We start from the raw sequence: 72,089 nt of genomic DNA, 5'->3' as shown, positions 1-72,089 counted from the left end.
ACACCTTTAATTGGATGTCCCTCAAAGGGCCACGGACTGGGTCGGGCCACAGTGACATCCCCAGAACCCAGAGAGACCCGGTACCAAGTACCCCATTGCCCTTAACATGGGGGCGCTACAAATCTTGGTGTCACGAACAGGATCTACTTAAGCCTGAAGAATCGGGTCATGTGTGCCTAAGAACTGTGATTTATTGCAAAGACTGTGTATTGCCATTTGCCGCCAAGATTCCCACCAAAACTGCCGCCATTGCCACGCCACGAGGAGCGCAGGAGAAGAAGAAGGGCGTGCCATGGGAGGAGACTACCACAGTGGCGCCAGAAGTGACGACCAGCCCCTCCGACTACTGCTGAGAGAAGACGACGTGCCCTGAAGCGAAGAAGGAGCTCCACCCCCAGAAAATGGAGGAGCAGCGTGTGTGTGCTATCGAAGGTCCAGAAGCGGGGATGGTGACCAGCGGGTACCAGAACGATGACGGAGTGACCCAGGGCCATCCCAGCCGACCGGAGTCGAACCAGAACCCGCCACTGCTGGAGGAGTCAGACCCCTTGAATTCGTGGGAGGAGGAGCTGAACCCCCGACAGCTGACCACGGAGCCGACCGCAACGGAGGAATGGAAGTCGGAGCTGTGCAAGAAAATCGCGTTGGAAGAACCATGGTCCAAGCCGCCGCCGACTCGTGTCTTTGTCAGCGGAGCAGATCGACACCGGTGGAACCACATCAGACGCAGGTATGGGAAGCGCCCCTGCCCCACCGATTGATCCTGCTCCAGTGACCGCTCCCCGTACAGACAGTGACCGACCCTCCGCCGCTGAGCTCGTTGTGGTAGCCCCCGAAACCATAGAGAAGATACTGCCCCCGTTACCGACCTCGATGGGCAAACCGTTAGATGTGAGCTCCGAGGGGGTGATCTTCAAATGGGACACCTCAAAGACTAGACCGGACGGGTCCAAACAAGAAGGTACTTACATCGCTACAATCACCTGGGAACAATACAAACAATGCTTAATTTCACACTGGAAAAACCGAAAGGAGACAGAACAAAATGACCCACCGACAGTACGAAAGCCAAAGCCCGAACGCGGTAATTAGAACTCTGTGAGGCAAGGAACCGTACTGGCCTTTCACCCGAAAAGGGGTTGGGGCTTTATACAAGAACCGGGACTGCCGACTAAGGTCTTTGTTGCCAGCTATGACATGGAGGTCCAATTCCGAGACGGTTATCGGAATCGAGTCTTACGCAGAGGGGACCAGGTAACCTACACCCTCCATAGGAGTAGACAAGGTTGGTGCGCTCGGAATGTTAAGCGATGTGGACACGCGGTAGCGCCACCTGCTGCCCAGACTGAGACTACCTCTGGACTGAGGAATCCCAACATTACTACTACGGTGTGTATCATTTCCACTACTAAACCTACTACCAAGATTGACAACCGAACCCAGACTCCTAGTGACTTGTGTTATGACCTGGTGGTTAGGAGCACCCGGAATGACCTGATGGTTAAAACGGAAACCTGAGACAAGCTCTGAGGAGGTGGTAACTCTACTGACCCCAATCCCTAATCCTTACACCAACACTAGAAATAGCCGTGGAGCGTTCCTAACTCTCCCTAGACGCCTCTTCACAGCCTAAGAACTAACTACCCCTGAAGATAGAAATAGAAGCCTACCTTGCCTCAGAGAAATTCCCCAAAGAAAAGGTAGCCCCCCACAAATATTGACTGTGAGTTAAGAGGGAAGTAACAAACACAGGAATGAAAACAGATTTTAGCAAAGGAGGCCGGATCTTCTCTAGATAGACAGAAGATAGGAAAGGGAACTGTGCGGTCAGTATTAAAAACTACAAAAACCACGCAGAGTGTGCAAAAAGACCTCCACACCGACTCACGGTGTGGAGGGGCAACTCTGCACCCCCAGAGCTTCCAGCTAGCAAGGAAATATCATAATAGCAAGCTGGACAAGAAACTTAGCATGTGCTAAGAAATATACTCAAAAACAAATGGACAACAAATGAACTAGCAGGAACTTAGCTTCTGCTGGAGTAGACAGGCCATCTGAGAAATCCAAGAGAGATCTGAACCAGTACTAAGACATTGACAGCTGGCATGAACTAACGACCAGAGCAGAGTTAAATAGGAAAGCCAGCAGAAACAATAAGTGAGGGCAGCTGAGAAAGCCAACCTCAAAGATCAGCAGTTCCACTCAAAGCCACCAGAGGGTGTCCAAGAACAGAACTCCCCAAAGTACCATTCACGACCACAGGAGGGAGCCCAAGGACGGAATTCACAACAGACTTGCCCGCACCTGAGAGGCGAGCCAACGACATCGACACCGCATCAGACGAGAGCACGGGACCAAAGCTGCCCAGGTCAGGAAGTGTTCATTATCGACTGATGTCTTGCAACCTACTATGAGAATAAACCTCGGAGAACCGAAAACTGTAAACAATTAACTGTTTGTTTTTCCTGTTTTCTGCTGCTAAATCCCGTAGGGGTTAGTGAGTCCTCTAGAGAGCCATAGATAGATGGTTAGTAGACTTTGCACTTAGATAAAGAAAAATGTTAAATTATTGTTATAGCACTTAGTAGATAGGATTCCTGTATGGGTAATTAGTTACATAGATAGATAATAACTGTTTTCAAATTTGCCTTTTGCACAATGTAAATATGTTCTTGTTTTGCAACGTTCAAGTGTTCTCACCTCCCATAAAGGGAAGCACTGTTAAATTAATTTGTTCTGAAGCATTTCAAAAAATTTGCATGTCTTTTGCTAACATGTATTGTTGTTCTTCTTTTCCCAGTCCCGGAGTACTGGATTTAACGGGGGGAGAGTGCAGCGCCCCAGAGTCCTGGTCATTGCAGTAATGTCGCTCTTCCACCAGGGGGAGTGATATTACGTCTGATGGTACTAAAGGAGTACACCTTACCAGGTATCACAGTCACACACTACCCTTCACACGCCAGTCCACCAGGGGGAGCCTTGCTTCTATCTATTAGGGCACTCCTCACACACGGGTAAAACTGGTGGGTTGGATAGGAAGTTAGTCAGAAGCTGCCTGGGTTTGACCCAGAGAGGACCTGTCAGGCAGACAGGGGGAGAAGGAGGAACAACTGAGCTGCAGACAGAGGGTCCCTGTCAGGGGTGGGATCCTGAAAGAAGCCAAGCAAGAGATAGAACGTTACGGAGCTGCGCCTGCACCCATTGCGGCAGCATCCTAAGAAAGGACACGAAGTGAAGTATATTGTGGAGAGTGAGAAACGATGTCACAGCACAAGGAGATAGTACCGGGAGGAGACCTGCCCCAAGATCGGCAGCCTCCTTCTGAGGCACGTAGCCAGTGGCCGGAACGCCGAGGGAGTAATTGAATCTATGAATTACTTCAGAAATCGGCAGGACAGTCAATTCCAAGTTGGCTGCCCAACCTTAATACCTAAGAAGACACGGAGGCAAAATTGTGGGAGAGGGGCGACACTAGGGTCCCTATAAAATAGCTCCAGGCCTACCCCGTCATACGGGTTGTCCTATCCATACCATCTGGGGGACAGAGAGAGATAACATCAGAGACATCTGCGAAAGTTGTGATGACTATCCTGTGGTGCTCAGCAGGGAGGTACTACAACACACAGGCACTAGTAGGAAGGTTACTGATTTCTACTTGGATAAGGGAACTCTGGATGTGCCTTCGGACCGGCAACCCTTGTGTCCTCGTTATTTACCGCGCCTTACACCATCATCATCTACACTTCTGGGAAGCCCTGGGGACATACTTCACCTGTGGGAAGGTATACCATCTAGCTGCCATTCCATCACCCCCAGCGGACCCCTAAGCAGCGTCGGTCACCCTGACCGAATACCACAGGTGGTGTCACGAATACCGTACAAACTACACCTTTAATTGGACATCCCTCAAAAGGCCACGGACCGGGTCGGGCCACCGTGACATCCCCAGTACCCAGAGGGACCCGGTACCGAGTACCCCATTGCCCTTAACGTGGGGGTGCTCCATGTCCATAAGTGAAGAGTTTGCGCTGGGTATCAGGTTCATTATCTTTGCCTCTGCGACTTGGATCCTGTCAGGTTTATAGTAGATTAGCCCTATTGCATCAAAAAAAGAGTCAACAGATGTCCGCTCTAGGGCTTGGGGGAACAAAGAAAATGCTCAAGTCTGATGACCCCCTTTCAGTATGGACATGGTGATTCCAACCCGCTGGAACCCATTCCCTGATGACCAGGACCCCAGGGTACAAAATACCCTACAGCTCTCCATGAACATCATAAACAGGTATTTTTCCCCTGAAAACTTGTCAGGAAGGGCAATTACTGGTTCGGGAGAAGACAACGGCACATCAGAGAATATTGACATCACAGCCACTGTCGGTAGTGGAGCGCTATGGGAAGTTTTCATCAAACTAATTACAGTATCTGACTCTGCAAATGATAGTGCAACGACTCAAGACTCCTGGACGAATTTGAAGGATGCCTTCTCCCAACAGCAATTTTAAGAGAGACCTAAAGCAGTTTACAAAGGAAGGTCCAAAATTCTAGTTGAGGTGTAAAATGATTGTTGATGGTTATTAGAAGCAATTGATTGCAGTTATTTATTCCAAAGGGTGTGCAACCAAATATTAAGCTAAGGATGTCAACAATTTTGCCTGGCCTATCTTTAGGATTTTGTGTGGAATGATATTGAATTTGCCTATTTTCTCTGTTCTTTTTTGTGTTGTTCCAATACACACCAGAAAATAAACATGTATAAAAGAAAACATGAAATTGCCAAAATTTTCAGGGTGAGAAATACTTCATTTCCTGGAACAGTTTCAAGGGTGCCTACACTTTCGGCCATGAGTATGAGTATTACCTTTTGAAGAAGATGAGAGCTTTTTAGAGGATTATTGTGAGTAATATCTGATAATCTTTAAAAAAAAGAAGGGTTTTTCATGACAATATATGTTGCTGAAATAACCGAGATGGTTAACTGAAGCGCTCTGTGACCCGACTGTAAAGAATTTCCAAGGAAAAAAAACCCGCTGTGAATAGCCTTTTGTGTTACAAAATGTTTCAATGTTTGTTGGTGGTCCAGGATGGGTATGTAGTGCTCTTACAAAACTATCCTTATCTAATCTTTGCCATTGTTTGAATTTCTGTGTGTTTAATTTGTGGTCTAGTACAGGTGCTTCTTACAAAATTAGAATATCATCAAAAAGTTAATTTATTTCAGTTCTTCAATACAAAAAGTGAAACTCATATCTTTTATAGAGTCATTACAAACAGTGTAATCTATTTCAAGTGTTTTTTCAAAACAAATAAAAATGAATGGCACCAGTGGAACATAATCAACACACATGAGGATGATTGATCCTATTTAACTGAAGCCAGGTGGAAAAAAATCAACTCGTATATGGTACTCAGCTTGAAAAAACTGTAGTTTATCTGAACAAAACGAAGAAAAAATGCCTGGACCCGTTGAAGCAATCACACATGACCTTAGGGTACCGTCACATTAAGCGACGCTGCAGCGATAGCGACAGCAATGCCGATCGCTGCAGCGTCGCTGTGTGGTCGCTGGAGAGCTGTCACACAGACCGCTCTCCAGCGACCAGCGATGCCGAGGTCCCCGGGTAACCAGGGTAAACATCGGGTTGCTAAGCGCACGGCCGCGCTTAGTAACCCGATGTTTACCCTGGTTACCAGCGTAAAAGTTAAAAAAACAAACAGTACATGCTCACCTGCGCGTCCCCCAGCCTCTGCATCCTGACGCTGACTGAGCTCCGGCCCTAACAGCAGAGCGGTGACGTCACCGCTGTTGCTTTCACTTTCAGTTTAGGGCCGGCGCTTTAGTGTCAGGAAGCAGAGGCTGGGGGACGCGCTGGTGAGTATGTACTGTTTGTTTTTTTAACTTTTACGCTGGTAACCAGGGTAAACATCGGGTTACTAAGCGCGGCCCTGCGCTTAGTAACCCGATGTTTACCCTGGTTACCAGTGTAAAATATCGCCGGTATCGTCGCTTTTGCTGTCAAACACGGCGATACACGGCGACCTAGCGACCAAATAATGTGCAGACCTTCTAGCAGCGACCAGCAATTTCACAGCGGGATCCAGATCGCTGCTGCGTGTCAAATACAGCGATATCGCCATCCAGGTCGCTGCAACGTCACGGATTGCTGGCGATATCGCCTAGTGTGACGGTACCTTTAGTCCTTTCTCCCTGCATGCCTCCTTAATCTGTGTGTCCGACACATTGCCAAGTCGCAAATGGTGAAATAAATGACACTGGAATTTTTCTCAACTTGGTGAGTGCTGCATTTTTTCTTCATTTTGTTCATATTTCAAGTGTTTATTTCTGTTAATGTTGATGATTATGGCTTACAGGCAATGAAACTCAAAAGTCATTATCTCAGTAAATTAGAATACTTTATAACACCAGCTTGAAAAAATTATTTTAAAATCCGAAATATTGGCCTACTGAAATGTATGTTCAGTAAATGCAATCAATACTTGGTCAAGGCTCCTTTTGTATCAATTACTACATCAATGCGGCGTGGCATGGAGGCAATCAGCCTGTGGCACTGCTGAGCTGTTATGGAAGCCCAGGTTGCTTTGATAGGGGCCTTCAGATCATCTGCATTGTTTGGTCTGGTGTTTCTCATCTTCCTCTTGATAATACCCCATAGATTCTCTATGGGGTTAAGGTCAGGCGAGTTTGCTGACCAACTCTCGGCATGTGAGGAAAGACTCCTCCGGTGGTGCTGGGTTAAAATAGAGATTGATAAAATCTACTGGACAACAACAGAGAAACTTTCAGTACATGTCCAAGAGAGTCTTGAGTCTCACTGACAGTAAACTATGGATCTACTAATCGAGAAGAAGCCCTGTCTGTGGTACTCAGCACTCTCTGGTCAAAAGGTGTAGTGGATGTGGGATTAATAAAAGGAGCCGAACAGGTTTAAGTCACCCCAAAAACCTTCACCAAAGACAATATCCCCTCAAACCAGAAGCTGAAGAGGGTTACATGACATCAGTGTTAATTTAAGAGGACAGGGACACATACAAACCATTGGCCTATTACTCCTCTAAATTAAACACAGCTGCCAAGACTCTGTTTCCTGGCATGCAGGCAGTTGTTGCCACATCCATGGCTGTGCTGGCCTCAGCTAAATTGGTATTGTTTCACCCCCTTACGCTTAAGGTACCACACGCAGTAGCAGTCGTACTACTATGAAGCAAAAATGGATGGATAAAAGTTCTGAGTGATGTCACACAGACACAGGATGGCAGCTCCCGTATGTCAGTTAGAAGGCAGACGTGACCGGCCAGCACATTGTCTTCGCCATCGGTAGAGGATTCATTCAACATGAAACCCTAGCAGCTGATCCATTACCTGGGGTGGATCCAGGTTAAGCCTCACCACTTCATGTCCTTATCCGCAAAGAGCATCCAACACAAAGGAAAGCACGTTTGGATCTTGGTGAAGAGAGAGAGAGATCAGGTAGGATTTCAGCATTAGAAGTTTGATTGTAGCACATTCACTTTTATTGCAAATGATCCCAAGAGATTTGAGAATCAGGAAGATTCCCACTACAATGCTTTTGGATGATTTCCTAAATGATTGAAAAAATATATTATCAAAACATTCCTTGGAGCTTATGACCCTTATTATCCAACAGGAGGTAATCAAATTGCAAAAAATACATCTACAAATTGCAGCCCTGAAAGAATCTTTAAAGAAATATATAGATAACACAGAATATGTAAACATGAAGTGGGCTTGAGGCGGGTGCGTGGCCTGGCTATGGAGGAGTAGAGTCGCATGCTTTCCTGCTTCTGTCCCTGGACCTGTTCCACAGCCTTTCTGGCCTGTCAGAATTCAATTGAACAAGGGCCAATGCTGGCAAAAATGTCTGCAAATATCCAGAATTCCCCAGTCCCTTCTCTGGCAGGTGTCACACACTACCTCAAAAGCATAGCCTCATCGCTGTTCGCACCAGAGGAACAAAACATGGTGTCTACACAATCGGAATCGCATTCACACTCCCCGAGACACCCGGCGGGGGAACATTAGCCTGAATACAATTCTCCCACTGAGATCCACAGTGAGGGGGTAGCCTCAGTAACGGAAACAGACTACCAAGCTGTGGGGTTTAGAGTACCCTGGGCAACTCATTCACTTCTGGGGACAAATGACCTGCTTCCAAGATGGTGGACAAAAGAACCGTGCTGCTTGCACATGAAACAGTGTGATTCCAGTGGACAGGATGGACTCGAGTTCACAGTTCCCTTAGGTCGGGAATGATTTACCTATTCTTTATCATCGCATTGCCTACAATTTATTCCACCCATCTGAAATTTTAAATTCTCCCAAAGAGGGTCACTGCCTGCAGTGCAGCAGAGAACAGACCTTCCTTCCCTGTGCAATCAGACGGTAATGTACTGTCACCTTTACTCTGAATACAAATCTGAATACACCATTGTGCAGCGCCCCAGAGTCTTGGTCGTTGCAGTACTGTTGCTCCGCCACTATGGGGGGCTATGGTACGTCTGATGGCACTGAAGGAGTTCATCTGACCAGGTATCACAGACACCAATACATTTCACAGTCTGGCCTCCAGGGGGAGCTAAGGGCACTATACATTAGGCCACTCCTCACAGTCTGGTAAAACTGGGGGTTGGATAGGAAGTTAGATCAGAAAGCTGACTGGGTTGGAACCAGGCAACACCTTGTGGCAGAGGGTGTTGTAGGGGAAGATTCAGAGGGGTCCCTGTCAGGGGTGGGATCCTGACAGAGGCCTAGCAACCAGAGAGAACGTTACAGACCGCGCTTGCACCTGATCGCGGCGGTACCCTAAGAAAGGACAAGAAGCGAGGTATATTGTGCTGAGTGAGAAACGAGATCAACGCAACAAGGAGAAATACCAGTGGGAGTCGTGCTGTAAGATCGAGGCAACATCCTACTGAGGCGCGTAGCCGGTGGCCAAAACGCCGAGGAAGTATCAGGCTCCAAGCAATACTTCAAACCTATGGCAGGACAGTCAGCTATAGGCGGGCTGTCTCACACCAATCACCTATGAAGACATGGGGGGCACACTAGGAGAAGGGCGACACTAGGGTCCAGGAAGAGCTCCGAGCCTACCCGTCATACGGGTGCGTCCTAGCCATATCATCTGGGGGACGAAGAAGAACATCAGAATCCAGTTGTGAGGGAACACGAGAAACAGACACAACAGTTGTGGGGACTATCCCGTAAGCACAGCAGGGGAGGACCGCAACACACAAGCGCTAGAAGGTAGGCACAGATTTCCACCTGCAAAGGGAACTCTGGAGGTGCCATCGGACCGGCCGGACTTGCGCAGCCTGGCTAACCGTATTCCGGACTGAGGATCCAGAAGCCTTCAGTAAAGAGACTGCAACCTGGTGTCCTCGTTATTTACTGCGACCGGCACAGCACCATAATGACATCCCATACCTCCACCTTCATTGTACGCCCCTCAGCAGGGTCCCGGACCGGGTCTAGCCACCGTGACAACTCCAGAACAGAGACTCAGAGACCCGGTTCCGGGTACCCCTCGGCCCTGCGACAGTGGGGGCGCTGCAAACTTGGCGTCACGAACAGGATCTACTTAAGCCTGAAGAATCGGGTCATGTGTGCCTTGGAACTGTGATTTATTATACTTGGACTGTGACTTATTGCAAAGACTGTGGATTGCCATTTGCCGCCAAAACCAGCCGCCATTACAGCGCTAGGGAGAGCGCAGGAGAAGAAGAGGGGCGTGGAGTAGGCGTGGACCAGCTGAAGAGCGCGAAAGACAATGGCCGCCCAGTCTAAATATTTCTGCATCCTGAGGACGTGTCTGTCAACAGCCGAGGTCCGCCTTCTCATCCTCTTTGGAGGGTGGAGACCATGGAGACGGGGCCGCCCACGAAAGAGACCGCGGGAAGAGGACACTGGAGAGGAAATAAAGATGGCGACGCCGGGAGTACCGCGTGGGAACGACCCGACCCAGCATGAGGCTGCACCACCCGACACAGCCCCAGATGCCCCATCGTTGCAGGGACTGGCCCTTACGGAGTCACCGACGGGCAGACCCAACTGGCCGCCGTCTGAGGAGTGGGTGGCCGCAGCCGAGGCCCGGCAGATAGCACGCCGCCTTGAGGCCGACGCTCATGTGATCGCTCGGCTGGGTCAGCCTACGGAGGTCCGCCTGACTCTGGTGTCCCCTGCTTCCTCCATCCCGGCAGCGGCAGAGTGTGAGTTGCAGGCGCAGGGCCTGAGGATCCTGCCGGAGGCAGAACACCTGCGGTGCCTGATGACAGCATGGCGGAACAGACCCCAGCCTGCAGCCCAGGTCGATCTGACGAGCGTCGAAGAGACCACGCCGTCACACTGGGGTGTTGTGGTGTCCTTCAACTCCCGGAAAGGAAGGGGAGTTATTCAAGAGATCGGGGAGCCACTACAGGTCCGTGTTGATTGAGAAGAAGTGGAGCCCTGCGGGGGAAGGTACGATTGCGACCTGGAGCCTGGCGACGCAGTGACCTATACCCGGTGGAGGAGGGAAACTGGCGAAACTGGCTGGATAGCTCGAGGCGTCCAACGGTGCGTCGCACTCCAGGCTGCTGCCGGAACGTCGGAGGACGAGCCTCCTGCAGGGAAGGTGCCGGAGCCCGTCCCCACGGAACCTCAGGAGGTCCGGGTCCACCACGTGCCTCTGGGTCGCGCTCGCCCACAAGCAAGGAGGGCATCCCGACGAGGGATCCTGTCGTTGCTGGAGCCGGGACCGGTCCTTGTCACGTCAACGCGACCCGTTGGCCGGGTGAGACCCGGAAGGAGACCGCCCCCTGCGATGCCAGAAACTGAGTAAGCAAGAATGCTTCATCATTTGTATATAGTTAACTGTTTGTCTTTTGCTGCTACAACCCGATCAGGGTTAACTCTTAAAGGGATCCCTTTGATTACCCGGGATCCCTTCTTCTGCTTTTTGTTTTGTTTCCTGTTTATTCATCATTGAAAGAACTGCTGAATCATGAACAATGCATGATTACAAACTTTATTACTGTAATCATGAAGCACCAGTAATTCTATTAATGGTGAGCAGGTAATCCTGACTCTCCCAAAGCACCCAAGGGATGCCCACCTTGGACTACTCCAAATTGCAATCAAAACTAAAAAACGGAGCAAAAATGTCCACATCAACATATTTATAAAAATATTCAAATAAGTTTATTATAATCACCTTATTATATTTAAATCACATAAATACAAAAGTACAAAAATGTGCGTGCTGTCAGCACAGACATAAAGCAGGAGGCATTACAAGGAGAACATGACAGTGGCCAAGTCTAGAGGGGGAGCACAGAGATGTATCCCTCTGGTTGCAGCATTAATCCTTATTTATATGGCCATGACTATATATATCTCACATTAGGTCCAATACTACCAAAATCACGGCCACCATATAAACAGTCACATAGTTAAGTACAATAGCTGCTTACCCATTGGTAGTCAGGGTTCGTACCCCCACCTCACTTGGCACCCCGGACGCGCGTTTCGCGTGGCTTTTTCAACAGGGTTATCAAATGCCTCCTGCTTTATGTCTGTGCTGACAGCACGCACGTTTTTGTACTTTGTACTTTTGTATTTATGTGATTTATATATAATAAGGTGATTATAATAAACTTATTTGAATATTTTTATAAATATGTTGATGTGGACATTTTTGCTCCGTTTTTTAGTTTTGATGATTACAAACTTTTTGTACACAGTTTGCACCTTCTTAAAGGTGCTCTCTACTGGTTTTACACAAGGAAAGGACTCTTTGCGAAGACACTGGTCTAGGAACCAGCACCGGAGTCCTTACCGCGAACAGACTTGCAGCTTGAGAAGTTGCACTACCTCATAGAGACTTGGTCCCCTCTTAAAGGGGATGTTCACATATTGCACTTATGAACAGTGTTGCCTTAAGATGGTTAAATGGCAATAATGTCTTGAAAGAAGAAGTTAAATGTAGCTAACTAGTTGATTGTGAGAAATGTTTAATGATGTTGATAGAAGAATGAGGACAGAAAGTGAACCCGTACGGGGTTAGTCAGTGAGTCCTCCTAGGAGCCATACAGAGATGGCTCAGTAATCTTGAACTGAAAGATGGATGATAAGTTCTATACCGTGTATAGTAGTAGAAAGGCAGTAGGCCCGGGCAGAAAAGGGCGGTCCTGTAACAGAAAGGAGAGGCAGTAGGCCTGGAGCAGATAGGACAGGCGGTCCTGCAGATGTAAAGAAGGAGAATGCAGAAAAGTTGATTAGCCTTATAATGTTTTATAAGAAGGTCTTTAGTGGATTCAGCGAGTACGTCCTTAAAGGCAAAGTTAAATTATTGTTCAAAAATTTGCACTTAGTACAATACCCGGTTGGGTAAAAGAAGTTATTTATAGTATGTTACTTAAATATTTAACCATGTTTGTAATGTTCAAGTGTCCTCACCTCCCATAAAGGGAAGCTCTGTTAAAGTTTACTCGTTATTGCATTTCAAAAATTGTATGTCTTTTTGCTGACATGTATTGTTTTCTTCCCAGTCCAGGAGTACTGGATTTAACCGGGGGGGAGTGCAGCGCCCCAGAGTCCTGGTCGTTGCAGTACTGTTGCTCCGCCACTAAGGGGGGCTATGGTACGTCTGATGGCACTGAAGGAGTTCATCTGACCAGGTATCACAGACACCAATACATTTCACAGTCTGGCCTCCAGGGGGAGCTAAGGGCACTATACATTAGGCCACTCCTCACAGTCTGGTAAAACTGGGGGTTGGATAGGAAGTTAGATCAGAAAGCTGACTGGGTTGGAACCAGGCAACACCTTGTGGCAGAGGGTGTTGTAGGGGAAGATTCAGAGGGGTCCCTGTCAGGGGTGGGATCCTGACAGAGGCCTAGCAACCAGAGAGAACGTTACGGACCGCGCTTGCACCTGATCGCGGCGGTACCCTAAGAATGGACAAGAAGCCAGGTATATTGTGCTGAGTGACAAACGAGATCAACGCAACAAGGAGAAATACCAGTGGGAGTTGTGCTGTAAGATCGAGGCAACATCCTACTGAGGCGCGTAGCCGGTGGCCGGAACGCCGAGGAAGTATCAGGCTCCAAGCAATACTTCAAACCTATGGCAAGACAGTCAGCTATAGGCGGGCTGTCTCACACCAATCACCTATGAAGACATGGGGGGCACACTAGGAGAAGGGCGACACTAGGGTCCAGGAAGAGCTCCGAGCCTACCCGTCATACGGGTGCGTCCTAGCCATATCATCTGGGGGACAAAGAAGAACATCAGAATCCAGTTGTGAGGGAACACGAGAAACAGACACAACAGTTGTGGGGACTATCCCGTAAGCACAGCAGGGGAGGACCGCAACACACAAGCGCTAGAAGGTAGGCACAGATTTCCACCTGCAAAGGGAACTCTGGAAGTGCCATCGGACCGGCCGGACTTGTGCAGCCTGGCTAACCGTATTCCGGACTGAGGATCCAGAAGCCTTCAGTAAAGAGGTAAAGAGACTGCAACCTGGTGTCCTCGTTATTTACTGCGACCGGCACAGCACCATAACGACATCCCATACCTCCACCTTCATTGTACGCCCCTCAGCATGGTCCCGGACCGGGTCCAGCCACCGTGACAACTCCAGAACAGAGACTCAGAGACCCGGTACCGGGTACCCCTCGGCCCTGCGACAGTGGGGGCGCTGCAAACGCATCTGAATACACATAAGCAGGTTATTTTGTTCCACTCATATTAGCTGGAATATCTAACAGATCTAATGGATGACATTGAAAACAGAAGCAGATGTAACATCAGAGTTACTGCCCAAAACTGTAGAGGAACATGTCCTGAATGAGATCTTATGTCACCTCTTCTACAGAATTGTAATGTTCGCGCCCAGACTGGTTGGTGCGAGCGAGGATTATGGCCCCACTGTGCCACAAACCAGATTTACCCCGGGGTCAGGCTTGTGCGGAAGGTAGCTGCCAGGTACCAAGGCAGCATCTGGCAGTAGCTGCTGACCCCCAAGGGGACAGGACACTGTAATAGCAGGTGGAGGCAAGTACTGTAGATTTACTGTGTGGCTCAGCTGACACATAGACAGGCAAGTACTGGCAGACACGGGTGAGGTATAGGCGGACTGGTGCAGGCAACCATGCCTAACACTCAGGCAGGTGGGCATGGCTGACACTCTGGCATTTCAGACTGGAGGGACAGGAACAGTTTTGTGAAGGACTGGGACACGGGCAAGTATGAGTGGGATATAAGGACGGGTAGGACTCAGTTCAGACTTCACAGACAAGAGCAGCAGGTGCGGCACAGATGCAGAGCCACAGATGCGGTACAGGACAGACAGGACCAGATTTACACAGGTACTTACATTGAAGTAGCAAGTGTACACAAAGGTCACTAACGTGCAGAGACAACAGAATAGAAATAGGTGCTGGTTCAGACATTGCAGGTTTTTTCTGGACAAGTGTCGATACAGTCACTGCAGGTCTTTAGAGATAGAAGCTGGTTCAGACACTGCAAGTTTAAGAAATAGGGACAAGGACAGACACACCAGGAAAGGGAAAGATCCAGACATGGATACAAACTGGTTCAGGAATAGGTACTAATTCAGACAAGGACAGATACAGGTAAAGGTTCAGGATTCAGGCCTGGGTATACAGCCCTCAGGGTGGAAGAAACAAGGACAGGACCTGCCAACTCAGAAGTTGTTGAACACAGACTGAAAGAGAATGTTGCTAAGGCATCTTCCCATTGGTAGAGATGCCTTAAGTACCAAGTGGCCAAATGTAGTCACCCCACAGGTTAGAGATTATTATTATTTATTTATATAGCACCATTAATTCCATGGTGCTGTACATGAGAAGGGGTTACATACAGAGTTATAGATATCGTTTACAGTAAACAAATTTACAGTGACAGACTGGTACAGAGGGGAGAGGACCCTGTCCTTGCGGACTTACATTCTACAGGATAATGGGGAAGAGACAGAAGGTTGGGGGTGCAGCAGCTCTGGCGGTGGTGGTGGTGAGGCGGCAGAATGGTTATTGCAGGCTGTATGCTTTCCTAAAAAGAGATCGGTTTTCATGTTCCTTCTGAAGGATCCGAGGGTGGTGGATAATCGGACGTGTTGACGCGTGGAATTCCAGAAGATGGGGGATATTCGGGAGAAATCTTGGAGGCGGTTGTGTGAGGAGCGAATAAGTGTGGAGGAGAGTAGGAGGTCTTGGGAGGATCGAAGATTACGTGAGGGAAGGTATTGGGAGATTAGTTCAGAGATATAGGGAGGGGACAGGTTGTGGATGGCTTTGTAGATCAGTGTTAGTAGTTTCAACTGGATTGGTTGGGGAATTGGGGGCCAGTGGAGGGATTTGCAGAGGGGAGAAACGGGAGTAGCGAGGAGAGAGGTGGGCAGCAGAGTTGAGGACAGACTGGAGTGGTGCAAGGGAGTTAGCGGGGAGGCTACAGAGGAGGGTGTTGCAGTAGTCGAGGCGGGAGATGATGGCATGCACAAGAGTTTTAGTAGATTGAGGGCTGAGGAAGGGACAGATTCTGTCATTATTTTTGAGTTGGAGGCAACAGGAGGTGGCAAGATTGACACATGTTTTCTAGAGGATCTACATTCTGCAAGTCAGGTGTAGAATATTTCTGCAGAAGAAGAAAGAACAGAAGAAAGAAGGATCCAACATCCAATCCAGGTATATGCAAAATGCATTCCTTTTTTAAGAAAAGTTAAAATATGTGACAAAAAGAAAAACAAATTCACATCAACAATATAAGGTTTGGAGGGGGGACTTGGGGGTCTCATCACCATTTAGAGCACTACCTGTGTTTAAGTTTACCAAGTTTAAGAGCGCAGATAGAGCTTGAAACACGTCTGTTGATGAGACCCCCAAGTCTCCCCCACACCTTAGATTGTTGGTGTGCATTTGTGTGCATCCTAGAAGACATGTTTCTTTTATTGGTTTCACAAAACCAACCAGCAGTCACTTTCCATAGATTTGTCACTGAGTACACAGGACAATCATCTGACAGGCAGAGGAGCCGTGTGCAGACAACAAACAAGTGAGAGAACTCAGCGCTGTGCCGGAGACTGAGGAGACCGAGAAGATGGAGGAGACGGAGGAGACGGAGAAGACTGAGGAGACCGAGAAGACTGAGGAGACCGAGAAGACTGAGGAGACAGAGAAGACTGAGGAGACAGAGAAGACTGAGGAGACAGAGAAGACTGAGGAGACCGAGAAGACTGAGGAGACCGAGAAGACTGAGGAGACCGAGAAGACTGAGGAGACCGAGAAGACTGAGGAGACCGAGAAGACTGAGGAGACAGAGAAGACTGAGGAGACTGCAACTGCACCGACAACCAGTGCACGGGACTCAGCCAGGAGCGCGCTGTGTAACCCCTAACCCACCCACAGAGTAAGACCGGAGCCACATTAGCGTATCACATCAGATGCTAGAGCAGGGAGCGCGTGTCAGTGCTGTGTGCTCTGATAATCTCGCATCGGAGAATCATAGCACAGCTGCGGAGGAGATGGAGAAATGAATTTCCTCTGTTGCCTACATCGGCGGAAATCGCACTGCACCGTCTATCCTGACCAGTGACCCCACACAGAAACTTCCCCTCATCCAGCACCATGACAACCAGCACAGCAGAGTCCTGCATACACTGAGGCCCCTGATCATGTGACCCCTGACTCCTCCCCTCCTGTGACCTCATCCCAGGTCCTGTGCGCACAGAACAGCCATATATGTGGTGTGCGGCTCTGCAGGTGGAGGTAGGTGCTGGAGATTCCCCATTACTGGGCGCAGGGGACATTAACCCCCTCAGTGCTGAGCCTGTGGTAAATCCCTGTATGTGACTATAATGGGACTGTGTGTTATACCGGGGGCAGGACGGGGCCATGACTGGATGTAGTGATCATGTGACGCCGGTGACAGCTCTGGAGGTTTCTTACATGGGATCTTTATGATGTTACATCGTCATCTTCTTCTCATTCAGGTCCCTACAATATCGGATCCTCTCAGTGGAGATCTTCTATATAAGAGAATTCTCCTGAGTGACCATACAAGGATGGAGAGGGACAGGGACAAGATGGCGGAGAGGATATTACACCTCACCCTAGAGATCCTCTTCCGGCTTACTGGAGAGGTGAGAGATTCTGATGACGTCACATTACATCATTCTTATCTATGGGAATAACAGATGGACAGAACTGGAGAGGTGAGGACTCTGGGAATGTCTGTAGTGAGGTTTATTAATGTGTCTCTCCATAACCAGGATTACACAGTAGTGAAGAAGACCTCTAGTGAGCGCTGTCAGGAACCTGTGTCTGAGGGGTGGGGAAGACCCCTGAGCCCAATCACAGGGCCTCCACCTCACCCCCTGATACATGAGGACATCAATGACCAGAAGATCCTAGAACTCACCTACAGGATGATTGAGCTGCTGACTGGAGAGGTGACACTGCTGGGAATGCTGGGACATTATACAGTAACGCTATGGAGGGATCGGGGGGGATGACGGTATCATTGTATGTGTCAGGTTCCTGTAAGGTGTCAGGATGTCACCATCTATTTCTCCATGGAGGAGTGGGAGTATTTAGAAGGACACAAAGATCTGTACAAGGACGTCATGATGGAGGATCCCCAGCCCCTCACATCACCAGGTAATAGACAGGACTAAATACACACGGCCTATAATTATCTGTATGTAAAGAATGAATTCAGTCCCTGTATGTGTTTCCTCCAGTTCTATCCAGTACGAGGACAACACCAGAGAGATGTCCCCGTCCTCTTCTTCCACAGGACTGTAAACAAGAAGATCTCGATGTTCCTCAGGATCATCAGGTAGATGGAGAGAAGGTGTCATGAGATCTCCCCTATGATGTGTAGATGCCTGTGAAGGTCTTGTGTTCAGTCTTGTTTTATCCCCCAGTATTATACACTGAACTGCTAATTTATTAGAAACACTGACACTTTCTTTATGGAAACTTTCCTGAATAGAGAATACTAATAACACTGCAGTCCATCTCCAAGACCAATTACCATGGTCAATAATAAAATATATAATAAAGTGATAATTTTTCAGTCTGAAACCACATTAAAATGGGAATTATGAGCACTTCACCTAGGCATGGTTGTCAGTGAAATTTTGAAAAATTCTTTCCTAACCTCTTCAGTTTTTTCTTGTTGAAAATATTAGTACTGATAATATTGTGATTGAGGGAAAAAATACAATGAAAGGGGATCCATAGGACATACACGATTTATTGATGAATATATCAATAATATGTGAGGCAGTGACCTGTGTTACATGTGAGGGTTACTGTATGTTCCCCGCAGGATGTGCATGGAGGTGTATTGAGGCCATGGGAGTGCATTGCAGTTACAGGCGTAGCTGTGACTGCAATGAAACCTAAAAGTGAGTGTTAGTCTTGGACAAGCTATTTGTCCAAGGCAGATTTGATAAAACCTGCTGGGCTTTTGTTTTGAAACGGACTACAGTATGGTAGTGTGGCAGTCGGTATCCTTCCTGGCCTGGTTTTCCATGTGGCCGAAGGCTACAGGTTCTTTGGGTAAAAGCCCTGCAGTAAAGGGTTTGGGTGTGTCAGTGTCAGTCTGGTGTTTTCTAGAGTGCAGAGCAGCCAGGGGAGCTGAGATGCCTGGCACCCACAGCGTACACAGCGGTGCGGTCACCCACAGTAACTGGTCTTGGAGATGGACTGCCATGTTTATTGGCTGCAAACTGGAGGATATGGCTGTCGGCTGCGATCCAGAGGATATCGTGTACTGTGTAATGCTGGGAGTTGGACATTAAGGTGGAGGTCACACTTGCCTGTGCCATGCGAGAAACTCGCCCGAATCTCTCGCATCAATACCCGGTACAGCCGCCGTCACTCAGGACCATAGCGTGTGGCTGCATGTATTTCTGTGCAGCTGAACTCTCCGTTCCCGAGAGCCGGCGGCAGTGCCGGGTATTGATGCGAGAGATTCGGGCGAGTTTCTCGCATTGAACTCGCAAGTGTGACCCCTGCCTAATGCTGTGAGTTAGACATTAATGCTGTGAAGTAAACATATTAAAGAGACTTTTGTTTGGAACTTTACTGGGTCACTGAATCAATGTCACGCTCACTCCCTGACTGGGTGGTGCGAGCGAGGATTGTGGCCCCACTGTGCCACAAACCCGACTACCCTGGAGGGGTGTGACTAAGCAGCTACCTTGATGTGTTCACTGGAACCTCTAGTGGTGAGGTCAGGCTTGTGTGGCAGGTAGCTACCAGGTACCACTAGAGGGCGGTGTCTGGCTGTAGCAGCTGATCACACTAGGGAACACTAGGGACAGGTGCGGGCAAACACAGGCGGGCTAGGCTGGCACTTTGGCTGGCAGGAGGGCACGGAACAGACTGGAGGAATTGGGACTGTAACGGGTAGGGCAGGAACACAGGCAGGTACGAGTAGGAAGAGGGAACTGACAGTAACCAGTACAGACTGTAGGGACAAGAGCCACGAGCCGCAGGACGTGGAGGGCAGAGCAGAGCTGCAGGGCACAGAGCATAGTCGCAGGGTGTGGAGAGCAGAGCAGAGCCTCAGGACGCGGATAACAGAGCAGAGCCACGGGATGGGAGCAGAGCCGGGGGATGGGAGCAGAGCAGAGCCGCAGGACAGGAGCAGAGCCACAGGACAGGAGCAGAGCAGAGCCGCGGGATGGGAGCAGAGCTGCAGGACATGGGATGGGAGCAGAGCAGGGACTGGAGCAGAGCAGAGCTGCGGGACGGGAGCAGAGCCGCAGGATGGGAGCAGATCAGGGACACAGGACGGGAGCAGAGCCGCGGGATGGAAGCAGCCGCAGGACGTGGGATGGGAGCAGAGCAGAACCACAGGACGCGGGACAAGAGCAGAGCTGTAGGATGCGGAAGAGGAGCAGAGCAGAAGGAGTGGATACAAGGATACACACAACTGATTAGGGAACAGACTAGGATACAAACAGGTACAGTTATAGGACGAAGGTCAGACAAGGACAGACACGGGAACAAATTTAGGCCAAAGGATTCAGGCCTGGGGATACAGCCCCCAGGGTGGCAGAAACTAGACACAAAGAGCACAGAAACGGGCCTGGGTATGCAGCCACAGGAAGGCAGAAAACAGGACAGGACCTGGCAACTCAGTAACAGAAAACAGACTGAGAGTTTGTTGCTCAGGCATCTCCCTATGGGTGGAGATGCCTTAAGTACCCAATACCTCTTGGCAATAGGGTGGGGGCATATTAGGCGTGTGCACACTGTCTCTATAAGACTCAGGAAGTGCTGGGGCCGCCACCCTAAGCATACAGCCAGGAAGTGTGCAGCAAGCAAGGTCAAGAGGTTCACAGCATGGAGCAGGCAGAGGACAGAACACACAGCATGGCCCGCAGTAGTGAGTGAAATGGTAGATGGGAAGCCATGCAGTGATGCCGGCAGGGATGTTACACTCATCACTGCATAGCGTGGATACCGCTGCACTACAAATTGTAGGTAGTGCACAGTGTTGTAAATTTTAACTGACTACAGGACTGGTGTCCATCTAATGTGTTTGAAATCACTCATTTTTCCTTGGCACAGATGGGCTATAACATCAGATGAACAGTTCCTGTGCCACCATCTATCAGGTGTCATCATTTCAGGCTGGTGGAAGTAGTGTAATGGTGGGGGATTTTTTCTTGGCTCATCCTGGATCCTTTGTTATCTGTGGATGGATGTTTGGACATTAGGGCTTACATAAGCATTTTGGCCAACCAAGATCATCACTTCATGGCAGCTGTTTCCCCTAGGGTAGAAGGACAACGCACCATGACACAATGGTCGACTAGTTATGGATTGCTTCCAGGAATATTAGAGAGTTTTTGTTGCTTCCCCGGACTTCATAGTCCTCATGTTTTAATCCTATAGCGCATCTTCATGATGAGATGAAAGAGACTGTTCACAACATACCAGTATCTCCATATTATTTGCGGATGGGCCAATAATCCCACAGAATTACTTCTTCATCTAGTGGAATCTATTACAATTTGAATTGCTGAGGATCTGAATAGACAACGTGGGTGTCTCTAATAATGTGGCCATTCAGTGTGTGTTCTATACTTGGTGGAGATGACAGGGTAAAGCTGATCATAGACATTAAATGTTGTCTGGATCTTCCCCCAATTTTCTGGTTATGATTTTTTCATCTTTCTTTGACTCTTAATATTTCTTTCAGGGTAAATATCTGCCCCATATTAATACTACAGAGACATATATGATTGGTGATGAGCGGTGTAAGGAGGAGATTCCCACAGATAACCGCACAGGTGAGTATAACCTAAAAAACAATCAGTGCCAGGAGCGCACATCGGGTTGGCTCCATCCCAGAGGGGACACAAATCCATTATGGGTATTTATTTATGCGCCATGATTGTGCATATAATAATATATGATTATTTTGTGACATGTTCGGACATTTCATCTCTTGCACATATCTGGTCAGTTTACATTATCTGTCTTGCAGCACATGATAATTATTATTATATTACATTATATGGTGATCTGCTGCAGACTTCTGCAATGTCTAGTATAACCCTGTTTTTTGTAAACCTACTACCATCCACTCTGATCATTACATAGTATATTTTTCCCCAAATTAAACACGTGGATTATGTGTCTGTATTCCTAAATCTTAAACAGATTTTGGTTCCCTTCCTCATTTTTCTACAATCATATTCTTACATTCTGACATCTTCCCTCTTGTATCTAGTGATTTTTTTTTACATTACACTTGATCCATTTTGTTTACTTTATATTTTACATATGTGATAAAAGATATTGATGGTTTTTAATTCACTCTTTTACTTCTAGTAGTGATTTTTTGCAGTTATAGCTCTATAATCATGGCCTTTTTTGTTACTATTACATATCATGTACTTAACCTTTTTAGATCCTTTTTTTTTGCCACTTTTGAAGCAGAAGAGATACTTCTGTATTCACAGTCCTGTTTAATACAGGACACTCAGTGGTTGTCTGTTAATATACTGTATTTTCCTGCGTGTAAGACGACTTTTTAACCCCTCAAAATCTTCTTAAAAGTTGGGGGTCGTCTTATACGCCGGGTACAGACAAATGTGCATATGGTGGGTGGGGGGGAGTGGTCCCGATGACGAAGAGAGGGGGCGTCTCACAGGAAAGTGTGAGTGGAGTAGCCCCCTGTTACCTGATTGCGGCAGCGTGGGGGTCTCTGTGCTGGGGAGCGGCGGCTCCTCATTGCGGTAGCATAGTGTTTCTGTGCTGGGAGCGGCAGCTCCTCTTCGTGCCGTGGGGGCTCTGTGCTGTGGGGCGGTGCATCTTCTTGCAGCGTCGGGGCTCCTCCGGCATCTCCTCAAGGCCCGGAGGCACCGGCAGCTCCATTGCTACGATGCGGTGGCCTCCGGGAAAATGGCCACTGGGGGCGGCGCATGCTCAGATTCAGATCTCGTCCCGAGATCTCGGGAGACGAGATCTGAATCTGTGCATGCGCCGCCCCCAGCGGCCATTTTCCCGGAGGCCACCGCATCGCAGCAATGGAGCTGCCGGTGCCTCCGGGCTTTGAGGAGATGCCGGAGGAGCCCCGACGCTGCAAGAAGATGCACCGCCCCACAGCACCCACGGCACGAAGAGGAGCTGCCGCTCCCAGCACAGAAACACTATGCTACCGCAATGAGGAGCCGCCGCTCCCCAGCACAGAACCCCCACGCTGCCGCAATGAGGTAATAGGGGGCTACTCCACTCACACTTTCCTGTGAGACGCCCCCTCTCTTCGTCATCGGGACCACTCCCCACCCCAAAAGGCACATTAGTCACCGGCCCTATAAGACAACATACGGCATATAAGAAGATCCCCGACTTTTAAGAAGATTTCATATTTTAACTGGAAAAGTTGGGGGGTCGTCTTATACGCCCAGTCGTCTTATATGCCCGAAAATACGGTACTTTTGAAGCTTGTCAGTGCCGGGGATCCGAACTCAAGACCCCTGATATGGAAGGTAGAAACATTACTAGGGAGCCACAGGCTGTACTGTTCTGGAGAATTTTCTCAGCCTAAAAACCTCAGAAGCATTCTTCTCTACATGCATAATATAATGTTATATACAGATATCATGCCAGAACATTATAAGTGCTGAAAAGTAATCACCAGAGATTTCTAACTATAGAATCGAATCATTTTCAAAAATTATACAAAATCATCACAGTAAACATGGACATATGTTGTGTCCCTGTAATTGTAACAACATGTACAATATAGTGATTTATGGTGATCGGTAAATAGTGTGAATGAAAATGCCACCTTTATTTACATTCATATTATATAAATATATATTTTTAATGGCAAAAAAAGCTTATCACTCAGAACTTTGATTTCCATTCTAAAAAAGAACACATATAATAAACAATAATAAAGGAACCCAGACGGACCACAATTAACAGGCCCACTCGGCCTCTGTTTGCTTCAGTTGTGCAACAGATCTATTTTGGACATAAATTCCTTTTTCCTGAAAAGAACAGTCAAAACTCAGAAACTCAGGTGTGAACACACTCCAAAACTGTCTGGCAAAAAATGGAAAAATGGATACATGTCTGTGTTTGATCCGCTTGATTGAATTTGCCCATTCAAGGGAATGGGTCTGCATTTCCAGATCGTACTCGCATGTCATCCAGAATATCCTGGTTCATTAACTGAATCAGAATATTGTATGTTGAGATTTCTTTCCTCGTGAACCACCAGACTCCAATATTTTTACGGTGAAGAACTTCATAGTGTGAATATGTCCCATGGAGAGGGGAAGAATGATGGAGAAATCATATACCTGCCTGGCAGTGAGTGTGCTTGGTTGTGGTAAACAGCCATAGAAATTGAAGAAGGTGGAGGGGTAACGTAACTTCAGCTGTGCTAGTTCATGAGAAATCAAAACATATCATGTGAGCAGAGCTGGAGAAACATCCCGAGAGCAAAAAGTTTGAATGTGGAAGAGGTGGAAAAAAAGCTATGGGGGTTTCTGATGAGCAGGACAGCTCCATGCAAAAAACAGATATGTGGAGCTTTATTACCACAGAGGCTTAGTCACATATGTGGTTACCTATTTGCAGGGCTGGCGTTAGGGGCAGGCAGACTAGGCAGCTGCCTAGGGCCCCCACTGCCCTAGGGGCCCCCAGCCAGGGGCTGATATACCGCCGATGCCACTTCTCTGGGGCTGAGAGGTGGAGGGTGGTCCCTGCAGGCAGGCCCAGTATCATGTAGCATCGGGCCCCTCTCACTCCCTCCTGTAATCATGCCAACAATACATCAGCTGGGGAGATAACGGCGCGGAGTGCAGAGGTTCAAAAGGGGGCGTGTCATGCAGGGAAAGACGCTGGCCAATGAACACTTTCCTCACCAGACTGAGGAGAGCGCTCATTGGCTGCTGTCTCTGTTCTCCTGCATGGCACGTCCCAATGGTGACTGGTGAGTACTTACCTACAGTCTGGGGCCCCGCCGCACAGCACGCAGGAACAGCAGTGGAGGAAGAGCAGGACTTCTAGTGTGTCTTCTGCTCCCGCCTCCACTGTTCTGTTCTCGGCAGGCTGCAGCATCACCTCACAGGGAAGAGATGGGGGAGGAGCTCACTGCACGGGACAACAGGGGAGCACTAGGGGGCTGATATCAGTGCTGTCTGCTCTGTGCCCCATCCCCCACATTGGGATCTGCCACCCTCTCCAACTGAACTGACCTCCAGGGCTCATCTGATCACCTGATATACAAGATTAGTATGTGTGTGTATGTTCTTGTTTATGTATGTATGTGCATCTGTGTATGTACAGTATGTGTGTATCTATGTGTATGCTTCTGTGTGTGCATGTACAGTATATGTGTATGTGTGTATAGTATATGTGTGTATCTGTGTATGTGCGATATAATTGTATGTATGTATGTTTATGTGCATGTATGTACAGTATGTGTGTACGGTATGTGTATACTTTGTGTATATAACTGTGTGTATGTATATACGGTATGTGTGTGTATGTACTTTGTGTATGTATGACAGTATGTGTATCTGTGTGTATGTACGGTATATGTGTGTGTATGTATAGTACGTGTATGTATGACGGTATATGTATGTGTATCTGTGTATGTACGGTATATGTATGTACGGTATATGCGTGTGTGTATGTATAGTACGTGTATGTATGACGGTATATGTATGTGTGTATGTATGGTATATGTGTGTTTCCATATACGGTATATGTATGCGTATCTGTATGTATGTGCGGTATATGTACTGTACGTGTATCTGTGTGAATGTACAGTATGTGTGTGTTTGCATATACGATATATGAATTTGTATCTGTGTACGGTGTAACGGATATATATATTTATTACAAACACGCACAGTATATATAGAGAGATAGATAGCGATATATATATCCATATCAGTGAAAAAATATAAATATTTTTTCAAGGTGTTTGGGCCCAAATAGAACTTTTGCTGCGGGGGCCCTGTGATTGCTATGTACGCCCCTGCTTGCAGGACAGTAATAATGAGGGCAATCTGACTTGTTTCTCGGAGCCCAAGGCTCCAGGGTGCCATTGCCAGATTGCCATCATCATAAGCAGTGTACCGGGTAGGAAGGGGGGCCCAGACACATTTCTTGAACAGGGGCCCCAAGCTATTAGTGTCCGCCCCTGCCCCCAGCCAGTGGCGTGTCGCTAATTGCCGCACACCATGCAGCTGCTATGGGGCCCGTGAGTCAGTGGGTGACAGGAGGCAGGAGTCGGCTGCTGCGGCTAAAGCCTGTGCCCGCTGCTAAAGAGAAATTCATAGTCACTGCTCCCCACGCCCATAGTCACTCCCACCACTATGCACTGAAGCCGGTTCCGAGAGATGGGAGGGACTATAGGTGTGGAGAGCAGTGAATATTCATTTCACTTTAATAGCGGTCACAGTAGCCGCAGCTGCATGCTTCCTGCTGCTAGGCGATCACATGTGCCCGCTACTAAAGGGAATGAATATTGATATGCTGCTAAGATGATACTGTATGGGGACAGATTGATCTACTAGTGACCATTCTGTCCCCATCATTTTTCCTCAGCCGGTGTAAAGAGGGCGGGAAACAAGCGACGAATGACTTCAATATTGTTGATCACACTCGTTTAGTGGCCTGAACTCAGCACATGTAAATACAACCAAAATGCTTCTGTGTGATGTGCAATATGTTAGCATTTGGGGCCCCATGTTAAACTTTTGCCTAGGGCCCCACTTTGCCTAAAACCGGCCCTGCCTATTTGTTGCACACAAAGGTGTCCGTAGCCTTTACGCTAGGTGATCTTTGAAAGAACCAACAACTGTGAACCATGGATTACAGAGGACACTGCTGCAAATTAATTTTCAGATCCCCAGTGCTCCCATATTCATGATGGAATGCAATGCTTTCTGTTGACTTCCAATACATATAAAATAATATGAAAAATTTCTCCTATCTTGTATCTATCGCTTAGTTTCTTTTTATAAAAATAAATACAAAACCTACACTTGCATAAAAGCCATTGCTTATTTTTACATGGCCACACTTCTGTGCTCTGTGCTAGATGCATGTATATATTTGTCAGGGAGTGTATGAGAGATGAACATTATCTATTAGCACTGACTTGCAGTTAAATTTATGAGGGTCCACTGAACATGAAACTGCAAATGATTGGTGACAGGTGAAGTGAAACCAGAACCTACAAAGAATGTGGCTTCAACAGAGATGTGAAAATATTGAAAAAGCACAACCTGGTGACCTAACATCATAATCTACTAGTCCTTTGGTAGTAGTCTCCTGTCTTAATCAGTCTATATCGATAATATAAATATTAGTATAATTTCAATGCAGTGTTTTTGACAAATAATAATTTTATTCTTGGCAGATGGCGGTACCAGGAGCTCAGAGGAACATCTGATATTTTCAGATTTTGCAGCAAGGGATCAAGGTATCAAATCAGATACATATGAAGACCATGTAGTTATCACAGATATACCTCAAGCCCTCCTTAGGAAAAATCTATCATCTGATCCTTTTAAATGGGTCCTTCCTTCTACTTCATTAAAGGAAAATATTAAAAACAAAAACCACAACAGTACTGATGAACATGAAGTAGCTCACACAGGGGAGAAACCATTTTCATGTTCACAATCTGGGAAATGTTACAATATTAAATCAAGATTTATTTCACATCCAAGAAGTCACTCAGGGGGGAAGAAGCTATTTTCATGTTTAAAATGTAGGAAATATTTTAAAAGGAAATCAGATCTTGTTTCACATCAAAAACTTCACACAGGGGAGAAGCCATTTTTATGCTCAGAATGTGGGAAATGTTTTACAGATAAATCACATCTTGTTACACACCAGAGAACTCACATTGGGGAGAAAGCATATTTATGTTCCGAATGTGGGGATTGTTTTAATCAGAAATCAATTCTTGTTAGACATCAGAGAACTCACACTGGGGAAAAGCCATTTTCATGTTCAGAATATGGGAAATGTTTTATACATAAATCACATCTTGTTTCACATCAGAGAACTCACACAGGGGAGAAGCCATTTTCATGTTCAGAATGTGGGAAATGTTTTATACATAAATCACATCTTGTTAAACATCAGAGAACTCACACAGGGCAAAAGCCATTTTCATGTTCAGAATGTCAGAAATATTTTATGGATAAAACACATCTTGTTACACATCAAAGAACTCACACAGGGGAGAAGCCATTTTCATGCTCAGAATGTGGGAAATGTTTTAGTGAGAAAAAAACTCTTGTTAAACATCAAATAACTCACACAGGGGAGAAACCGTTTTTATGTTCCGAATGTGGGGGTTGTTTTAATCAGAGATCAAATCTTGTTAGACATCAGAGAACTCACACTGGCAAAAAGCCATTTTCATGTTCGGAATGTGGGAAATGTTTTAGAGAGAAATTCCATCTTGTTACACATCAGAGAAGTCACACAGGAGAAAAGCCATTTTCATGTTCAGAATGTGGGAAATGTTTTATAGCTAAATCACATCTTGTTAAGCATCAGAGAGCTCACACTGGGCAAAAGCCATTTTCATGTTCAGAATGTGGGAAATGTTTTATAGATAAATCACATCTTGTTACACATCAGAGAACTCACACGGGGGAAAAGCCATTTTCATGTTCAGAATGTGGGAAATGTTTTATAGATAAGTCAAATCTTGTTAAACATCAGAGATCTCACATATTGGAGTTGCCATTTTAATGTTTAAAATGTGAGAAATATTTTAAAAGGAAATCAAATCTTGTTTCACATTAAAAAATTCGCAAAGTTCAGGTAGATAGGTAGATGCTATTTGATTAAAATGGTCATCTTTCCAATGTTGCTATGCTTATTTCAAGCTCTTCCGCTGCTATTGTCACAACCAGATATTAAACAATTAAATGCAGCGTTTAGGAGGTTCATATGGAGTGAGAAGGGAAGAACACATTTAGGATTGCTCAAGCTACAATTGCCCAGAAGAGAGAGAGGAACTAATTTTCTGGATATTGGAAGATACAATCTGGCAGCTAACTTTAGGTACATTGTGGATTGGATTTGCGGGGTCTCCCATTTTGCCAACATACAATTGGAGCAACAGGTGAGCCCTCGGGTGTCACTAACCACTCTAATCCATCTGGGTAACGATGAGCTCCCTGATTATATTAGAGAGCACTCGGTTTTGTGGCAAACTATTTTGGCAAGGAGAAGAGGGAGAAAAATCTGTGGACGGACAGGTGATCTGTGTCCCTTTCAGCCATTCCTCACCAACCGTTACACCGATGCCTCTACCCTGTGCCAGTCATTGCACTGGTTACCCATCCGCTCCAGAATCCAGTACAAAACTATTACCATCATTCACAAAGCGCTCCATGGATCAGCACCACCCTACATCTCCTTCCTGGTCTCGGCCTACCACCCTACCCGTGCTCTCCGTTCTGCTAATGACCTGAGGTTAGCATCCTCAATAATCAGAACCTCCCATCTCCAAGACTTTTCACTTGCTTCGCCAATTCTTTGGAACGCACTACCCAGGTAAATACGATTAATCCCCAATCCCCACAGTTTTAAGCGTGCCCTAAAAACGCATTTGTTTAGACTGGCCTACCGCCTCAACGCATTAACCTAATTATCCATGTGTGGCCCATTCATATGAGTTAAACCAAAATCAAGTTTCTCGCATCATGTTCTCATACAATTTATACAGTTAATAGCCCTCTGTGTCTGTACTGTTATATACTTAGGCTGTTAACTAGTTCATGCAGCTTTACATTAACACTCGATCCTTACACTATGGCTGGTCCGAACAACGAAAGCAATTGTTACCATTCACCTCTTGTGTCTCCCCTTTTTCCTCATAGTTTGTAAGCTTGCGAGCAGGGCCCTCACTCCGCTTGGTATCTATTTTGAATTGTCATTTTTGTAATGCTGTAATGTCTATTGTCTGTACAAATCCCCACTATAATTTGTAAATCGCTGTGCAATATGTTGGCGCTATATCAATAAAATTATTATTATTTCTAAGCTACTCTAAGTTTATGAATAATTGTCCACCTGTACATTATGTAACCTTGGCAAAACAGGGATGCACCATGGTGGCTGACATGTTGGATCAGAATTTCTCCCTACTATCTTTTGAAACAATAACACAGCGCTTTCCTTTTTTTAGACACAAGCCGTTCATCTTCCTTCAGGCACGTAGCCTAACTCTAAACAGCAATAGCACAAAAAGAGGACTTGAAAATCCTCCAAAAATACAGCAAAAAGGCACAGATCCTTACCTGCCTGGGCCTCCAAACAAATGAACTAACAGGATGCAGTGGACCCATATAGTTAAGATGGCAGTAACACAGGTGCAAGAATACCGATGAGGCAACTGCTCACAGCCCACCAATTCATGGAGGGGGCTGTTGCTTGGTATATCAATGCACAATAAAGACTTGTATGTGGCGCTGTTCACACTATGGCAATGCACAGCATCCAGGTTAACAGCCTAGTGGATACACCCTTCTTTTAGATCAGATGGGCTGCCCAACGCTATCAAAATGCATCCCATGTGAACAGGCACCCCAGTTTACAAGACAAAATGGACCCAACTGCACCCTGAAAAAAATGAAAAAAAATAAAAATGTGAGGTATTAGTTAATATTTTGGCCAAAATACTCAAGCTGGTAACCTCCATCACGGGTCCTCACCGTCAAAATGCATCCCATGTGAACAGGCACCACAGTTTACAAGACAAAATGCAGTGGACCCATATAGTTAAGGCACGTAGACTAGCCCAAAAATATAATAGTGGTAGGAAAGACGCAACTCAGATGAATAACATGGAGGTCTTTCTTAAAACCTCAAGATCGCAGAATGCTTCAACGAGCAAAATATACTCCATACTACGTCAGCGTTCGTCTTGGGGTGAGACATCGGGCCTTCTAGATGGGTAATTTGAAAGCTACGATGTCACAGAAGAAATTTATTCCCTATAGTAGTTACACGGACATGGCTTTATTGATTCTACATAGGGCATACATCACTCCGTCAATGCAGGCTAAAATGACACCTACAACATTGTATACATGCTCAAAATGTGAAACACACAACATAGACATCCTCCATCACCTGTGGAGTTGTCCAGGAATACAAGATCTATGGCATTTGATACATATAGTGATGAGCGGGTATGCTTGTTACTCAAGATTTCTGAAAATGCTCGGGTGATCTCCAAGTATTTTGGGCGTGCTGGGAGATTTAGTTTGTGTAGCTGAAGCTACATGATTGTTACTCTCGCACCCTGGCTGGGTGGCGTGAGCCCCACTGTGCCACAAACCAGATTACCCTGGAAGGGGCGTGACTAAGCAGCTACCTTGGTGTTAACTGGAGCCTCTGATCATGAGGTCAGGCTTGTGCAGCAGGGAGCTGCCAGGTACCACTCCAGGGTGGTGTATGGCTGTGGCAGCTGATCCCACTGTGGGATGAAACACTAGTGACAGGTGCAAGCTAGTATGGACGGCCACGATTGGTACTCTGGCAGGCCCAGCTGGCACTCTAGGTGGGCACGGCTGGCACTGTGGCAGGCAGATGGGCACGGCTGGCACTCTAGGCAAGCAGGCGGGCATGGCTAGCGAGACTGAAACTGGTTCGGGTAAGGCAGGTACGAGTAGGGATCAGATAGGACCTAGTTCAGACTGGAGGGACAGGAATTGTTAGGAACCAGTTCAGTCTGGATGGACAGGAACTGCTTCAGGAGACACGGGAACACAGGCAGGAATGAGTAGGATAAGGAAGCAGACAGGAACCAGTACACACTAAAGCAGAACCGCAGGAGGTGGAGCAGAGCAGAATCCGCAGGAGGCGGAGCAGAGCAGAACCACGGAATGCGATGCTGAGAAGAACCACTGGATGCGCAGCAGAGAGCACAGCCGCAGGTTGCAGAGCAGAGCTGCAAGTTGCGGAGCAAAGAGCAGAGCCGCAGGTTGTGGAGCAAAGAGCAGTGCCACAGGTTGTGGAGCAAAGCTGCAGATTGTGGAGCAAAGAGCAGAACCGCAGGTTGCTGAGGAAAGAGTAGAGCTGCAGGTTGCGGAGCAAAGAGCAGAGCCGCAGGTTCTGACAGGGTCAGGTATGAGACAAGCTGCAGGTTCTGACAGGGTCAGGTATGGGACAAGGCACAGAAACAAGGATTCAGACCAACTAGGGTACGAAGCCCCCCTGGGTGGCTGAAACAAGAGACACAGGTGTATGCCAGGGTACGAAGCCAGGACCTGGCAACTCAGCAGCAAGACACTAACTGAGACTGCGTTGCTCAGGCATCCCCCTAGGGGTGGAGATGCCTTAAGTACCTGATGCCTCTTGGCAATTGGCTGGGGACACCTTAGGAAGGTGCACACAGTCTGTATAAAAACAGGAAGTGCCAGGGCCGCCGCCCTAAGTATACAGCCAGGAAGCGTGCAGCAATTAGGGCCATGAGGCCCAGTGCATGGAGTAAGAGGGGAGATTGGAAGCCATGCAGTGAAGCTGGCAAGGATGTTACAATGATTTGCTGCTGCTAGACAGCCTGAATACATGTGGGATTGCCTGTTTGTTAGGGAATGTGTTCAGGATGTCTAGCAGCCGCAAATCATGCAGCTGCGGCGACACAAACTAAATCTCCGAGCACACCTAAAATACTCAGAGATCACCCCAGCATGCTCAGAAATCTTGAATAACGAACAAACTCGCTGATCACTAGATACATGTAGAACTAGAGACTACCTTTCATATTACATTGCCACTTACACCACAATGGGCAATCTTCAATATGTTGGGGGAATCTCAGCAATCTCTGCCCAAGCATATAAAAGCAATTTTGGTAATATGGGCTTCGGCAGTTAGGAAGAACATATTACACCATTGGTTGAACCCTAATATACCATCCCAATCACTAATACAGACAAAAACAATGTTCCTATTCAAAATGGATTGGTTGGAAACATTAACCAACAGAGAGAGACTAACGGGGAAGTTTCTCACGAATTGGTCTTTTCTTATTCCTACATCACCAGCTATCAAAGATAGACTGAGAGCCCAGTTGAAGGACACCTGATGGTATCTCTGTATATGTATTGATGGACATATCCCGATTCCATAGACTTTAGATTTTTATTTATGCACAAAGAGAAGTGGGGGGGGGGGTTAAGGGGAGGGATTACAGAATAGGTAGAGTTTGGATGAGTTTATTGTTTTGATAATGTCATATTGAACAGAATGGAAAAGACAACTTGACATGGATTCTATGAAATGTTACTCTTTTGATATGTGCCATTTTCATGTTCAGAATGTGGGAAATGTTTTACCTAGAAATTCGATCTTGTTATATATGAAATAACTCACACAGGAGAGAAGCCGCATTTGTTTTAAATCATGACATTGCTACCATGTAACAGAAAAATTACAAGTTATAATCAAGTAAAGTCACTTTTCTACAAGAGAAAGGGAAAGCAACTTAGATCAGTAAATGATTAATGGAAAAAGTATATAATTATCAATTACCATTTGTTCTATAAAGTACAATCATAATTTCTATAAAATATTTACTGTGTTTTTATGTACTATTTAAACTTTAGTCGCGTGGAGTCCATTGGACGCAATCAAATTTGTTTTGGTCATATTTCTTCAAGTAAATTAAAAAAAAAAATAAGTTAAAAAAATATTCTCACCATTACCAGTTCCATATACAGTATATGTTGAGCAGTCCTGAAATCTGCAGTGAAAACTTGTCAGCTTCAGCAAGTGTATATAAAATGGAAAACGTGCCGCTGGATTCATATAAAAAAAAATGCATGATAACATCCTTCTCCGGTACCACACTTCAAAGGCTTCGATTCTTCTGTCTTGTTTGATTTTCTCCTGTTAGATAATAAGGGTCATAACTTCTAAGGGAACATTTTGATAATATATTTGTCACAATTCTGTTTATCAGTGTCCCTGTTGAAGGACTTTGTCCCATCAGTGTTGTCTGCCTCTTCTCCGCCTCCACCAGTGTTATGACCCCAATGGCAGGGGGTCTCAGAGACAATAGCGAAGTCTGCAAACATAAAACCCAGCTCATAGGGCAGTGGTAACTGGGCTGACCATATAGCTGAACCTAGCACACAAATAACAGCAGCCGGGGAACGTACCTACGTTGATTCTAGACATCTGGCGCCAGCCGGAGAACTAACTAACCCTAGCAGGGAAAAGAAAGACCTTTCTTGCCTCCAGAGGAAATACCCCAAAAAGTTGGATACAAGCCCCCAACAAATAATAACGGTGAGGTAAGAAGAAAAGACAAACGCAAGAAATGAACTAGGTTTTAGCAAAGAGAGGCCCGCTAACTAATAGCAGAATATAGGAAGATGACTTATATGGTCAGCAAAAACCCTCACAAAAACTCCACGCGGAATATTCCAGAACCCCCGAACCGTCTAACGGCACGGGGGGAGAACATCCGCACCCTAGAGCTTCCAGCAATATAAGGAATCAAATTTAGTACAAGCTGGACAAAAATAAGAGCACAGAAAATAACCAAAAACAAGAAAGCAGGACTTAGCTTAATTTTGCATAGAACCAGGACCAGCAGATAGGAGCAAACAGAAGGATCTGATTACAACGATGCCAGGCACCAGACTGAAAATCCAGGAAGTTCAAATAGCGACACCCCTGGACTAACGAGGCCAGGTGGATACCAAGCAAGGGAAGGAATATCAAAGTGTCATATCACTAGTGACCACAAGAGGGAGCCAAAAGGTCAATTCACAACAGTACCCCCCCTTAAGGAGGGGTCACCGAACCCTCACCAGGACCACCAGGGCGATCAGGATGAGCAGCGTGAAAGGCACGAACCAAATCGGCCGCATGCACATCAGAGGCGACCACCCAGGAATTATCCTCCTGACCATAGCCCTTCCACTTGACCAGATACTGAAGCCTCCGCCTGAAGAGACGAGAATCCAAGATCTTTTCCACCACGTACTCCAACTCGCCCCCAACCAACACCGGAGCAGGAGGCTCAACAGAAGGAACCACAGGCACAACGTACCGCCGCAACAAGGACCTATGGAACACGTTGTGAATGGCAAACGACACAGGAAGTTCCAAGCGAAAGGACACTGGATTAAGAATTTCCAAAATCTTATAAGGACCGATGAAGCGAGGCTTAAATTTAGGAGAGGAGACCTTCATAGGAACAAAGCGAGAAGACAGCCACACCAAATCCCCAACGCGAAGTCGGGGACCCACACCGCGGCGGCGGTTGGCAAAACGCCGAGCCTTCTCCTGTGACAACTTCAAGTTGTCCACCACATGATCCCAAATCCGCTGCAACCTATCCACCACAGAATCCACCCCAGGACAGTCAGACGGCTCCACATGTCCCAAGGAAAAACGAGGATGGAAACCAGAGTTGCAGAAAAATGGCGAAACCAAGGTAGCGGAACTAGCCCGATTATTAAGGGCAAACTCAGCCAACGGCAAGAAGGTCACCCAATCATCCTGATCTGCAGAAACAAAACATCTCAAATAAGCCTCTAGAGTCTGATTTGTTCGCTCAGTTTGGCCATTAGTCTGAGGATGAAAGGCAGATGAAAACGACAAATCAATGCCCATCCTAGCACAAAAGGATCGCCAGAACCTGGAAACAAACTGGGATCCTCTGTCAGACACGATATTCTCAGGAATGCCGTGCAAACGAACCACATTCTGAAAGAATAACGGAACCAGATCAGAAGAGGAAGGCAGCTTAGGTAAGGGCACCAAATGGACCATCTTGGAAAAGCGATCACATACCACCCAGATGACAGACATGCCCCGAGACACTGGAAGATCCGAAATGAAATCCATGGAAATGTGTGTCCAAGGCCTCTTCGGGACAGGCAAGGGCAAAAGCAACCCGCTGGCACGAGAACAGCAAGGCTTAGCCCGAGCACAAGTCCCACAGGACTGCACAAATGACCGCACATCCCGTGACAAGGAAGGCCACCAAAAGGACCTAGCCACCAAATCTCTGGTGCCAAAAATACCCGGATGCCCTGACAACACCGAGGAGTGAACCTCGGAAATGACTCTACTGGTCCATTTATCAGGAACAAACAGTCTGTCAGGTGGACAAGAGTCAGGTCTATCAGCCTGAAATCTCTGCAACACACGTCGCAAATCCAGAGAAATGGCCGACAAGATTACTCCCTCTTTAAGAATACCAACTGGCTCTGAGGCTCCAGGAGAGTCAGGCACAAAGCTCCTAGAAAGAGCATCAGCCTTAACATTCTTTGAACCAGGCAGGTACGAGACCACGAAGTCAAAACGGGAGAAAAATAATGACCAACGGGCCTGTCTAGGATTCAGGCATTTAGCAGACTCGAGATACATCAGATTTTTGTGATCAGTCAAAACCACCACACGATGCTTAGCACCCTCGAGCCAATGATGCCACTCCTCAAATGCCCACTTCATGGCCAACAACTCCTGATTGCCAACATCATAATTCCGCTCAGCAGGCGAAAATTTCCTAGAAAAAAAAGCACATGGTCTCATTACTGAGCAACCAGGGCTTCTCTGCGACAAAACGGCCCCTGCACCGATCTCAGAAGCATCCACTTCAACCTGAAAGGGAAGCGAGACATCAGGCTGACACAAAACAGGCGCCGAAGTAAACCGGCGCTTCAGCTCCTGAAAAGCCTCCACGGCTGCAGGAGCCCAGTTAGCAACATCAGAACCTTTCTTGGTCATATCCGTCAAAGGTTTAACAACGCTAGAAAAATTAGCGATAAAACGACGGTAGAAGTTAGCAAAACCCAAGAACTTCTGAAGACTCTTAACCGACATGGGCTGAGTCCAATCATGAATAGCTCGGACCTTGACTGGGTCCATCTCCACAGCAGAAGGGGAGAAGATAAAACCCAAAAAGGGAACCTTCTGCACACCAAAGAGACACTTTGAGCCCTTAATAAACAAAGCATTCTCACGCAAAACCTGAAACACCATCCTGACCTGCCTTACATGGGAGTCCCAATCATCAGAAAAAACCAGAATATCATCCAGATAAACAATCATAAATTTATCCAGATACTTCCGGAAGATGTCATGCATAAAGGACTGAAACACTGAAGGAGCATTAGAGAGCCCAAAAGGCATCACCAAGTACTCAAAATGACCTTCGGGCGTATTAAATGCAGTTTTCCATTCATCTCCCTGCTTAATGCGCACAAGGTTGTACGCACCACGAAGGTCTATCTTGGTGAACCACTTGGCACCCTTAATCCGGGCAAACAAGTCTGACAACAGAGGCAAAGGATACTGAAATTTAACAGTGATTTTATTCAGAAGTCGATAGTCTATACAAGGTCTCAAAGATCCGTCCTTCTTGGCCACAAAGAAAAATCCCGCACCAAGAGGGGAAGAGGATGGACGAATATGTCCCTTCTCCAGAGACTCCTTAATATACGAACGCATTGCGGTATGCTCAGGTACAGACAGATTAAATAATCTTCCCTTAGGAAACTTACTACCTGGAATCAAATCTATAGCGCAGTCACAGTCCCTATGAGGAGGAAGAGCACTGGACCTGGACTCGCTGAATACATCCTGATAATCAGACAAATACTCAGGAACATCCGAAGGAGTAGAGGAAGCAATAGACACCGGCGGGGAATCGCAATGAATTCCCTGACAGCCCCAACTTGACACAGACATAGCCTTCCAATCCAAAACTGGATTGTGAGTTTGTAACCATGGCAGACCCAAAACGACCAAATCATGCATTTTATGCAAAACAAGAAAACGAATCACTTCTCGATGTTCAGGAGACATGCACATGGTCACCTGTGTCCAAAACTGCGGCTTATTTTCCGCCAATGGCGTAGCATCAATACCTCTCAGAGGAATAGGATTAACCAAAGGCTCCAGAACAAAACCACAGCGCTTGGCAAACGACAGATCCATAAGACTCAGGGCAGCACCTGAATCCACAAACGCCATAACAGGATAGGAAGACAATGAGCAAATTAAAGTCACAGACAAAATAAATTTAGGTTGCAAATTACCAATGGCGACCGGACTAACCACCTTTGTTAAGCATTTAGAGCATGCTGATATAACATGTGTAGAATCACCACAGTAGAAACACAACCCATTCTGACGTCTATGATTTTTCCGTTCAATTCTAGTCTGAACTCTATCACATTGCAATAACTCAGGTGTCTGTTCAGACAACACCACCAGGGAATTAGCGACTTTGCGCTCCCGTAAACGCCGGTCAATTTGAATAGCCAACGCCATGGAGTCATTCAGACTTGTAGGAACGGAGAAACCCACCATCACATTTTTAATGGCTTCAGAAAGGCCATTTCTGAAATTTGCGGCCAGAGCACACTCATTCCACTGAGTAAGCACGGACCATTTCCGAAATTTTTGGCAATAAACTTCAGCTTCATCCTGGCCCTGAGAGATAGCTAGCAAAGCTTTTTCTGCCTGAATTTCAAGATTGGGCTCTTCGTATAGCAACCCAAGCGCCAGAAAAAACGCATCAACATCTGCCAAAGCCGGATCGCCTGACGCCAACGAGAAGGCCCAATCCTGAGGGTCGCCCCGTAAGAAAGAGATAACAATTTTTACTTGCTGAGCTGAGTCTCCAGACGAACGAGGTCTCAGAGATAGAAACAATTTACAATTATTCCTGAAATTTCTAAATTTAAATCGGTCTCCAGAGAACAATTCCGGAATAGGTATTTTAGGTTCTGACATTGGACTGCTAGTAACAAAATCTTGAATACTCTGCACACGAGCAGCAAGCTGATCCACACTAGTAATCAAGGTCTGGACATTCATGTCTGCAGCAAGGCTCCAGCCACTCTGAGATAAAGGGGAGGAAAGAAAGAAAAAAAAAATACTCAGAATTTCCTTTCTTATAATCCCACTTCTGCAATGCATTAAATATTCACTTATGGCCTGGCATACTGTTATGACCCCAATGGCAGGGGGTCTCAGAGACAATAGCGAAGTCTGCAAACATAAAACCCAGCTCATAGGGCAGTGGTAACTGGGCTGACCATATAGCTGAACCTAGCACACAAATAACAGCAGCCGGGGAACGTACCTACGTTGATTCTAGACGTCTCGCGCCAGCCGGAGAACTAACTAACCCTAGCAGGGAAAAGAAAGACCTTTCTTGCCTCCAGAGGAAATACCCCAAAAAGTTGGATACAAGCCCCCAACAAATAATAACGGTGAGGTAAGAAGAAAAGACAAACGCAAGAAATGAACTAGGTTTTAGCAAAGAGAGGCCCGCTAACTAATAGCAGAATATAGGAAGATGACTTATATGGTCAGCGAAAACCCTCACAAAAACTCCACGCGGAATATTCAAGAACCCCCGAACCGTCTAACGGCACGGGGGGAGAACATCCGCACCCTAGAGCTTCCAGCAATATAAGGAATCAAATTTAGTACAAGCTGGACAAAAATAAGAGCACAGAAAATAACCAAAAACAAGAAAGCAGGACTTAGCTTAATTTTGCATAGAACCAGGACCAGCAGATAGGAGCAAACAGAAGGATCTGATTACAACGATGCCAGGCACCAGACTGAAAATCCAGGAAGTTCAAATAGCGACACCCCTGGACTAACGAGGCCAGGTGGATACCAAGCAAGGGAAGGAATATCAAAGTGTCATATCACTAGTGACCACAAGAGGGAGCCAAAAGGTCAATTCACAACACACCAGTTTATGTCAATGGAGGTTTGGAGTATGAGGTGCAGAGGATCGTGGATTCTAGGAGGATCAGAAAATCCAATCTCTCATTGACTGCAAGGGATGTGGACCCAAGGAGAGATCTTAGGTTCAGGCTCATTCGGTCTGGTCAGAGCCATCCGTCATAGGTTTCCTGGTCTGGTGGCCCCCCTAAAAGGGGAGGTACTGTCATGATTCTTCCTCCACATAGAAAAAGAACAAATGGCACCAGGTGTCTGGCCAAATCAAGTGATACAGAGTTAGATCCGTATTGACCTTTAAAAATGGTTGTTTTCTGCTGCTGGGAAACTGGTGCTCTTCATCATTTAACAATAAGTATGTCAAAGCAAATTAGAAAAGAAGATGCAGCACTCACCCAATTGCAGTGAAAAAAAGGTCCTTTTTATTCACCATCCAACAGTTACAGACATTTTACTTGAAGGCGGCAGGTGTGCGTGAGGGTGCGGGGAGAGAGAAGTGGACGACGGCCGTTTCGTGCGTATAGTGCTTCTACGGGTCCAAGTACGGTATAATGAATAGGCAATCCTGGCACAACAATCTCACCAAAAAACTTCGACAAGCATCCAGGGTCGTGGAGCAGCGTTGAATGAAAATATGCCTGCCAGACGACTTCACTACCTTCAAACAAGCTAGACTTGCTTTCAAATTAGCCCTCACCTCTGCTAAACAGTTCTATTTCACAAACCATGTATCTTCATTATCCTACAACCCATAACAACTGTTCAGCACATTCAACCCTCTTCTCCGCCCACCACTGCCACCACCAACTCCCCTCATCTCTGCTAAAGACTTTGCCACCTACTTCAAAAATAAGATCAACCAAACAAGGCAGACCTTTACTGTTCCACCACCCCAACCACTCTATATGCCAGACTTCTGCCCTTCCCTAATAACCTCCCTCTCCAACATCACTGAAGGAGAGCTCACTCACCTCCTTTCCAAATCACACCTCACCACCTGTGCACTCGACTCCATGCCTTCCCACCTGCTCCCCAACCTCACTAACATGCTCATTCCAGCCCTAACCCATCTCTTCAACCTATTGCTCTCTTCTGGTACCTTCCCCCTGCCTTTAAACATGCCACCATCACACCCATCCTCAAAAAACTAACCTTGACCCAGCTATCACCCCATATCACTGCTCCCATTTGCTTCCAAACTCCTTGAGCATGTCCGCCCCACCACTCCAGTGAAACTGCCCTGACCAAAGTCAGTCAGTTCTACATCCTCTTTGACCTGTCCTCTGCCTTCGACACAGTCAACCACTGCCTACTGCTACAGATTCTTTCTTCCCTTGGTATTAAATGCCCTGTCCTGGATTGCCTCATACCTTTCCGAATGCACATTTAGCGTTTCCCACACTACCACCTCATCCCGCCTTCTCTCTGTCCTGGGGCCCCTACCTTTTTTTCCATCTATACCCTTGGCCTATGACAACTCATAAAGTCCCATGGCTTCCAGTACCACTTGTATGCGGACAACACTCAGATCTACCTCTCTGGCCCAGATGTCAACTCTCTGCTGTCCAGAATCCCGGAGTGTCTATCTGCCATATCCTCCTTCTTCACCTCTCGCTTCCTAAAACTCAATGTAGACAAAACCGAACTCATCATCTTTCCTCCATCTCACGTACCTCCCTTACCCGACCTATCTATTATGGTAAACTGCCTCACTCTCTCCCTCACCTGAAATCCGCTGCCTCGGAATAACTTTCTATTCTGCCCTGTCCTACAAACCGCACATCCAAACTCTTGCCTCTTGCCGCCTGTCGCCTCCAACTCGAAAATAATTCCAGAATCCGTCCCTTCCTTGGCCCTCGATCTACTAAATCTCTTGTGCATGCCCTCATCATCTCCCTCCTCGATTACTGCAACACCCTCTGTGGCCTCCCCGCTAGCTGTCTTGCACTACTCCAGTCTGTCCTCAACTCTGCTGCCCGACTAATCCACCTCTCTCCTCGCTACTCCCCTGTTTCTCCCCTCTGCAAATCCCTCCACTGGCTCCGAATTCCCCAACAAATCCAGTTCAGACTACTAACACTGACCTACAAAGCCATCCACAACCTGTCCCCTCCCTATATCTCTGAACTAATGTCCCAGTATCTTCCCTCACGTAATCTTCGATCCTCACAAGACCTCCTAGTCTCCTCCACACTTATTCTTTCCTCACACAACCGCCTCCAAGATTTCTCCCGAATATCTCCCATCCTCTGGAATTCCACGCCTCAACACGTCCGATAATCCACCACCATCGGATCATTCAGACAGAACCTGAAAACTCATCTCTTTTGGAAAGCTCACAGCCTGCAATAACTATTCTGCCGCTGCACCACCATCCAAGCTGCCGCCTCACCACCACCAGAGCTGCTGCACCCCCGACCTTCTGTCTCTTCCTCATTATCCCACAGAATGTAAATCTGCAAGGACAGGGTCCTCTCCTCTCTGTACCAGTCTGTCATCTTAAATTTGTTTACTGTAAACGATATCTATAACTTTATATGTAACCACTTCATATGTACAGCACCATGGAATTAATGGTGCTATATAAATGAATAATAATAATAAATGCAGCTGTCAAATGCTGACAGCGGCATTTAACAAGCGGTTCTGGCAATCGGGCCAGAAATGCGCGCACCGCTGATTCCGTCACGTGATAGGGGGTCAGCGGTGTGTTAGCATAACAACCAGAGGTCTCCTGAAGATGTCTATGGTTGTTGATGCCAGATTGCGGTGAGCGCCACCCTGTGAACAGCGCTCATAGCAATGCAGCAATTCTATTACATTGAAGCGATCTGAGCATTGCTCCTATGTAGCAGAGCCAATCAAGGTATACAAGCTTCTAGTCTCCCATGGAGGCTATTGAAGCATGGCAAAAGTTTTAAAAAAGTTATAAAAAATATTAAAAAATAAAAGTTTACATCACCCCCCTTTCGCCTCATCCAAAATAAAAAAAATATAAGACCTTCACATATTTGGTATCTCCGCGTTCAGAATCACCCGATCTATCAATAAAAGAAAGTTAACCTAATCGCTAAATGGCGTACCAAGAAAAAAACAGCTCGGTGCGCAAAAAATAATCCCTCTTTTGACCCGAGATCCCAAAAAATGGGACACTATGGGTCTTGGAAAATTGCCCTTTTTGTTTTTTTCTTCTAGCAAATTTTGGAATTTTTTTTCACCATTTAGATAAAAAATAACCTAGACATGTTTGGTGTCTATGAACTCGTAATGATCTGGAGAATCATAATGGCAGGTCAGTTTTAGCATTTAGTGAACCTAGCAAAAAAGCCAAACAAAAAACAAGTGAAGGATTTCACTTTTTTTGCAATTTCACCGCACTTGGATTTTTTCCTGTTTTCTAGTACACGACATGGTAAAACCAATGATGTCAAAAGTACAACTCATTTTGCAAAAAATAAGCTCTCACATGGCCATATTGACGGAAAAATAAAAAAGTTATGGCTCTGGGAAGAGGGGAACGAATAAAGAAAATGCAAAACTGAAAAAAGCTCCGGAGATAAAGGGGTTAAATTACTGCCAATTTTAGCTTTGCTCAATAGGTGTGTGTGGTCTGTGCTCCTAGTCTTGTATTCTGATCTTTGTTGCTTGACCTTCGATTTGCTTCTGACCTTGCGTTTGACTTTCCCTTTTTTTCATAATCCGCTACCTTCTTGGAATTCTGATCCAGTACTTCAGACTGTGACTTGACTATGCCTTTGTTTCACCTCTCTGTCTGTGATGTACCCCACTGGCTTTTGACCTTGAACCTCTAGACTACCTAGCCTAAGGGCTTGTCCTTAAGAAGGACAATGCACCATGTCACAATAGTCCCTAGTCATAGAGGCCCCTGATCATATGACCCCTGACTCCTCCCCTCCTGTGACCTCATCACAGGTCCTGTGCGCACAGAACTGCCATATATGTGGTGTGCGGCTCTGCAGGTGGAGGTAGGTGCTGGAGATTCCCCATTACTGGGCGGGGGCAGGGGGCAGTAACCCCCTCAGTGCTGAGCCTGTGATAAATCTCTGTATGTGACTATAATCGGACTGTGTGTTATACCGGGGGCAGGACAGGGCCATGACTGGATGTAGTGATCATGTGACGCCGGTAACAGCTCCGGAGGTTTCTTACATGGGATCTTTATGATGTTACATCGTCATCTTCCCATTCAGGTCCCTACAATATCGGATCCTCTCAGTGGAGATCTTCTATATAAGAGAATTCTCTTGAGTGACCCTACAAGGATGGATAGGGACAGGGACAAGATGGCGGAGAGGATATTACACCTCACCCTAGAGATCCTCCTCCAGCTTACTGGAGAGGTGAGAGATCCTGATGACGTCACATTACATCATTCTTATCTATGGGAATAACAGATGGACAGAACTGGAGAGGTGAGGACTCTGGGAATGTCTGTAGTGAGGTTTATTAATGTGTCTCTCCATAACCAGGATTACACAGTAGTGAAGAAGACCTCTAGTGAGCGCTGTCAGGCCCCTGTGTCTGAGGGATGGGGAAGACCCCTGCGCTCAAACACAGGACCTCCACCTCACCCCCTGATACATGAGGACATCAATGACCAGAAGATCCTAGAACTCGCCTACAGGATGATTGAGCTGCTGACTGGAGAGGTGACACTGCTGGGAATGCTGGGACATTATACAGTAACGCTATGGAGGGATCGGGGGGATGACGGTATCATTGTATGTGTCAGGTTCCTATAAGGTGTCAGGATGTCACCGTCTATTTCTCCATGGAGGAGTGGGAGTATTTAGAAGGACACAAAGATCTGTACAAGGACGTCATGATGGAGGTTCCCCAGCCCCTCACATCACCAGGTAATAGACAGCACTAAATACACACGGCCTATAATTATCTGTATGTAAAGAATGATGTCAGTCCCTGTATGTGTTTTCTCCAGTTCTATCCAGTGAGAGGACAACACCAGAGAGATGTCCCCGTCCTCTTCTTCCACAGGACTGTAAACAAGAAGATCTCGATGTTCCTCAGGATCATCAGGTAGATGGCGAGAAGGTGTCATGAGATCTCCCCTATGATGTGTATAAGGTTATGAGAGTAACATAGTAACATAGCTAGCAAGGCTGAAAATAGACATTTGTCCATCCAGTTCAGCCTATATTCCGTCAGAATAAATCCCCAAATCTACATCCTTGTAAAGAACCTAATAACTGTAAGATACAATATTGTTACTCTCCAGGAAGACATCCAGGCCTCTCTTGAACCCCTCGACTGAGTTCACCATCACCACCTCCTCAGGCAAGGAATTCCAGATTCTCACTGCCCTAACAGTAACGAATCCTCTTCTATGTTAGTGGAAAAACCTTCTCTCCTCCAGACTCAGGGAATGCCCCTTGTGACTGTCACCTTGCTTGGTATAAACAGATCCCCGGAGAGATACTTGTATTGTCCCCTTATATACCTATACATGGTTATTAGATCGCCCCTCGGTCATCTTTTTTCTACGATACGATACACTTTATTGATCCCGAGTGAAATTTTGGTATTACAGCAGCATTACAAACAGCATTTCAGGCAAAGGAGGAAGGTGCACATGGCTCATACAAATTGGAGGTGCTGGCTGAACCTGAATCACCCAAAGACCATCAGAAGTAGTTAATCAGCCGCACTCAAGTGGATGCAAAATGAAACATTTAATTCTTGCATAGAAAAATCACACCACAAAAAATAATGTCAAATTGGTGAATGATAATACGTTAAGCAGCGAGTATCGAGTAACGTTTCGGCCTAGTCATTATCTTTTTCAAACATCGCTTAAACTCCTGTTAGATGAACTGCTGCCACTCTGTTACCCAGGTAGGGGGAGGGCTGGGGTATGGGTCCTGGAGGCCAAATGGGGCTGTCCTGCACTTGAGTGCAGCTGATTAACTACTTCTACAAACAGCATTTCAAACATTACATCATTATTTCAAACATTACAACATTACAAACAGCATTACATAAAGTAATTACTAGACACATATCTTGCACATGACTAACCGCATTACGTAACAAACAAAATTTGGGTGAATGCAGGTACTTAAATCTCTGATCATTGCCATTAGTGCACCAGCCATAGGTCATTGTCGTCTTTCACCCTTAGGAAATTATTATATATCCCCATAGCTGTAGGCACAAACGATTTCCTGAATTTCTCCTTCTTGCACCTAAGTAGGATTAGATGACTGCTGAATGTGCTCTTCTGTTTCAAGAACAGCTCGTATAGTGGGTGTGTATTGATCATTATAGCCCTATACTTCTTCGAAGTCATATCTTCCACTACCTCCTCAAAAGAATCAAGATGGAGGCCAACAGCCATGCTTGCCTTCTTGATAAGTTTGTTGAGCTTGTTATCATCAGCTACTCGCGCACTACTGCCCCAGCAAATGATAGCAAAAAAGATTGCGCTTGCCACAATGGACTGGTAAAACATTTCAAGCATTTTACTGCACACATTGAACGACCTGAGCTTCCATAGAAAGTAGAGTCTGCCTATTCCCTTCTTGTAAACCTTCTCCCTATGATACCTCCAATCGAGTTTGCTGTCAAGGTGAACCCCCAAATATTTGCAGCTCTCAACCATCTCCACCTCCTGGCCAGCAATAGTGATTGGTAAGTAATCATCCTTTTTCCTTCTTTAACTCACCACCATCTCCTTGTTTTTTTTCTTACATTTAGTTCTAGACAGTTAGTCTGGTACCAATCCACAAAGACTAGACTAGACTAAATAATCCTAATTTTGCTAATCTCTCTGGCTATTGTAGTTCCCCCATGCCCTTTATTAATTTTGTTGCCCTCCTTTCTACTCGCTCTAGTTCCATTATATCCTTCCTGAGCACCGGTGCCCAAAACTGTACACAGTACTCCATGTGCAGTCTAACCAGAGATTTGTACAGAGGCAGTATAATGTTCTCATCATGTGTATCCAGACCTCTTTTAATGCACCCCATGATCCTGTTTGCCTTGTTAGACGCTGCCTGGCACTGGCTGCTCCAGGTAAGTTTATCATTAACTTGGTTCCCTAAGTCATTCTGCATGTCAGATTTACCCAGGGGTTTCCAGTTCAGTGTGTAATGGTGATATTGATTCCTTCTTCCCATGTATATAACCTTACATTTATCATTGTTAAACTGCATCTGCCACCTCTCGGCCCAAGTTTCCAGCTTATCCAGATCCGTCTGTAGCAGAATACTATCTTCTATTGTATTGACTGCTTTACATAGTTTTGTATCATCTGCAAATATCGATATTTTACTGTGTAAACCTTCTACCAGATAGTTAATAAATATGTTGAATAGAATAGGTCCCCTGTGGTACCCCACTGGTCACAGCGACCCTGTTAGGGAATATACCATTTACAGTATAAGCACCTTCTGCTTTCTATCGCTAAGCCACTTACTTTACCATTTACACACATTTTCCCCCAGACCCAGCATTCTCATTTTGTGAACCAACCTCTTGTGTGTCACGGTATCAAACGCTTTGGAAAAATCAAGATATACCACGACCAATGACTCACCTTGGTCTTGTGATCAGACTTGTTTTATCCTTCAGTATTACACACTGAACTGCCAATTTATTAGAAACACCAACACTTTCTTTATTGAAACTTTCCTGTATGGAGAATACTAATAACTAGTGTAATATAAAATAAAGTGATCATTTTTCAGTCTGAAACCACATTCGAATGGTAATTTTGAGCACTTCACCTAGGCATGGTTGTCAGGGAAATTTTGAAAAACTCCTAACCTCTTCAGTTTTTCTTATCAAAAGTATTAGTACTGGGAATATTGTGATTGAGGGAAAAAATACAATGAAAGGGGATCCACAGGACATACACGATTTGTTGAGGAAGATTTTCAATAATATGTGAGGCAGTGACTGGTGTTACATGTGAGGGTCACTGTATGTTCCCCCCAGGATGCGCATGGAGGCGTATTGAGGCAATGGGAGTGCATTGCAGTCACAGGCGTAGCTGTGATTGCAATGAAAATAAAAGTGAGTGTTAGTCTTGGACAAGCTATTTGTCCAGGGCAGATTTATGAAAACCTGCTGGACTTTTGTTTTGAAACAGACTACAGAATGGTAGTGTGGCAGTCCTTTTCCTTCCTGGCCTGGTTTTCTATGTGTTCATAGGCTACAGGTTCTTTGGCTAAAAGCCCTGCAGTAAATGGTTTGGGTGTGTCAGGGTCAACGTCAGTGTCAGTCTGGTGTTTGCTAGTGTGTAGTGCAGTCGGCTCTGCAGAGCTCCACCTGTGTGAGGCAACACAGGCAAGCGGAGCCAAACAGCCATGGGACCTCAGATGCCTGGCACCAGCAGCATACACAGTGGTGCAGTCGCCCACGGCAACTGGTCTTGGAGGTGGACTGGCATGTTTATTGGCTGCAAACTGGAGGATATGGTTCCTGGCTGCGATCCGGAGGATATCGTGTACTGTGTAATGTGAGTTGGACATTAATGCTGTCAAGTAAACGTATTAAAGAGACTTTTGTTTGGAACTTTGCTGGGTCACTGCCTCATCACTGCATAGCGTGGATACCGCTGCACTACAAATTGTAGGTAGTTCACAGTGTTGTAAATTTTGACTGACTACTGGACTGGTGTCCAACTAATGTGTTTGAAATCACTCATTTTTCCTTGGCACAGATGGGCTATAACATCAGATGAACAGTTCCTGTGCCACCATCTATCAGGTGTCATCATTTCAGGCTGGTGGAGGTAGAGTAATGGCAGGGGATTTTTTCTTGGTTCACCCTGGATCCTTTGTTATATGTGGATGGATGTTTGGACATTAGGGCTTACAGAAGCATTTTGGCCAACCAAGATCATCACTTCATGGCAGCTGTTTCCCCTATGGTAGAAGGACAATGCACCTTGTCACAATGGCCACTAGTCAAGGATTGCTTCCAGGAATATTAGAGTTTTTGTTGCTTCCCCGGGCGTCATAGTCCTCATGTTTTAATTCTATAGCGCATCTTTATGATGAGATGTAAGAGACTGTTCACAACATATCAGTATCTCCATATTATTTGTGGATGGGCCAATAATCCCACAGAATTACTTCTTCATCTAGTGGAATCTATTACAATCTGAATTGCTGAAGATCTGAAAAGATAATGTGGGTGTCTCTAATAATGTGATTTTTTTATCTTTCTTTGACTCTTAAAATTTTTGTTTCAGGGTAAATATCTGCCCCATATTAATACTACAGAGACATATATGAGAGGTGATGAGCGGTGTAAAGAGGAGATTTCCACAGATAACCACACAGGTGAGTATAACCTAAAAAACAATCAGTGCCCGGAGCGCACATCGGGTTGGCTCCATCCCAGAGGGAGCACAAATCCATTATGGGTATTTATTTATACTCCATGATTGTGCATATAATAATATATGATTATTTTGTGACATGTTCGGACATTTCATCTCTTGCACATATCTGGTCAGTTTACATTATCTGTCTTGCAGCACATGATAATTATTATTATATTACATTATATGGTGATCTGCTGCAGACTTCTGCAATGTCTGGTATAACCCTGTATTTTGTAAACCTACTATCATCCACTCTGATCATTACATAGTATATTTTCCCCACGTTGATTATGTGTCTGTATTCCTAAATCTTAAACAGATTTTGGTTCCCTTCCCCATTTTTGTACAGTCATGTTCTTACGTTCTAACATCTTCCCTCTTGTATCTAGTGATTTTTTTTACATTACACTTGATCCATTTTGTTTACTTTCTATTTTACATATGTGAGAAAAGATATTGATGGTTTTTATTTCACTCTTTTACTTCTAGTAGTGATTTTTTTTCAGTTATAACTCTATAATCGTGCCCCTTTTTTGGAACCATGACATATCATGTACTTAATCTTTTTAGGTCCTTTTGTTTTTGCCACTTTTGAAGCAGAAGAGATACTTCTGTATTTACAGTCCTGTTTAACCCCTTTCTGACATTAGACGTACTATCCTGTCGAGGTGTGGTTGGCCTCTATGACCACTGCCAGGATAGTACTTCTGACGCGATCAGCCGCGTTCACGGGGGGAGCGTGGCCTATCGCGGCAGGGTGTCAGCTGACTATCGCGGCAGGGTGTCAGCTGACTATCGCAGCTGACATCCGGCACTATGTGCCAGGAGCGGTCACGGACCACTCCTGGCACATTAACCACCGTAACACTGCGATCAAACATGATCGCAGCGTTCCAGCGGCAAAGGGAAGCATCGCGCAGGGAGGGGGCTCGCTGCGTGCTTCCCTAAGACCCTTCGAGCAAGCGATATGATCGCGTTGCTCCGAGCGTCTCCTCCCTGCAGGCTCTGGATCCAAAATGGCCGCAGGGCTTCTTCCGGGTCCTGCAGGGAGGTGGCTTACAAGCGCCTGCTCTGAGCGGGTGCCGGGAAGCCTCCCTGCAGTGCCTGTCAGATCGCTGATCAGACACAGTGCACTGCAAAGTGTCAGATCAGCGATCTGACACCATACTATAATGTCCCCCCCTGGGACAATTTTATAAAGTAAAAATAAAAATATTTACATGGTGTAAAAAAAAATAAAATAAATCCTAAATAAAGAAAAAAAAATATTGTCCAATAAATACATTTCTTTATCTAAATAAAAAAAAAACAATAAAACTACACATATTAAGTATTGCCATGTCCGTAACGACCCGACCTATAAAACTGTCCCACTAGTTAACCCCTTCAGTGAACACCGTAAAAAAAATAACGAGGCAAAAAAACAACGCTTTATTATCATACCGCCGAACAAAAAGTGGAATAACACGCGATCAAAAAGACAGATATAAATAATCATGGTACCGCTGAAAACGTCATCTTGTCCTGCAAAAAACGAGCCGCCATACAGCATCATCAGTGAAAACATAAAAAAGTTATAGTCCTCAGAATAAAGCGATGCAAAAATAATTATTTTTTTATATAAAATAGTTTTTATCGTATAAAAGCACCAAAACATAAAAAAATGATATAAATGAGGTATCGCTGTAATTGTACTGACCCGAAGAATAAAACTGCTTTATCAATTTTACCAAATGTGGAACGGTATAAACGCCCCCCCCCCCAAAAAAAAAAGAAATTAATGAATAGCTGGTTTTTGGTCATTCTGCCTCACAAAAAACGGAATAAAAAGCGATAAAAAAAATGTCACGTGGCTGAAAATGGTACCAATAAAATTGTCTACTTGTCCCGCAAAAAACAAGACCTCACATGACTCTGTGGAAATTATAGCTCTCAAAATGAATCTTTTTGAATCTTTCTCAAGATGTGGAGACGCAAAAACTATTTTTTTGCAATAAAAAGCGTCTTTTAGTGTGTGACAGCTGCCAATCATAAAAATCCACTTAAAAACCCACTATAAAAGTAATTCAAACCCCCCTTCATCCCCCCTTTAGCTAGGGAAAAATAATAAAATGTATTTATTTCTATTTTCCCTTTAGGGTTAGGGCTACAGTTAGGGTTGGTTTTAAAGTTAGGGTTGGGGCTAAAGTTAGGGTTTGGATTACATTTACGGTTGGGAATAGGGTTGGGATTAGAGTTAGGGTTGTGTTGGAGTTAGGGGTGTAGTTAGGGTTGGGATTAGGGCTAGGGGTGTGTTGGGGTTAGGGCTGTGTTGGGTTAGGGGTGTGGTTGGGATTAGGGGCATGTTCGGGTTAGGGGTGTGGTTAGGGTCATGTTTAGGGTTGGGATTAAGGTTAGGGGTGTGTTTGGGTTAGGGTTTCAGTTAAAATTGGGGGGTTTCAATGTTTAGGCACATCAGGGGCTCTCCAAACGCGACATGGCGTCCGATCTCAATTCCAGCCAATTCTGCGTTGAAAAAGAAAAACAGTGCTCCTTTCCTTCTGAGCTCTCCCGTACGCCCAAACAGGGGTTTACCCCAATATGTGAGGTATCAGCGTACTCAGGACAAATTGGACAACAACTTTTGGGGTTCAATTTCTCCTGCTACCCTTGGGAAAATACAAAATTGGGGGCTAAAAATAATTTCTGTGGAAAAAAAGAAGATTTTTTATTTTCACGGCTCTGCGTTATAAACTGTAGTGAAACACTTGGGGGATCAAAGTGCTCACCACACATCTAGATAAGTTCCTTAGGGGGTCTACTTTCCAAAATGGTGTAACATTTTGGGGGTTTCAATGTTTAGGCACCTCAGGGGCTCTCCAAACGCGACATGGCGTCCCATCTCAATTCCACTCAATTTTGCATTGAAAAGTCAAATGGCGCTCCTTCTCTTCCGAGCTTTGCCATGCGCCCAAACAGTGGTTTACCAACGCATATGGGTTATCAGCGTAATCAGGACAAATTGCACAACAACTTTTGGGGTCCAGTTTCTTCTGTTACCCTTAGGAAAGTAAAATATTGGGGGTGAAAAGATCATTTTTGTGAAAAAATATGATTTTTTATTTTTACGGCTCTACATTATAAACTTCTGTGAATCACTTGGTGGGTCAAAGTGCTCACCACACATCTAGAAAAGTTCCTTAGGAGGCCTACTTTCCAAAATGGTGTCACTTGTGGGCGGTTTCAATGTTTAGGCACATCAGGGGCTCTCCAAACGCAGCATGGCGTCCCATCTCAATTCCAGTCAATTTTGCATTGAAAAGTCAAACGGCGCTCCTTCTCTTCCAAGCTCTGCCATGCGCCAAAACAGTGGTTTACACCCACATATTGGGTATCAGCGTACACAGGACAAATTACACAACAACTGTTGGGGTCCAATTTCTCCTGTTAACCTTGGTAAAAATTAAACAAATTGGAGCTGAAGTAATTTTTTTGTGAAAAGAAGTTAACTGTTAATTTTTTTTTAAACATTCCTGAAATTCCTGTGAAACACCTGAAGGGTTAATAAACTTCTTGAATGTGTTTTTGAGCACCTTGAGATGTGCAGTTTTTAGAATGGTGTCACACTTGGGTATTTTCTATCCTATAGACCCCTCAAAGGGACTTCAAATGTGATGTGGTCCCTAAAAAAAAAATGGTGTTGTAAAAATGAGAAATTGCTGGTCAACCTTTAACCCTTATAACTCCCTGACAAAAAAAATTTTGGTTCCAAAATTGTGCTGATGTAAAGTAGACATGTGAGAAATGTTACTAATTAAGTATTTTGCGTGACATATCTCTGTGATTTAAGGGCATAAAAATTGGAAAATTGCGAAATTGTCTCAATTTTCGCCAAATTTCCGTTTTTTTCACAAATAAACGCAGGTAATATCAAATAAATTTTACCACTATCATGAAGTACCATATTTCACAAGAAAGCAGTGTCAGAATCATCAGGAAGCATTCCAGAGTTATAACCTCATAAAGAGACAGTGGTCAGAATTGTAAAAATTGGCCCGGTCATTAACATGCAAACCACCCTTGGGGTAAATGGGTTAATACGGGGCACTTAGTGGAAGTCTCTTAATATGCATTTGAAGTTTGTCAGCATCGGGGATCTGAACTCAAGACCCCTGGTATGGAAGGTAGAAACATTACTAGGGAGCCACAGGCTGTACTGTTATGGAGAATTTTCTCAGCCTAAAAACCTCAAAAGCATTCTTCTCTCCATGCATAATATAACGTTATATACAGATATCATGCCAGAGCATTATAAGTGCTGAAAAGTAATCACCAGAGATTTCTATCTATAGAATTATTTTCAAAAATTGTACAAAATCATCACAGTAAACATGGACATATTTTGTGTCCCTGTAATTGTAACAACATGTACAATATAGTGACTTATGGTGATCTGTAAATAGTGTGAATAAAAATGACATCTTTGTTTTCATTCACATTTTTATATATATACATACACTGCTCAAAAATATAAAGGGAACACTAAAATCTCACATCCTAGATATCACTGAATTAAATATTCCAGTTGTAAATCTTTATTCATTACATAGTGGAATGTGTTGAGAACAATAAAACCTAAAAATGATCAATGTAAATCACAACTAATATCCCACGGAGGTCTGGAGTTGTAATGATGCTCAAAATCAAAGTGGAAAATGAAGTTACAGGCTGATCCAACCTCAGTGCAAATGCCTCAAGACAAGGAAATGCTCAGTAGTGTGTGGCCTCCACGTGCCTGTATGACCTCCCTACAAGGCCTGGGCATGCTCCTGATGAGGCAGCGGATAGTGTAGTGAGGGATCTCCTCCCAGACCTGGACTAAAGCATCCGCCAACACCTGGACAGTCTGTGGTGCAACGTGACATTGGTGGATGGTGCGAGACATAATGTCCCAGATGTGTTCAATCGAATTCAGGTCTGGGGAATAGGCGGGCAAGTCCATAGCTTCAATGCCTTCATCTTGCAGGAACTACTGACACACTCCAGCCACATGAGGTCTGGCATTGTCCTGCATTAGGAGGAACCCAGAGCCAACCGCACCAGCATATGTGTAACGAATGGAAACGGAGGCACAGAAGGTGAAGTTCACATTCATTTTTATTGAAGTTTAATGTGGAACCTCGGGAGCACGGTCCGGGGGGCCCCTAAGGGGGCGTGACTACGTGAGCCCCAGACACCCGTATATGTCCCATCGAACAGGGTCAGAATGGAATGCCTGGGGGACAAGGGTGCAACCTCCAGTTAGACCCCGGACTCGTGGCAGCTGTCCCAGCAGAACAGGCGACCAAGCAGGGTTAGCAGAAGACGTGGAGCTAACCAGGTGATACCGGGTGTACGGGTAAGAGCTGGTACCGGCGAGTCTGGCGTTGTACGGAGAAAAGGATGGCTGACTAACGGGACAAAACGGGATTGCGTTGATAGAACAGACGTCGTCCAGGATATCTGGGTAGCAGGAAGCTGATGATCTGACAGACAGTATATGTGGAGTACTGGCAGAGAACTTCAGAAGCAGGAGCACGTGCTGACAGGAACCGGAAGTAAGCAACAGTGGATACTTGTTGCTCCGGCACCCTCCCTATGGTGGAGGAGCTAGAAATAGTGATCACTAACACGCCATTGGTCAGAAGTACTTTTTGGAAAATGCGCGCTGACTCTTTAAGAGACCGGGAGTAAGCGCATGCGCAATCTAAGCACTCTGCCCGGGAACAAGCTGGCTGTGTGCCAGGAAGCAAATGAAGAAGGAGCAGAGGCTGTATCCGGACAGTGTGGAGCCGGCACAGAGTGGAAGTCCCAACGGGTGTCCCGCAAAGGTACACGTTTGGTTGTACCGGGTGTAACAATATGGTCTGAGGATCTCATCTCGGTACCTAATAGCAGTCAGGCTACCTCTGGCGAGCACATGGAGGGCTGTGCGGCTCTGCAAAAGAAATGCCACCCCACACCTGACCCACTGCCAAACCGATCATGCTGAAGGATGTTGCAGGCAGCAGATCGCTCTCCACGGCGTCTCCAGATGCTGTTATTTCTGTCACATGTGCTCAATGTGAACCTGCTTTCATCTGTGAAGAGCACAGGGCGCCAGTGGCAAATTTGCCAATCCTGATGTTCTGTGGCAAATGCCAAGAGTCCTGCACGGTGTTGGCCAGTGAGCACAACCCCCATTTGTGGACATTGGGCACTCAGACCATCCTCATGGATTCGGTTTCTAACCATTTGTGCAGACACTTGCACATTTGTGGCTTGCTGGAGGTCGTTTTGCAGGGCTCGGGCAGTGCTCCTCCTGTTCCTCCTTGCACAAAGGCTGAGGAAGCCATCCTGCTGCTGGGTTGTTGCCCTCCTAAGGCCCTCTCCACATCCACTGGTGTACTGGCCTGTCCCCTGGTAGTGCCTCCAGCCTCTGGACACTACACTGACAGACACAGCAAACCTTCTTGCCACAGCTCGCATTGATGTGCCATCCTGGATGAGCTGCACTACCTGAGCTACTTGTGTGGGTTGTAGAGTCTGTCTCATGCTACCACGAGTGTGAAAGCACAACCAACATTCAAAAGTGACCAAAACATCAGCCAGAAAGCATTGGTACTGAGATGTGGTCTGTGGTCCCCACCTGCAGAACAACTCCTTTATTAAGTGTGTCTTGATAATTGCCAATAATTTCCATCTGTTGTCTATTCCATTTGTACAACAGAATGTGAAATTGATTGTCAAACAGTGTTGCTTCCTATGTGGACAATTTGATTTCACAGAAGTTTGATTTACTTGAAGTTATATTCTGTTGTTTAAGTGTTCCCTTTATTTTTTTGAACAGTGTATATATATATATATTTTTTTTTTTTTTATCAGCAAAAAAAGCTTGTCATGCATCATGCAGAACTTTGATTTCTATTCTAAAAAAACCCACACATAATAATAATAATGGAATCTAGCCGGACAACAATTAACAGGCCCACTCAGCTTCTGTTTGCTTCAGTTGTGCAACAGATCTGTTTTGGACATAAATGCCATTTTCCTGAAGAGAACCCATGTCTGGGTTTGATCCGCTTGATTGAATTTGCCCATTCAAGGGAATGGGTCTGCATTTCCGGATAGCACTCACATGCCATCCAAAATATCCTGGTTCATTAACTGAATCAGAATGGTGTATGTTGACATTTCTTTCCTTGTGATCCACCAGACTCCAATATTTTTGCGGTGGAGAACTTCATAGTGTGAATATGTCCCATGGAGAGGGAAAGAATGACGGAGAAATCATATACCTGCCTGGCAGTAAGTGTGCTTGGTTGTGGTAAACAGCCATAGAAATTGAAGAAGGTTGGGGTAATATAACTTCAGCTGTGCTAGTTCATGAGAAATCAAAACATATCATGTGAGCAGAGCTGGAGAAACATCCTGAGAGAAAAAAGTTTGAATGTGGAAGAAGTGAAAAAACAGCTATGAAGGTTTCTGATGAGCAGGACAGCTCCATGCAAAAAAAAACAGATATGTGGAGCTTTATTACCACAGAGGCTTAGTCACCTATGTGGTTACCTATTTGTTGTGCACAAAGATGTCTGTAGCCTTTAAGCTAGGTGATCTTTGAAAGAACCAACAACTGTCAACCATGGATTACAGGGAATTCATTTTCAGATCCCCAGTGCTCCCATATTCATTATGGAATCCAATGCTTTCTGTTGACTTCCAATACATATAAAATAGTATTTATAAACTTCTTCTCCTATCTTGTATCTATCACTTAGTTTCTTTTTATAAAAAAAAATACAAAACCTACACTTGCATAAAAGCCGTGGCTTATTTTTACATGACCATACTGCTGTGCTCTGTGCTAGATGCAAGTATATACCTGTCAGGGAGTGTATGAGAGATGAAAACTATCTAAGGCCACGTTCACACGTTCAGTATTTGGTCAGTATTTTATATCGGTATTTGTAAACCAAAACCAGCAGTGGGTGATAAATACAGAAGTGGTGACGTGTTTCTATTATACTTTTCCTTTGATTGTTCCACTCTTAGTTTTGGCTTACAAATACTGAGGTAAAATACTGACCAAATACTGAACGTGTGAACGTTGCCTAATAGCACTGACTTGCAGTTAAATTTATAAGAATCCACTGAACATGAAACTGCAAATGATTGGTGACAGGTGAAGTGAAACCAGAACCTATAGAGAATGTGGCTTCAACAGAGAAGAGAAAATATTGAAAAAGCACAATCCAGTGGCCTAACATTATAATCTACTAGTCCTTGGGTAGTAGTCTATTGTGTAAAAATGAATTGTATTACAGTTTGTATGGAAATCATATAGATAATATAAATATTAATATAATTTGAATGCAGTGTTCTTGACAAATAATAATTTTATTTTTGGCAGATAACTATACCGGGAACTCAGAGGGACATCTGATATTTTCAGATTTTGTTGCAGGGGATCAAGGTATCACATCAGATACATATGAAGAAGATATAATTATCACCGATATACCTCAAGACCTACTAAGGAAAAATATATTATCTGATCCTTTTAGGCAGGTCTTTTCTTTGACTTCATTAAAGAAAAATATGAAAAACAAAAACCACAACAGTTCTGATGAACATGAAGTAGCTCGCACAGGGGAGACGCCATTTTCATGCTCAGAATGTGAGAAATGTTTTAGTGAGAAAACAGTTCTTGTTAAACACCAGAGAACTCACACAGGGCAAAAGCCATTTACATGTTCAGATTGTGGGAAATGTTTTATGGATAAAGCACATCTTGTTAGACATCAGAGAACTCACACAGGGGAGAAGCCATTTTCATGTTCGGAATGTGGGAAATGTTTTAGACATAAATACCATCTTGTTACACATCAGAGAAAACACACAGGGGAGAAGCCATTTTCATGTACGGAATGTGGGAAATGTTTTAGAGATAAATCACATCTTGTTACACATCAGAGAACTCACACAGGGCAAAAGCCATTTTCATGTTCAGAATGTGGGAAATGTTTTAGGCATAAACCACATCTTGTTACACATCAAAGGATTCACACAGGGGAGAAGCCATTTTCATGTCCAGAATGTGGGAAATGTTTTATGAGTAAAACATATCTTGTAATACATCAGAGAACTCACACAGGGGAGAAGCCATTTTCATGCTCAGAATGTGGGAAATGTTTTAGTGAGAAACAAACTCTTTTTAGACATCGAATAACTCACACAGGGGAGAAACCGTTTTTATGTTCCGAATGTAGGGGTTGTTTTAGTCGGAGATCAGATCTTGTTAGACATCAGAGAATGCACACTGGTGAAAAGCCATTTTCATGTTCGGAATGTGGGAAATGTTTTAGAGATAAATTCTATCTTGTTACCCATCAGAGAAGTCACACAGGCGAAAAGCCATTTTCATGTACGGAATGTGGGAAATGTTTTAGAGATAAATCACATCTTGTTACACATCAGAGAGGACACAAAGAAGAAAAGCCATTTTCATGTTCAGAATGTGGGAAATGTTTTATATATAAATCACATCTTGTTAAACATCAGAGAGCTCACACAGGAGAAAAACCATTTTCATGTTCAGAATGTGGGAAATGTTTTAGTGCAAAAAAAACTCTTGTTAAACATCAAATAACTCACACAGGGGAGAAACCGTTTTTATGTTCCGAATGTGGGGATTGTTTTCAACAGAAATCAGATCTTGTTAGACATCAGAGAAGTCACACTGGTGAAAAGCCATTTTCATGTTCGGAATGTGGGAAATGTTTTTTAGATAAATCAAATCTTGTTAGACATCAGAGAACTCACACTGGTGAAAAGCCATTTTCATGTTCGGAATGTGGGAAATGTTTTTTATATAAATCAAATCTTGTTAGACATCAGAGAACTCACATGGGGGAAAAGCCATTTTCATGTTCAGAATGTGGGGAATGTTTTACCAAGAAATTAGATCTTGTTAAACATGAAATAATTCACACAGGAGAGAAGCCGCTTTTGTTTTAAATCATTACATTGTTACCATGTACCAAAAAAATTACAAGTTATTATCAAGTAAAGTCACTTTTCTACAAGAGAAATGAAAATCAACTCGGATCACTAAATGATTAATAGAAAATGTATATAATTATCAATGACCATTTCTTCTATAAAGTAAGTACAATCCTAATTTCTATAAAATATTTACTGTTTTTATGTACTATTTAACCTTTAGTCGAGTGGAGTCCATTGGACCCCAATCAAGTTTGTTTTTGTCATATTTCCACAAGTATGTGTCACGGGGGTACTGGGTAGACTAAGGCTGGTTACCCGGGCCCCTGCGATATCCCTCAGACTAGGGAAAACCCTGTCTGTCCCTCTCCCAGAATTTACACTAATGGTGTGCTTGTCTGGGCCATCAGGCCTGACCCTGACTCCTGTTTTAGCCCTATGCTGAAACCTCCACCTGCCACCCAGTGATTAGACCACACACCAACCTCAACAGAAAGCACAGACAGGAAAAACTAAAAACGCACCACGCCGCAGACACACAGGAAAACACTATAACGTGCAGAGGGCAAAACAAATACAAATATAGGAAGGAGAAATATGACAAAGGATAATACACCACCAGATACGATATTTCTACTCCAAGACCACCACTCCAGACCGGAATCACTAGGCACGAGACACAAGCTATAATCGGCAATGCCCAAAGTCCAGCAGAACTATTTAAAGGCAGTGGGCGTGACCCAGCCTCCAACCCGAGTACCAGCCAAATTAACCCCGGACAACCTAGATAAAATCTAGTAGGCGCCACTGAGCATATAGTGGACGAATGCGGAATTACCGCTGTCTGTCGGACGCCCTAGTGTGAATAGCGTCCGACATGACAGTATGAAAGGCAGTTAACAGTCTGTTTTGGTAGCTTCCTAGTCCTTACTGAGACTTAATCAACTACACCTGCTACAGCAAAAAAATCCCAAGACATTTCTAGTATTTATTTTACTCGCTTATATAGCGCCATTTATTCCATAGCGTTTTACAGACATTATTGGCACAATCTAAAATTCCTATATCCTATATCTTTGGAGTGTGGGAGGAAACCCACGCAAACATGGGGAGGACATACAAACTTTCAGATGTCCTTGGTTGGATTTGAACCCATGACCATAGCGCGGTAAGGCTGCAGTGCTAACTACTGAGCCACGATACTGTCCACTATGAATAATGATAAAGTTATATGTGATGGTGATAACAAGAAGCTGGAAATAATAGACTTTTACCATAAAACCCAGGGTGGCACTGATACAAATGTTAAACTGTGCTAAACTTAAAACATTGCTCAAAACAATAAGAGATGGCCAATGGCCTTTTTTTTATCTCTTCAATGTATCAGATATAAATGCTTACATTATTTATAACATGATTAATAAGATTATAATTACCCCAAAAGAATTTCTGAAATTATTGTTCCGATGTAATTTGTAAGAACTCATAAAAGTATGAAAGCATTAATTTAGAAATGACCAAGTTTCCTGAAAAGATGACTCAATGATGACACCGAGCCTTCTTTTCTGGAAGTAGGTCAATGTCAATTGTATGTGAGATCTAGTGACCGAAAAAAACAAAACCAGATGTGATAATTGAAAGAATTATGTACAATGAGCCCATAAGAAGATTTGTTATTCCAAATAATTACTTGTTTTTTTCCCATAGTATATAAGTAGCCGTTTACATTTTGTTGATTACTAAAAATGTTATATTTTTCATTTAGCTAAGATGTTGTACCTTAAGTTCCTAAATAAAGTAAAAATTCTTCTTTAATTTATTGGGGGTTTTCTTCAATATGAAAGCTGAGGTCCCATGAACCCAATGCAAATAATAGTGTAAATATTTTGATGCGACTAACTGAAGGTTAGTAAAGTGCAAAACTTTAAAAAATATTCTCACCATTACCAGTTCCATATATTAGTTGAGCAGTCCTGAAATCTGCAGAGAAAACTTGTCAGCTTCAGCAAGTGAATATAAAAATGGAAAAAGTGCTGCTGTATTTTTATAGAAAATCCATTACATCCTTCTCCAGCACCACACTTCAAAGGCTGCTATTCTTCTTATGTCTTGTTTTTTTATTATCCATGTTTTGGATCAGTATGTTACCACAAAAAGAATGAAAACTAAGTAAAAGCCTTGTCTTTGTCACCAGTAAAATGTTACTTGTGCAATTTGATTTCCTCCTGTTAGATAATATGGGTCATAACTTCTAAGGAACATTTTGATAATATATTTGTCACGATTCTGTCTATCAGTGTCCCTGTTAAAGGAGTTTGTCCCATCAGTATTGTCTGCCTCTTTTCTGCCTCCACCATTTTATGTTAATGGAGGTTTGGAGTATGAGGTGCACAGGATCATGGATTCTCGGAGGGTCAGAGACTCCAATATCTCGTTGATTGCAGGGGATATGGATCCGAGAAGGGATCTTGGGTTCAGGTTTATTTGATCTGGTCAGAGCCTCCGTCATAGGTTTCCTGGGAAACTTGGGGGTCTGGTGGCCCCCCTAAAAGAGGAGGTACTGTCATGATTCTGCCTGTCAGTGTTTCTGGATGCAGTGAGAGTTCTGCCATCCAATCTAGGACAGAGAGTGTTGACTGTCAGTGTCATGAGTGACAATTTAACCATCCAATCAGGTCCACGGCGTGCCAAAGCTTCATCCATGTGCCCCCTGTTATGAATAATTATCTGGCTATTTAGTCAGCTCTGTTCCTTAAATTAATGCCAAATGTAGCTTTGCTCAACAGGTGTGTGTGGTCTGGGCTCCTAGTCTTGTATTCTGATCTTTGTTGCTCAACTTTCTATTTGCTTCTGACCTTGCATTTGACTTGCCCTTTTTTCATAATCCACTACCTTCTTGGAATTCTGATCCAGTACTCCGGACTGTGACATGACTATGCCTTTGTTTCACCCCTCTGTCTGTGATGTACCCCCCTGACTTTTGACCTTGAACCTGTAGACTACCCAGCCTAAGGGTTTGTCCGTGAGTAGCGACTAGCGTCACATTACAATGTATGGAATGTGTTCACATGCTCTGTGACCAAATGGCAAACCTGACACAGATGATGCAGGATCTGGCCAAATAATACCAGAGTATTGAATTGTTGCAATATCAGTTGCAGTGTCAGATTATTAGTTTGATGAAAACTTCCCATTGCTCTCCACTACTGGCAGTGGCTGTGATGTCAGTATCCTCTGATATGCAATTGGTTTCTCCCTAATCAGTAATGTCCTTTCCTGACAAATTTTCAGGGGCAAAAGACCTGTTTTGGGTGTTCAGGGAGAACCAGTTTTTACCCTGCAACCCTTCTCATCAGAGAATAAGTCCCAGTGGATGGGAATAATTATGTCCATACGGCGAGGGGGTCTTCAGATTTGGGCATTTTGTCTTCCCAAACCACAGAACGGTCATCTGTTGATGCTTTTTTTTTACGCCTTGGGGTTAATCTAATGAACTTGACATATTCCTGGTTGTGGAGGAAAAGATCATGAGCCTGACTATAGTACCAAATTCCAGCAATGGTCCTCTGAAGTTCTGAATGATGCAGCTCTCAGGTGTCAGCTTCGCTGTGGCCTTTCGGATACACTTAAGGAAGCTCTGGCTCTGCATATTCCACCCTGTTCCATGGGGTAGGCCATGACTTATGCCATTTGGTTGGATGGCAAGATTCGGGAGAGGTGCTATGAGCTACAGGAGGTTTTGGTCATTTCCCCCAAATCAGTCTACCTACCTGAGGTGGAACCAATGGAAGTTGGAGCTGCCCGTTGTTGGACCGATCTTATATTTTGCCTCTACTGTGGTCATGCTGGATATTTTTTCAAAGACTGCTCAATATGCCCACAGGGAAACAAGCTGTCGGGAAAACACGTAAGTTTGGATGACTGTTGAGGAGGTCATCCAGACTTCCAGGTTCCTTTTTACTCCTCAGATAAAGTACTGTTGAGCATGTAACTACTTTTCCAAAACCATATATTACCAGCAGTATCTATCTTTGATTGTGGGTCTGCTTCCAAATTTATTGACTAAGGACTGGCCCTGAGATTATGATTAGGGACAGTTAAAGGGAATCTGTCACCCCCAAAATCGAGGGTGAATTAAGCCCACCGGCATCAAGGGCTTATCTACAGCATTCTGTAATGCTGTAGATAAGCCCCCAATGTATCCTAAAAGATGAGAAAAAGAGGTTATATTATACTCACCCAGGGGCGTTCCCGCTGCTGGTCCGGGGCCTCCCATCTTCTTACAATGACGTCCTCTTCTGGTCTTCACGCTCCGGTGCAGGAGTACTTTGTCTGCCCTGTTGAGGGCAGCGCAAAATTCTGCAGTGCTGTTATGATCCGGTGGTAGGATCTCAAAACTGACCTGACACATATAACCAGAATGATAGGACAAGTTCTGGGGATGTGGAAGCTATACTGACCGCAATCCTGATCCTATCCAACACACTAAAGGCAGCCGTGGAGCGTTACCTAAAAACCTAGACGCCTCTTCACAGCCTGAGAAACTGACTAGAGAGAAAGCAAAGACTTCACTTGCCTCAGAGAAATAACCCCAAAGTTATAGACAGCCCCCCACAAATAATAACGGTGAGTTAAGGGGAAATTACAAACGTAGAAATGAAACAGGTTTAGCAAATGAGGCCCACTAACACTAGATAGACAGAAAATAGATAGGAATCTGTGCGGTCAGTACAAAAACTATCAAAAATAAACCACGCAGAGAATACAAGAACCCCCACACCGACTCACGATGTGAGGGGCGCACTCTGCACCCCAGAACTAACCAGCAAGCAAAAAATCACATAAAAGCGAGCTGGACTGAACTCATCATATACTGAGAAACGTTTTCAAGGAAATAATGAGCAAAATGAACAAGCAAACTTAGCTTCTCCAGCAGGAGACTGGTCACAAGGAATATTCAGGAGAGCTCAGAATCAGGACTGAATACACCAACAGCAGGCAACAAATGAAGGTCCAGGTGAGTTAAATAGGCCCAGCATAGAAGGAAATGAAGCAGCTGAGCCCAGCCATATAGCTAAAGGCCACCAGAGGGAGCCCAAGAACAAACTCACACAGTACCACTCATGACCACAGGAGGGAGCCCGAGAACGGAATTCACAACAGTACCCCCCCTTGAGGGGTCACCGAACCCTCACCAGAGCTCCCAGGCCGATCAGGACGAGCCGAATGAAAGGCACGAACCAAATCGGCCGCATGCACATCGGAGGCGACAACCCAGGAATTATCCTCCTGACCATAGCCCTTCCATTTAACCAAGTACTGAAGCTTCCGTCTCGAAACACGAGAATCCAAGATCTTCTCCACCACATACTCCAACTCCCCCTCGACCAAGACAGGAGCAGGAGGATCAACAGAAGGGACCACAGGCACCACATATCTCCGCAACAATGACCTATGGAACACATTATGAATGGCAAACGATGTTGGGAGGTCCAAACGAAATGACACAGGGTTGAGGATTTCCAAAATCTTATAAGGACCGATGAAACGAGGCTTGAACTTAGGAGAGGAAACCTTCATCGGGACATAACGAGAAGACAACCACACCAAATCCCCCACATGAAGTCGGGGACCCACACAGCGACGGCGGTTAGCAAAGCGCTGAGCCTTCTCTTGGGACAACGTCAAATTGTCCACCACATGGTTCCAAATTTGCTGCAACCTATCCACCACAGAATCCACCCCAGGACAGTCAGAGGGTTCAACCTGACCCGAGGAAAAACGAGGATAAAAACCAGAATTGCAAAAGAAAGGCGAAACCAAAGTAGCAGAACTAGCCCGATTATTGAGGGCGAACTCAGCCAATGGCAAAAAAGTCACCCAATCATCCTGATCAGCAGAAACAAAACATCTCAAATAAGTTTCCAAGGTCTGATTAGTTCGTTCAGTTTGGCCATTCGTCTGAGGATGGAAGGCCGACGAAAAAGACAATTCAATGCCCATCTTAGCACAAAAGGACCGCCAAAATCTGGACACAAACTGGGATCCTCTGTCAGACACAATGTTCTCCGGAATACCATGTAAACTAACCACATTCTGAAAAAACAGTGGCACCAAATCGGAGGAGGAAGGCAGCTTAGGCAAAGGTACCAAATGGACCATTTTAGAAAAACGATCACAAACCACCCAGATGACAGACATCCTCTGAGAGACAGGAAGATCCGAAATAAAATCCATGGAAATATGCGTCCAAGGCCTCTTCGGGACAGGCAAAGGCAAAAGCAATCCACTGGCACGAGAACAGCAAGGCTTGGCCCGAGCACAAATCCCACAGGACTGCACAAAGGAACGCACATCCCGCGACAAGGAAGGCCACCAAAAGGACCTCGCCACCAAATCCCTGGTGCCAAAAATCCCAGGATGACCTGCCAACACCGAAGAATGAACCTCGGAAATAACTCTACTGGTCCATCTGTCCGGGACAAACAGTCTCTCCGGTGGACAACGGTCAGGTCTATTGGCCTGAAACTCCTGCAACACCCGTCGCAGATCAAGAGAGATGGCAGACAAAATTACCCCCTCTTTGAGGACACCAGTCGGTTCAGAAACTTCCAGGGAGTCAGGTACAAAACTCCTAGAAAGGGCATCAGCCTTCACGTTTTTCGAACCCGGAAGATATGAAACCACGAAATTGAAACGAGAGAAAAACAGCGACCATGGAGCCTGTCTCGGATTCAACCGTTTGGCAGACTCGACATAAGTCAAATTCTTGTGATCCGTCAAGACCACCACACGATGCTTGGCTCCCTCAAGCCAATGTCGCCACTCCTCAAAAGCCCACTTCATTGCCAACAACTCACGATTACCAACATCATAATTCCGCTCGGCAGGCGAAAACTTTCTTGAAAAGAAAGCACATGGTCTCATCACAGAGCCATCAGAGCTTCTCTGCGACAAGACAGCCCCTGCTCCAATCTCAGAAGCATCAACCTCGACCTGAAAGGGAAGAGAGACATCAGGCTGGCGCAAGACAGGAGCCGAAGAAAATCGACGTTTCAGCTCCTGAAAGGCCTCCATGGCCGCAGGAGACCAATTCGTCACATCAGAACCCTTCTTGGTCAAATCCGTCAAAGGCTTAACCACACTAGAAAAATTAGTGATGAAGCGACGGTAAAAATTAGCAAAACCCAAGAACTTCTGAAGACTCTTCACAGATGTAGGTTGAGTCCAGTCATAAATAGCCTGGACCTTGACTGGATCCATCTCAATAGTAGAAGGAGAAAAAATAAAGCCCAAAAAGGAAACCTTCTGGACTCCGAAGAGACATTTAGAGCCCTTCACAAACAAGGCATTGGCACGCAGGACCTGAAATACCATCCTGACCTGCTTCACATGAGACTCCCAATCATCAGAAAAGACCAAAATATCATCCAGGTACACAATCATAAATCTATCCAGATACTCTCGGAAGATGTCATGCATGAAGGACTGAAACACAGAGGGGGCATTAGAAAGCCCAAAAGGCATCACCAAATACTCAAAATGGCCTTCGGGCGTATTAAATGCTGTTTTCCATTCATCGCCCTGCTTTATGCGCACAAGATTATACGCTCCTCGAAGATCTATCTTGGTGAACCAACTGGCCCCCCTAATCCGGGCAAACAGATCGGACAACAGTGGCAAGGGGTACTGAAATTTGACCGTGATGTTATTTAGAAGGCGATAATCTATACAGGGTCTCAGAGAACCATCCTTCTTGGCCACAAAAACGAACCCCGAACCTAAAGGGGACGAGGACGGGCGAATATGCCCCTTCTTCAAGGACTCCTTTATATAACTCCGCATAGCGGCATGTTCTGGTACAGATAAATTAAAAAGTCGTCCCTTAGGGAACTTACTACCAGGAATCAGATTTATAGCACAATCACAATCCCTATGAGGAGGTAGAGCACTAGATTTGGGCTCATCAAATACATCCTGGTAGTCCGACAAAAATTCAGGGACTTCAGAAAGAGTAGAAGAAGCAATTGACACCAAAGGAGCATCGCCATGAATTCCCTGGCAACCCCAACTTGACACAGACATTGCTTTCCAATCCAGGACTGGATTATGAGCCTGCAGCCATGGCAGACCCAACACGACAACATCATGCAAATTATGTAGCACAAGAAAGCGAATCACCTCCTGATGTGCAGGAGCCATGCACATGGTCACTTGGGTCCAGTACTGAGGTTTATTCTTGGCCAATGGCGTAGCCTCAATTCCCTTTAGTGGGATAGGGAACTGTAAAGGCTCCAAGATAAAACCACAGCGCCTGGCAAATGACAAATCCATCAAATTCAGGGCGGCACCTGAATCCACAAAAGCCATAACTGAGTAGGATGACAGAGAGCAAATCAAAGTAACAGACAAAATGAATTTAGGTTGTACAGTACCAATGGTGACAGACTTGGCGAACCTTTTTGTGCACTTAGAACACTCTGAGATAACATGAGTAGAATCACCACAGTAAAAGCACAACCCATTCTGACGTCTGTGGTTTTGCCGTTCAACTCTGGTCAGAATCCTGTCGCATTGCATAGGCTCAGGTTTCTGCTCAGAAAATACCGCCAGATGGTGCACAGGTTTGCGCTCCCGCAGACGCCGATCTATCTGAATGGCCAAAGACATAGACTCATTCAGACCCACAGGCGTGGGGAACCCCACCATAACATCTTTAAGGGCTTCAGAAAGACCCTTTCTGAAAATCGCCGCCAGGGCGCACTCATTCCATTGAGTGAGCACAGACCACTTCCTAAACTTCTGACAGTAAACCTCTGCTTCATCTTGACCCTGAGAGAGAGCCAGCAAAACCTTCTCTGCTTGGTCTACTAGATTAGGTTCCTCATAAAGCAATCCAAGCGCCAGAAAAAACGCATCCACGTTTAGCAATGCAGGATCTCCTGGCGCCAGAGAGAATGCCCAATCTTGAGGGTCACCACGTAACAAAGAAATAACAATTTTAACTTGCTGAACAGAATCACCAGAGGAGCGAGGTCTCAGAGAAAAGAATAACTTACAATTATTCTTAAAGTTCAAAAACCTAGATCTATCTCCGGAGAACAGCTCAGGAATTGGTATTTTAGGCTCTGACATAGGACTGCGGACTACATAATCCTGAATGCCCTGTACCCTTGCAGTGAGATGATCCACACTAGAAGACAGACTCTGAATGTCCATATCTGCAGCTGAGTTCAGAACCACCCAGAGATTAAGGGGAGGAGAGAGACTAAACACAGAGCAGAGGAAAAAAAAAAATGGCTTCGGGATTTCTCTTCTCCCTCTTCTGCTGCATTAACACTTTGCGGCCTGCTGTACTGTTATGAAGGAACAGATGAATGACCTCGGGGAGACCAAAACATCCAACACTGCGGAGACACCATCACATGTTTCTCAACGCAGTGATCCAGAACACTGCCCCCATCCCTTATGGGAAATATGCAAACGCATGTAAAGTAAGCTGCGGAGACACCATCACGTGTTTCTCAACGCAAGCAATGAATAGCCAGGCCTTTCTCCGGGAAGGAACAACCACGGGAAGGGCAGCATCCAATAAAGGAGAATATCCAATAAAGGAAGACCACCTATGCCAAGCATGGTATCCATCCACAAACAGCTGTTTCGGGGTTTTTGCCCCTCATCAGTGTGGAGTAGGAAACTGGCTATTAGGAGCAGTGCCTGGTGAAAGGCTATGAAGGAACAGATGAATGACCTCGGGGAGACCAAAACATCCAACACTGCGGAGACACCATCACATGTTTCTCAACGCAGTGATCCAGAACACTGCCCCCATCCCTTATGGGAAATATGCAAACGCATGTAAAGTAAGCTGCGGAGACACCATCACGTGTTTCTCAACGCAAGCAATGAATAGCCAGGCCTTTCTCCGGGAAGGAACAACCACGGGAAGGGCAGCATCCAATAAAGGAGAATATCCAATAAAGGAAGACCACCTATGCCAAGCATGGTATCCATCCACAAACAGCTGTTTCGGGGTTTTTGCCCCTCATCAGTGTGGAGTAGGAAACTGGCTATTAGGAGCAGTGCCTGGTGAAAGGCTATGAAGGAACAGATGAATGACCTCGGGGAGACCAAAACATCCAACACTGCGGAGACACCATCACATGTTTCTCAACGCAGTGATCCAGAACACTGCCCCCATCCCTTATGGGAAATATGCAAACGCATGTAAAGTAAGCTGCGGAGACACCATCACGTGTTTCTCAACGCAAGCAATGAATAGCCAGGCCTTTCTCCGGGAAGGAACAACCACGGGAAGGGCAGCATCCAATAAAGGATGCGTTTGCATATTTCCCATAAGGGATGGGGGCAGTGTTCTGGATCACTGCGTTGAGAAACATGTGATGGTGTCTCCGCAGTGTTGGATGTTTTGGTCTCCCCGAGGTCATTCATCTGTTCCTTCATAGCCTTTCACCAGGCACTGCTCCTAATAGCCAGTTTCCTACTCCACACTGATGAGGGGCAAAAACCCCGAAACAGCTGTTTGTGGATGGATACCATGCTTGGCATAGGTGGTCTTCCTTTATTGGATATTCTCCTTTATTGGATGCTGCCCTTCCCGTGGTTGTTCCTTCCCGGAGAAAGGCCTGGCTATTCATTGCTTGCGTTGAGAAACACGTGATGGTGTCTCCGCAGCTTACTTTACATGCGTTTGCATATTTCCCATAAGGGATGGGGGCAGTGTTCTGGATCACTGCGTTGAGAAACATGTGATGGTGTCTCCGCAGTGTTGGATGTTTTGGTCTCCCCGAGGTCATTCATCTGTTCCTTCATAGCCTTTCACCAGGCACTGCTCCTAATAGCCAGTTTCCTACTCCACACTGATGAGGGGCAAAAACCCCGAAACAGCTGTTTGTGGATGGATACCATGCTTGGCATAGGTGGTCTTCCTTTATTGGATATTCTCCTTTATTGGATGCTGCCCTTCCCGTGGTTGTTCCTTCCCGGAGAAAGGCCTGGCTATTCATTGCTTGCGTTGAGAAACACGTGATGGTGTCTCCGCAGCTTACTTTACATGCGTTTGCATATTTCCCATAAGGGATGGGGGCAGTGTTCTGGATCACTGCGTTGAGAAACATGTGATGGTGTCTCCGCAGTGTTGGATGTTTTGGTCTCCCCGAGGTCATTCATCTGTTCCTTCATAGCCTTTCACCAGGCACTGCTCCTAATAGCCAGTTTCCTACTCCACACTGATGAGGGGCAAAAACCCCGAAACAGCTGTTTGTGGATGGATACCATGCTTGGCATAGGTGGTCTTCCTTTATTGGATATTCTCCTTTATTGGATGCTGCCCTTCCCGTGGTTGTTCCTTCCCGGAGAAAGGCCTGGCTATTCATTGCTTGCGTTGAGAAACACGTGATGGTGTCTCCGCAGCTTACTTTACATGCGTTTGCATATTTCCCATAAGGGATGGGGGCAGTGTTCTGGATCACTGCGTTGAGAAACATGTGATGGTGTCTCCGCAGTGTTGGATGTTTTGGTCTCCCCGAGGTCATTCATCTGTTCCTTCATAGCCTTTCACCAGGCACTGCTCCTAATAGCCAGTTTCCTACTCCACACTGATGAGGGGCAAAAACCCCGAAACAGCTGTTTGTGGATGGATACCATGCTTGGCATAGGTGGTCTTCCTTTATTGGATATTCTCCTTTATTGGATGCTGCCCTTCCCGTGGTTGTTCCTTCCCGGAGAAAGGCCTGGCTATTCATTGCTTGCGTTGAGAAACACGTGATGGTGTCTCCGCAGCTTACTTTACATGCGTTTGCATATTTCCCATAAGGGATGGGGGCAGTGTTCTGGATCACTGCGTTGAGAAACATGTGATGGTGTCTCCGCAGTGTTGGATGTTTTGGTCTCCCCGAGGTCATTCATCTGTTCCTTCATAGCCTTTCACCAGGCACTGCTCCTAATAGCCAGTTTCCTACTCCACACTGATGAGGGGCAAAAACCCCGAAACAGCTGTTTGTGGATGGATACCATGCTTGGCATAGGTGGTCTTCCTTTATTGGATATTCTCCTTTATTGGATGCTGCCCTTCCCGTGGTTGTTCCTTCCCGGAGAAAGGCCTGGCTATTCATTGCTTGCGTTGAGAAACACGTGATGGTGTCTCCGCAGCTTACTTTACATGCGTTTGCATATTTCCCATAAGGGATGGGGGCAGTGTTCTGGATCACTGCGTTGAGAAACATGTGATGGTGTCTCCGCAGTGTTGGATGTTTTGGTCTCCCCGAGGTCATTCATCTGTTCCTTCATAGCCTTTCACCAGGCACTGCTCCTAATAGCCAGTTTCCTACTCCACACTGATGAGGGGCAAAAACCCCGAAACAGCTGTTTGTGGATGGATACCATGCTTGGCATAGGTGGTCTTCCTTTATTGGATATTCTCCTTTATTGGATGCTGCCCTTCCCGTGGTTGTTCCTTCCCGGAGAAAGGCCTGGCTATTCATTGCTTGCGTTGAGAAACACGTGATGGTGTCTCCGCAGCTTACTTTACATGCGTTTGCATATTTCTCATAAGGGATGGGGGCAGTGTTCTGGATCACTGCGTTGAGAAACATGTGATGGTGTCTCCGCAGTGTTGGATGTTTTGGTCTCCCCGAGGTCATTCATCTGTTCCTTCATAGCCTTTCACCAGGCACTGCTCCTAATAGCCAGTTTCCTACTCCACACTGATGAGGGGCAAAAACCCCGAAACAGCTGTTTGTGGATGGATACCATGCTTGGCATAGGTGGTCTTCCTTTATTGGATATTCTCCTTTATTGGATGCTGCCCTTCCCGTGGTTGTTCCTTCCCGGAGAAAGGCCTGGCTATTCATTGCTTGCGTTGAGAAACACGTGATGGTGTCTCCGCAGCTTACTTTACATGCTGTACTGTTATGATCCGGTGGTAGGATCTCAAAACTGACCTGACACATATAACCAGAATGATAGGACAAGTTCTGGGTATGTGGAAGCTATACTGACCGCAATCCTGATCCTATCCAACACACTAAAGGCAGCCGTGGAGCGTTACCTAAAAACCTAGACGCCTCTTCACAGCCTGAGAAACTGACTGCCCCTAGAGAGAAAGCAAAGACCTCACTTGCCTCAGAGAAATAACCCCAAAGTTATAGACAGCCCCCCACAAATAATAACGGTGAGTTAAGGGGAAATTACAAACGTAGAAATTAAACAGGTTTAGCAAATGAGGCCCGCTAACACTAGATAGACAGAAAATAGATAGGAATCTGTGCGGTCAGTACAAAAACTATCAAAAATAAACCACGCAGAGAATACAAGAACCCCCACACCGACTCACGATGTGAGGGGCGCATTCTGCACCCCAGAACTAACCAGCAAGCAAAAAATCACATAAAAGCGAGCTGGACTG

The 72,089-nt window shown here is 45.4% G+C and overlaps 1 protein-coding gene across 1 annotated transcript; it reads left to right on the top strand.

The window, feature by feature from the left end:
• Positions 1-16,740: 16,740 nt before the first annotated feature.
• LOC143767325 (uncharacterized) lies at positions 16,741-60,692 on the top strand. Its single transcript, XM_077255566.1, has 8 exons — positions 16,741-16,800; positions 17,025-17,174; positions 17,304-17,483; positions 17,568-17,691; positions 17,775-17,872; positions 21,257-21,347; positions 26,951-28,260; positions 57,359-60,692. Exons 1-8 carry the CDS (start codon positions 16,774-16,776, stop codon positions 58,676-58,678), a joined length of 3,300 nt encoding a protein of 1,099 aa, XP_077111681.1. The 5' UTR covers positions 16,741-16,773; the 3' UTR covers positions 58,679-60,692.
• Positions 60,693-72,089: the final 11,397 nt, after the last annotated feature.

This window comes from Ranitomeya variabilis, chromosome 4 (assembly GCF_051348905.1).
Source record: "Ranitomeya variabilis isolate aRanVar5 chromosome 4, aRanVar5.hap1, whole genome shotgun sequence".
NCBI lineage: Eukaryota > Metazoa > Chordata > Amphibia > Anura > Dendrobatidae > Ranitomeya > Ranitomeya variabilis.
This window is presented reverse-complemented; position numbering and strand designations above follow the sequence as displayed.

Coding starts and splice junctions, on each gene's coding strand:
- LOC143767325 (XM_077255566.1), top strand. CDS start 16,774: ATGTGGTGTGCGGCTCTGCAGGTGGAG. Junction 16,801..17,024: donor GTGCGGCTCTGCAGGTGGAG/GTAGGTGCTGGA, acceptor CTTCTCATTCAG/GTCCCTACAATATCGGATCC. Junction 28,261..57,358: donor TTATAGATAAGTCAAATCTT/GTTAAACATCAG, acceptor TGTTTTAGTGAG/AAAACAGTTCTTGTTAAACA.